This window comes from Lactuca sativa, chromosome 1 (assembly GCF_002870075.4).
Source record: "Lactuca sativa cultivar Salinas chromosome 1, Lsat_Salinas_v11, whole genome shotgun sequence".
Taxonomy (NCBI): Eukaryota; Viridiplantae; Streptophyta; class Magnoliopsida; order Asterales; family Asteraceae; genus Lactuca; species Lactuca sativa.
The window spans coordinates 7,873,010-7,945,098 of NC_056623.2; the positions used below are offsets into that span (position 1 = coordinate 7,873,010).

Sequence of the window (72,089 nt, forward strand, 5' to 3'; positions counted from 1 at the left end):
GAATAAGGTGCTATTCCATGAAATTACACTTTACACTTTGATTAAGTCGTTGGTGGAGCGTGTGTGGTTAACCGGCACACTAACTTGGACTTAACAAGGTAGGTAAAGGGTGACTTAGGGTTTATTATAGTATCGATGGAGTGTGTGTGGTTAACCGGCACATCGATTGAGTGATAAACTTTAAGGGTACCAAGTGATTTGCATGGTTACTTCACACCTCGTTTTGTGATCCTCGGTATCCCAGTCACAAAACTTGGAGGGCACACTCGAGATTGAAACATGCCTTTGAAAAGTTCATTGAATCTCAAAGAATCTAGGAATTTCTAAGAACCATTCAAAAAACCTAATACTAAAATATTGCGGTTTTCGTGGTGGAAATTGGTGAATCGTCATTCACCTACCTTTCAAATATGATATAGCTTAGATTACGGCATACCTCTTCTAAGTTATATTATATTGTGATTGGATCCTAGCCTTAATATTACATTTGGGTGTTTTATTAAGGACTCTCTTATATCTAAACTAATCTTGTCCTCTTTCCTTCAGATGTCTTTCAACAATGCTTCTGGCTCTAATCCTAATGGCTCCTTTACCCTTATGAACTTGTGTGGGAAAGTCACCTTTGATGGATCCAACTTCAATGAGTGGATCAGAAACATCAGGATGATTACCCGCTACGAGGACAAAGAATATGTCCTTGACAAGGAGCTTAAGGAAATTGATGAGTCCACTGCAACTCCTCAGGAGATCACTGAATTTCGGGCACATGAAAGGGATGCTACGAAAGTGGCTTGCATCATGACGGCCACGATGACAGCGGAACTCCAAAAGTCTTATGAGGATTTCTACCCTTATGACATGCACCAAGATTTGATGGAAAGATACCATCAAAATGCAAGACAAGAGAGGTATGAAATCATCTGCTCCATGATAACAACCATGATGAAGGACGGGGAATCCGTCACGAGCCACATGCAGAAAATGCAAAGGTATGTGGATCGTTTGCTGAAGCTTAATGTGAACTTCCCGGAGGATCTTGCAATAGATATTATTTTGCATTCCTTACCATCGTGCTATGATCAATTCCGCATGACATATCACATGAACAAGGAAGAAGTCACCCTCAGCAAACTTCAGGGACTTCTCAAGATCGAAGAATCAGGTCTTAAGGGGAAGTCGGTTGCTATCACTCCTACTCAAAACTCTACTCCGGTTTTGGCAATCGGGAAGAATCGATGGAGGAAGAGAAAGAGATCTTCGAAGGGTACCAAGGCTCGGACCCTTGATGGCTCTTCTTCAAGTGGAACCAAGAAAGGTTTCATTACTCCTTCTTCTGACCCAAAAGAGGCTGAATGCTTCTATTGCCATGAAAAAGCTCATTGGAAGCGGAACTGCCCAAAATACCAGCAAGATGTGAAGGATGGGAAAGTTAAACCCAACCATGCAGGTATTTACACTATCATTTCTAATAACTCACCCCATTCTAATTCTTGGGTCCTTGATACCGGGTGTGGTATTCACATTTGTTGTGACTTGCAGGGACTAAGAAGAAGTGAGGATGTGGAGCAAGGAAGGATAAACTTGATCATGGGGAATAGGAAAGCTATACCTGTTACCAAGATTGGAGTTTATACTTTATCGCTAAGTAGTGGGTTTAGTTTAGATCTGAATAAGTGTTGTTATTCGCCAGGAATGGCAAGAAATATTATTTCCTTCCATGCTTTGTACAAACAAGGGTTTACCTTTTCATTTAATAATGAAGTTGGTTCTATTGATGCTTTCTTTAATAATATTCTTTATTTTAAAGCATTACCTTGTGATGGTGTGTATGAAGCTGTATCTGTTGTTGATAACTTAGGAAATAATGTTTTGTGTATTGATTCTACTAATAATAACTTGGATAAAGCATCATTATGGCATTGTCGTCTTGGACATATAAGCAAGAAGCGCATAGGCCAACTCCAAAAGGATAGAGTCTTGGAGTCGTTTGACCTAAAGTCAGATGATAGTTGCGAATCATGCTTACTTGGAAAAATGACAAAGTCACCCTTCACAGGTTCGTGTGAGAGGGGTGAAGGTTTGTTGGACCTTATACACACGGATGTGTGTGGACCATTCAAACCTGCCACAAGGGATGCTAATCGTTATTATTTGACTTTTACTGATGATTATAGTAGATATGGATATGTCTACTTGATCAAGCATAAGTCAGAGACTTTCGAGAGGTTTAAGGAATTTAAACAGGAAGTCGAGAATCAATTGGGCAGGAACATTAAGATGCTTCGATCCGATCGAGGAGGTGAGTATCTTAGTTCAGAGTTCCTCGACTATCTTAGGGAATGTGGGATTGTCTCACAATTGACACCTCCCAGGACACCACAATTGAATGGTGTGGCTGAGAGGCGTAATCGAACCTTGTTGGATATGGTTCGTTCCATGATGAGTCGAGCTACGCTACCAATCTCATTCTGGGGGTATGCCTTAGAGACTGCCGCCCATATTCTTAATCTTGTCCCTACAAAGAAAGTTGCCAAAACTCCTCACGAGATGTGGACTGGTAAAGTACCTAAACTAGACCACATCAAGATTTGGGGTTGCGAGGCTTTCGTGAGACGCGAGACTCATGATAAGCTCGAACCTCGAAGCGAGAGGTGTATTTTCATCGGTTACCCACAGCGATCCTTTGGTTACCTCTTCTACAGACCTAGTGACAATGCGGTCTTTGTAGCAAGAAGAGGTGTCTTTCGAGAAAGAGAGTTTATAAGCCAAGGAGACAGTGGGAGGCAAATTGATCTTGAAGAAATTCAAGAATCAAGCGGTGAAGGAACTTCAAACTCTAGCCCTCAACTTGAGGAGGAAACTCTTGTTGAGCCAATTGACAAATCTGTACCTCTGAGACGTTCCACGAGAGTTAGGACTGCACCTGAGCATTACTATGGATTCCATATTACTGCAGAAGGTGAGAAACTTATTAGTGATGAAACACTAGTAAGTCAAGATGACCCTAACAGCTACGAGGAAGCCATGGCAGGCCCCGAGTCTGCTAAATGGAAGGAGGCTATGGATAGCGAGATACAATCCATGTATGACAATCAAGTTTGAAACTTGGTTGAAAATGTACCAGGTCGTAAGACAGTAGGGTGCAAATGGGTCTTCAAGAAGAAGACCGACATGGATGGTAAAGTACACACTTATAAGGCTAGACTGGTTGCAAAGGGCTTCTCTCAAATTCCTGGAGTGGATTATGATGAGACCTTTTCTCCGGTAGCCAAGATTAAGTCTATTCGGGTTCTGTTAGCCATAGCTGCATTTCATGACTATGAAATATGGCAAATGGATGTCAAAACCGCTTTCCTTAATGGAAAGTTGGCTGAAGATGTTTACATGAGTCAGCCAGAGGGTTTTGTCAGCAACGAGTACCCTAATAGAGTGTGTAAGCTTGAGAAATCCATTTATGGATTGAAGCAAGCACCTCGCAGATGGAATCTTTGCTTTGATGAAAAGGTCAAGGAATTTGGCTTTTCTAGGAGTGAAGATGAATCTTGTGTGTATGTCAAGGCTAGTGGGAGTATAGTTAGCTTTTTGGTATTGTATGAGGATGACATACTACTCATAGGAAACGACATTCCAACCCTGCAGGAAGTAAAGTCCTGGCTTGGGAAGTGTTTCGCTATGAAGGACCTTGGTGAAGCTGCCTATATTCTAGGGATAAGAATCTTGAGAGATCGGAGTAAAAGACTAATTGGACTTAGTCAGAGTACCTACTTGGATAAGGTGCTGAAGAGATTCAGCATGCAGGATTCCAAGAAAGGAGAGTTACCCATCCAGAGTAACACCAGATTGAGTAAGACACAAAGCCCTAGCACTGAGGCTGAGATAGCAGAAATGAGTCGAACACCTTACGCTTCGGCTGTAGGACCGATCATGTATGCTATGACGTGTACTCGACCCTATGTAGCTTTTGCCTTGAGCATGGTTAGCAGGTATCAGGCGAACCCTGGCAAGGCACACTGGACTGCGGTAAAGAATATCCTCAAGTACCTACGAAGGACTAAGGACTGGGTCCTTACCCTCGGTGGAAGTGATGACTTGAGAGTTGTTGGGTATAGTGATGCTAGCTTCCAGACTGATAGGGATAATTTCCGCTCTCAGTCGGGCTGGGTCTTTACCCTAAACGGAGAAGCAATTTCTTGGAAGAGTTCCAAGCAAGAGACAGTGGCAGATTCTACTTGTGAATCAGAGTATATTGCAGCTAGTGAAGCAGCAAAGGAGGCGATATGGCTGAAGAACTTCATTGGAGACCTTGGAGTTGTACCAGCTATTAAAGAGCCAATGGAAATTTTCTGTGATAGTGAAAGTGCTGTTACCTTAGCCAAGGAACCAAGGGATCACGGGAGATCCAGACACATCGACAGAAAATACCATTTCATCAGACATCGGATCGAAGAAGGACTCCTCGTGGCAAAGAGGGTATCATCGGATGAGAACCCAGCAGATCCCCTCACGAAGGGACTGAGTAGGGTTAAGCATCTTCAGCATGCTCGGAGCATAGGGCTGAAGGATGATATAAGTTTTAGTAGTTAGATAACCCGGAAATTTGTAAAGTGTAATTGACATTTGATGATGAATAAAAGGTGTTTTATTTATGAGTAAAGTGTTGCTATCTCTTGTCAATCGTTTACTATATTTCTTTTGCATGTTTTGACTTCCAGAATAATTTTGTTTGGTATAACATATTATTCAAACCTCCACAGTCGGTCATATGTTGGAAGTAGATATGAATCAAGACTGTCATGTTTGGTTGTAGAGGTCTTGGACAAGGCTACAACAATCATGAGTGCTCATAAGTTCTGAGCATTGGACACAACCCACGCTCACTGGAATCACTTCATGGAATTTTATCTCGAGTGATCGTGAGACGGTAATATCATATAAGTCTTCAAACCTAGAGATATGATTTGTTACTTACAAGTTGGTTATGCATTGACTGTACGAAACCGCATTGGTAACTCGATGTTATAAAACGTACTTTTGTGTGTAATTCAATGAGTGGTAGAACAAACATATGAGTCGTAGTTTATCTGTTCCTTCTTGGATTAGAAGCTGGTATCTGGGCCCCTCGATGATTTTGTTTTGACCCATGTACCGGGCCCGGTCAGAACTAAGTTGATGTGTTCAATTAAGTTCTATGTCAAACAAATCGGAAATCGGGAAACAAATGCTGGACAATAAGCAAGACATGTTCCATGTATTTGTCCGGCTGATATCTAGAACAAAGGATTATATGATCACTTATCTTAAATGGCGTATCATCATCTTCTCAGTTCCAAGAGACCTTGAAAGAGCTACGATTGCCAGTCGGTTCCTGAAGTACTAGAGATATAGTTATTAGACTTATCCAAGTGGGAGACTGTTGGATAAGGTGTCTAAGTCCATAACTATTTCGGGCTTGTACTTGACCCGACCCGGCATGGTCCATTTGGGTTGCATGGCACCATGCAATTGGATAGACTAAATGAGAGAAATAACACTTGGAGATTATTAATATATTATAAGTTCTAATATATTAATAATATTATTTGATTAGTTTGATCAAGAATTAATTTGGAATTAATTAAGTGATCAAAGGATAACTAATTAAATATATGGGTTGGTTATGTAAATCATCCATATCTTGTATAGTGGGCTAAGAGGCTCCATGGATTATCAAGTTGGGTTCTACCCATAGGATGCTCCATGGATGCTCCATGGGAGTTACAAACCCATGGGTCATGGAAATGAAGAGTCATGACACATTAGGGTTTACATGGTGTAACCCTAGATGTGCCAACACTATATAAGAGTCCCATTCTCCACAAAATTGGCACCATCACAAAGTTCATAGCATATAGCTCATAACACAAGTTCATCAAGTAATGTTCATAGAAATTGTAGCATGCTTTCCAGCCCAAAACATTTAAAAATAGAAAATAAGGGGAGGCATGAATACTTACAATGGAAAGTTTGTGGCTCAGGATTCGCGGGTTGATGTTGACGAGTGTGATTCCTAATAGCGTCCCACTGAACAAATAGTTTCTAGTGAGATGTAATTCACTAAACTATTTTCTAGGAACTACCTATCCAACTAGTGGTGTCGTAAAAGTTTCCAAAGTGTGTACGATTCATTATCGGTAACATTAATTCATATTACATTTTGTTCAAAATTTCACAAACGCATGAAAATAAATTCCAAAAATTAGTTTTCTGGTTCTAACAAAGGGCATTGGTGTCCAAAAATTTTGTAGACATCTTTGAAGGTCATTTGATATTTTTTGTAAATTAAAGCCCAAATAATAAAGAAACTTCAAAATAAATGGCAAAATTTTTCTAAAATTCTCAATTTAATTTTTACAGGTTCTCATAATGTTCCCAAAGTTGAGAAAAATATTGATTAGGGTCTTTGAGTTCAATAACCCGAATTGTAAATTCATGCTCCAATTTAATGAAAAATATGGATAAAATACCAAATAGTTTCCAAATCATCTGAACATTTACATGTGTTTCTTATTCTGTGAATATATTAATACTACAATATTTTAGATTTTTATCTCTTCTGAAAATGATTATTTTGAATTTATAGCCATTAAATCATTACTTTATAGAAAACTAAGAAATTGGTTCTAGCCCTTGGGGTTTTACAGGTCATCACTTGTATATATGAACTTTCATAAAACAATTTGTTCAAAATATATTTAGAAGCAAAATAGGGTATTTAACCCCAACAAGTTAAGCAATGTTGCACAATATAGTGCATGAGTTTTAGATGTAGCTGAAAGTTCACGAATTTGTGTAGAAAATTTTGTGGGGGTTTTAATCCACGAAATTTTAGGCATTATTTTTTGGATATGTTAAGTTTCTAAACTAATTTTCCCCAGACTTAAGTTTGGGTTTAAGACCCTTGATCATGTAAAGCAAAACTAATGATCACAGAAAAAGTTCTGTTTGCGCAACTGTTTTGTAAAAATTGCCAAAAATGAGATTTTAAATGTTTTACAGTAAGGCCAATTGGTTTCGAATGTTAACTCAAGGAACTAGCCTTCAGAAGAAGAATAATATGATTTGGTTTAGTAATGACTGAGTTGTGGCCGTTCAAAGTTGAACAGAATATTCTGACAAAATGCATGTCATCCTTGGTTGCTTTGAGTGCCCCCCTTAGGGTCACTTTCACAAAGACAACATGCATATTTCTTTTATGGTTGAAGATGTTGGTGATTTTATATCACTAATTTTATTTAAGTGTAATGGGGTTAATTTTATGATCAATGTCACTTTGAAAATTATTGAACAAATCGGTATTGTGCGGAGTGCACATTTGTTTAATTTTGTCTTTGTTGAAAGTATACTACTAATTAGGGACGAAGCCCCTGAACCGACGGGGGTCCGGGGACAGCGCCCCTGGGGAGTGGTGTTCAAGGGGCAAAAGCCCTGGTGGGGTCTAAGGGTTAAAAGGTATGTTACCTTTTAACCCTACATACCTTTTAACCCTTGGAATGAGATTTATTTTGCAAAGGGGTCCATCCGTACGATGGGCATACATATGTGTATGCTTAGCGTACTAGGGTGGTTTGGACGCACTCATGCACCACGTACATTGGGGCGTACTAAAGCGTACGTGGGGCGTACGTGGCATGTTTATTTTAGTAAACCTATTATATACTATCCTCGCTTGGCATTGTTGCTAACGAGCGTGGGGCGTACCATAGTTGCTAACGAGCTCGTTTCTCATCATGAAACAGAATCACGCCTTCACAAGGAAGTAACCAGCTAACTAGCAAAACACCAATTCTGCAGATAGACTCCGCTACTTTTCAAGTTGCGGTCACGGCCGCCGTGACAACCGTTATGGCACAACTCAACGCTAATAACACAAGCGGCCACGTACACCGACAATGCTAATCGCAATAGTAACCAAGGTCACCGACTAGTGTCTGCTGACAAGGACACCTCTGACCACAAACCTAAGAACAAGAAACGAAAATTCTGGAACACGAAAGGGAGCAGTTCGACTCAAGGTCCTCCCAAGAGACCACAACTTGTGGCAGTCCCTACAACCACAACATCTGCCACTCCAACACCCCCCCCCCCCCCCAATCGATATGTTGGAAACCTTCCAAAGTGTACCAAGTCCAGCTTACATCATACAGGAGTTTTCCGAGTAATGCACTGTATAAACTGCAACAAAAAGGGAATACTGCCCATTTCTGTGGGTCACCGGCACAACCAATCTTTCAAGTCCCCAGCATTGGAGTAAGTCAGGCCTGTTACGGGTGTGACGAAACTGGACACTTCAAGAGGGACCGTCCAATAACATGGAACTTTGGCAAAGATGGAAGAGTGCTGATGATCACCGCATGGGAAACTCTTCCGGAACCACCTGTGGACAGTGGTACGTTTCCCAAATGAAAATATGTTAAAACTAAAAATTTTTACGAAACTATTACCAACTAAATCTTAATCATAAATACTTCCTCGTCCATACAAAGCACCACATTCATATAAAACTAAAGGTCCTTACATCTATGCTATGATGGCTTAGTGTAAACATTAAGGTCATATGTAATTAATATTCTAAAGACTTAGAGTGCGTGATTCCGCCTTAACTCCTGTTCCTTGTCTGGTTGTGGAGTTAGGGCAGAGCACTCAGTTGACTATCTCATTAGCCTTAATTATATATGACTTGTAGACACCAAGCGATTATGGAAGGACCTAGTAAGGATCATAATATGAAACACAATTACCAGTTATTGGGACCCACGTATTACTAGTACTCGTTTAATGCGATACAAAATGTCCGCAATAGTAATTACAAGGATAAACTGAATGTACTAAAAACGTACTCGTAGAATGCACTATCGCTATAACAAATCACTTCTTCTTAATCGACTTAACACCCGTTACTATAAGAAGTTTCAACACCGTCATTCGACATGGATTGGCTTGGTCCTCACCATACCAATTATATGTGCTACGAAATGACCCTTCGCCTTAACCGACTGACTAACGAGACCTTCATCACTCATAACGATAAACCTGACATAGACCTCAAAATCGTCTCACTTCAAACCTCTGAAGTACTCATGCGAGGAGTACCACATCTACCGTAGCCTTCCCGAAGTATTATCAACAGAACTTTTGGGGATACCACTCATATACCAAGTCAGGTTCAAGAATAGAGACTAAGGACAAATACGGTTAACCTATCACTACTAGGGACATACGTGAGGGTAGTATATAATTAAGATTCTACGGATTTAGGATGTGTGATTCTGCCTTACCTCCTGTTCCTTGTTTGGTTGTGGACTTGAGGCAGAGTCACCCAACCGACGTTCTTGTCAATCTTAATCATATATGACTTGTATATACAAGGTGATGATAGAGGAACTAGGTATGAATCCTACCATTCAGACGAACGTAGACAAGTAAAACCCGAACCCACACACTATTTACCGATCAAAACAGTAGACGCAATAGTGAAGATCCGTTGGAATGCCAAGCGAGGATCAGAATTCACTTGAGATCAACAAGGTCAGATGAAACAAAAATACCCACATCTTTTCCCCAACCCTTGAAGTCCCATTCGAAATGCTAATTTCAGGACGAAATTTCCTTTTAACAGGGGGATGATGTGACAACCGTCAATTTCTGGTCAAGTCAAAGTCAAACTAAGTCAACGAGTCAAACCGGTCAACTCAACTAGTACTTGTATGACATGACTTACTCTATGTTTACTAGTGTAGAACTCTCTATCTTAATACAATGAATCACTCAGATGTTTCATATGTTTAGAAATTCTAAACCCTAAGCAGGGTGAGTGATGTAATGACTCTATAAAGCACTATTACGTACCCTTTGGAGGCGTATAACACTCATAACTAGTCATAGTGGGGTCTACAAACCTTGCACTATGGGGCCAAACACTAATAAAGGCCACCAGAAAAGTCTCTCTCAATCTTTCTCGCTCTATCTCTCTCCCTCCTAAATCTCTCCCAAATCTCTCTCAAAATCTCTTTCAACTTTTTATAAACAACCGGACCATCCTGACTCTTCAATTAGTTGAAAACCACTCGAAACCGGAAGAAAATATGAAAAACAACACAATGGATGCAAACCTCTTGGATGCGAACCTTCTCGGATGTGAACCTTCTCGGATGCGAACATCTTGGATGCGAACATTTTGGATGCGAACCTCCTGATGCAAACCTTCTCGGATGCGAACCTCCTGATGCGAACCTTCTCAGATGTGAACCTCCTGATGCGAAACCTCTCGAATGCGAACCCTCTCAGTTGCGAACCTTCTCAGCAACGAACCTTCTCACTTCCCAAGTCCGGTTTTTGACCAGTTTCGCATTTTGAGTCCGTTTTTGATGATTTTGACGTGGGATTTTCACCCAATTCATATTTTTGAAATATTAGACCCTATAAACTCATATATTAGCCACATCTTGAAGATTTATTAAATATAAATCTTATTTTTGTTTAGGATAATATCAAGAGGACATAAAGGTACTCTTTGACTTTTCCCATAAAGTTATGACATAAGTCACCTCCATATTTACTTTGTGTCACTATTCACACTCTACCTAGTCAAATCATTATCCTTTTAATATCTCCCAACACTCTATCAGATTATTTTGAACAAATCCAACCAATAAATCTTCATTCTTCTTATCCAAGATTTCACTTTCTCTCACTAAAAGCAAACTTCTCTTTCTCTCTCTTTCTTTCTTTCTCTCTCTCTCTCTCTCAGTCACGAGTTTTGCAAGGGATTTTCTTGATTTTTCCCCCATTTTGGTAAGTATCTCATCATACTTCTACACAATCTTCACATCTTCATACAAACCGTAAATCATTTACACAAATATCTACATATTTGTTTTTAGGATCTTCAAATCTTCAAACATCTTTCAAGTGTTCTTGACTTGAAACTCCTCATCTCTAACCTTCATCCACAAGAAATCACAAAAGGTGACTTCATAACCCTATGTTTTCTTCAAGTTTTAGGGGCGGGGGGGATACAAGTTACAACACCGAAATAATATTCTAAACTTAATCAACAGGTTTCAACATAAAAGTTTTGGTCTATTCACGAACTGTTTTGACCATCTTAAACTTAATATTTTTCAAAACTGTTCAATATGCATTTACTTCAGGTTTATACCTTTCTAATGTCTAGTTGAACACGTTCATATAATTTTTATACAATTTATGGCGATTTTTACAAAATTGCCTATCATTTTAGAAATGATTTCGGACTAGTCTGTGAAGATGGACATTTTCACACTGGTTAGAGACAACTAAAAATTATAATAAAAATTATGAACAAACTAGACACATTTTCTGAACTCCCAGAGTTTACGGATTCCATTTTCGACTTACAGTGATTTTTCTATTATTTTTCTAAAAACAGTGACAGAAAAGTTAAAACTAGTAAAATAATTTATAAGTTCATTAACACTTTGTAATGTGTTGAGAAAAGTGTATAACAATAAATAGCTACAATGTTGATTGTATTTCATGTTAGTTTACTTCCTTGAAATAGAAATAGACCTTCACATTAGGGTCTTTCATCATTACAAACACATATGATAAACTATAATATGTATAGTTTATGGTACATTAATACTTCGAACATACTAAGGAAGGTACACATATGATAAACTATAATAGGTATAGTTTATGGTACATTAACATTACAAACATACTAAGGAAGGTTTCATTCACACTACACGTAAACTCGTTGAATCAAATTTGTGAGATACTACTTTATTGTACTCCTTAGAGTACTGGTTAAAGTGCTGTATTATAACCATAATGTATTGAAGGGAGAGCGTGATACTTGAGTATAGATCTATATTGGGACTGACAATCCTGCACCCTAAGTTGCATGCAACAGCTAGACCTGCAGGTCTGGGGTGACAAATTTCAAAACATTCTGATGCCCGAAGTACGTCGTAACAGGCTTACTATGTCAATTGCACGGTTATAATAACTCACATAAGGAAACAACGACACATATAGTTTACAAGAATTCTTACATTCAAATGGGTTTTATTTATTTAAACCTGCACTTACTATCATAAGTATGGAAGATACTTGTACATTTCGGTCTTTGAGCTTTAAGACTACAAATCATTCTATAAGGAAAATATTGGATTTTTCTTGAACATACATTACATTTACAAAGAAAGAAGTTCTAATTATGTACTACTGCAATATACTATTTCCAAGAACAAACATTTACTCTTGTCGGTCTTAGGGTAGTTAAGACTACATTTCGTCTAGAATGGTTAGATTCCATCCATAATTGCTACATGTATATATATAAAATTTAGACACGATCGACTTGGAAATAGCTGGGTCCGCCTTAGATCCTGTTCTTTGTTTGGTTGTGGGCTTAGGGTAGACCCATTATATTCGACGGTTTATTCGATCTTGATTTTTTTATAACTTTTATACACTTGGGGATTTTAGAAGGAAGCTATAGGTTTTTCTAGGAGTACACTATTTTATGACACAAAAACTTACATATCTAGAGTAACTTTTACCCGGGAGCTTGCATACATAAGGGTTGTATCATCATAAAACTACATTGCACTGTTTCAAGTACATAACAACTTTCAATTTGGAAATCATTCATCCAAATGGTTTTTATATAGATTAAAAATCTACGTAATATTACCACTTAAGAATACGATAATATTTATACATTTTGGTCCGAAGGATTAAGACTACATTCCATTTTACTAAGAAAATATAGGATTTTCTGGAGGAGCATACGAACATTTTCAAGGAACAAAGAACTTATTTTCTAAAACAAAATGCTTATGAGCTCACCAACTTAAATGTTGATACACTTTCAAAATTACTTGTATTCTTAGGAAACCAGTAGGCAGGTACACACATAGGTTTTCAAAAAGATGGAGCATAATAGCTTGTAGTCTTAGTTTTTACTATATACATTTGGAGTCATTCAAGCTATGTTTCGAATACAATGTAAACACTATATTATCAATACAATGGTTGTTGTTACTTTAATTACTATTATTCAACTGTGATGATATTGTACATGGCACGCTCATGCACTACGTTGCTGGGCGTACTAAGTCGTACGTGGGGCGTGAAAAAACCCTAATCTTAGGGCATGTACCCTATTTAAGCTCTTTTTTAGCTTTCAGACCTCACTCTTATCAGCCCCCACTACCTCCAAACGTCCCTAAAAACCCTAAGTTGCCATTAGAAGTTATCCTTGAGCTTGAGGTGTCAAAAGTAACCCTTTTTGGTGTGTTTTCAAGGAAAAGAAGGTGGTGAACAAGTCTTGGTCGTGGTTGAGCTTCTAGATCCTACATCTACATCACCTTGAGAAGCTTTTGGAGTGTGAGATTTACGAATCGGTAGCCAAGTAGTATTATTTACTTGCAGCATGAGGTGAGTCTTTTTCACTATATCAATGGGTCGAAGGCACCAATGCCGACCCATTACTTGTCATGTGAATTGATAGTTGATTATGTATTAATTGTTTGAAGACCCCAAGGGTAGCCTGTGACACTCATATGAAGACCATGGGGGTAGCCCATGACACTTAGATATCAGACCATGGGGGTAGCCCATGGCATTCCAGGTAAAGACCATGGGGGTAACCCATAGCATTCGAGGTAAAGACCATGGGGGTAGCCCATGACAATATGTATGTAACATGGTATTCCATGGTTGTATGTTATTTGATACTTTGGGAACTCACTAAGCTTTTGCTTACAGTTTATTTGGGTGTTTTCAGGTACTTCTGGTACTAAAGGGAAGATCCCGGCTTAATGACGCAACATTCGTTCTCGAACAATGCATTTATTGATATCGATACTCTAATATTTTTACATGATATGATGAAATGAATTTTTGGGAACAAATTATGATTGTAATATCCTATTTTAAAAATGAAAAATTTTATCTGATTTTCGGGCTGTTACATCTCTCACGTTTCTATCTCTTCTGCCATATATGTGACTGATTCCTCTGTTGCCTCCCGTCTTCTAGGGTTAGAATCAGTCCATCTCTCGTACTCCACATACAAATGCATCGACCATAGTCTAGGATTTGAATCAGTTTAAGGTTCACCGTCGATTTTCTTTTTTCTCACCCGCTCTCCAGAACCACTACCATGACACACACTCCTTTGTGCGTTCTCAGTTGTGAAATAGAAAATGAGGGATGAAAGATTAATGATAGTATGAAAATCGTGAGAAAGTGAAGGAATGTTGCCGATAGATAGAGCGATCCGAATAAAAGAAGAATGAAAGGTATTGGTGGTGACATCAGGTTGCTTCACAGGCCGACCAACGTCGGCTAGTCGGCAATGACGACGACGACCTGAGGTGGTGGTGGTTGAAGTGTTCCTCCATACTCATTAAAGTGAATGGTGGTGATAGCAGGTTACGATAATTTTTTTACCCCAAAATCATAAATTTTGCTTTATATCTGCAAACTATCAAGTCTTGGGAATTAGATACCTTATAGCCTTTCTCCAAATGTACAAAAATTGTATGCTTTTTTTGTTAATCTTTTACTCATCCATTTTCATACTATGTTTTTCATCTCCTTTGTTGTATGACATTTTTTATAATTTAGAAACCTTGTTGGATGTAGATATATTGTCACCCTTCCATGGTCCCTATCGCAAATGGTTGGCACCCTTCCATGGTCCATATCACAAATAGATTCTCTAGAATACTTGTGAGTAACTTTTTATATTTTAAAACATGAATTTTACTTTGGTTTTGTCGGTTATGTTTTCTTTTTTATTGTTGAACATCAATGTTGCCCACAAACTAATTAGTGGCCATTGCCTCACATGTTCTGGCAACTTTCATCTCTTCCGTTTATTTGCTTTTGATGTTTTACCCTAATTTTGAAAACATGCCCCCAAGGAGAATGAAGAAATAACTTATTTAGACAAAAAAGATAAAGAAGAATTCAAATGTGTACTAATCATTTTGTGTTCATACTCTTATTCTCTATTTGTTCTCAACGGGTATATGATGGTAGTTATCGACAACTAGTGGTGGGTGGTATGTTTTTCACTTTTACAATTAATTGTAAAAGACTCAATTTCATTAGGGATCAGACATAATCACTAAGCATATCTTATTAGCTTTATCTATATTTGCTTATAAACTATCATGCTTATATAAGGATGCCAACATCCATGCAATGTAATCGATAATTCTTTAAGGCATGTTACAGGATCCAGAAAATCAACTTTATCATAAATCATTTGAAGTGGCTGCAAAGGTATATATTCAATTATGTTTCACTTATTTTTTTAGTTAATTTATAAAATAATGTTTCATATTTTCACCAATTTATGCAACTAACATTATTAATAAAACAATGATTCACCTTTTTACCATATATATGGATGGGTTATTCTTGCTATGTTGATTGTGGTGTATACGCACTCAATTTGATTTGCAATTACAATAAAGACAAGCTGAAATGGATGTGTAATTAGTTGATTGCAAATAAGATAACATGAAATGAATATGCGAAAAACACAACTAGAAGAAAAAAATGGTGTTTATTTTGAGACATTTGAACAACCCACTTGGTAATTCGCCTAATAGTTCTTAGCTTTATGATTTTGTTAGACATTAATTTATTTGACTATTTTAATGTATTTGACAAATTTTCTTATAATGAATATTATTTTTTGTGGTTGAATATGAATATAATGTTAGGTCTAATGTATTGGGTTTTTTCTAGCATTTTGGGTAGAAAAAATCTGAATTTTGTTACAACTATTTAATTTTTTTAAAAATAAAATTCTTTTAGTGACGGATTTTCGACAGATAAATCTGTCACAACAAATTGGAAAAGTCGTAGGCAATTTGTAGTAAAATATTTTGTAGTCAATCCATATGAAATGATTATGTATTGAATTGATAGGTAATAATTCTGTAGAAAATCCGTAGATGATAATTTCGTAGGTGATCTGTAGTAAAAAAAGGTTACGTAGGTAGCCCATAGGTAAATGTAGCTGTAGGCAATCCGTAGGTAAATTACCATCGAAAATTTCCATAGGCAGTTTGTAGGAAACTTCGTAGGTAATCCATCACAACCAATTACCCACAAGCTATATTCCTAAGGAGCTGTTTCCATAGGCAATCTGTATGTAACCTGTTTTACCTACAGATTACCTCTGGAATCTTTTGTAGGTAATGTGCATTTTTCTAGTAGTGATATTGTTGTTAAGAAAAGACTAAACTGCAAATTTGGTCCCTGTGGTTAGCAAAAAAGTGTGGATAAGGTCCAAAATCTTTTCGACTTGCATGGATGGTCTAAAATCGAAGACATTTTGTGGTTTTGGTCCCTAATAAAGTTAAAATGACTACTTTACCCTTTTCATTTTTAATGTTTTTTTTTACATTTTTAATGTTTTTTTACTATTAGTCCTTTCAAATTTTTCAGGGACCAAAACCAAAAAAAGTTTTTGATTTTGGACCAATGGTGCAAGTCTAAAAGATTTTAGACTCTATCTACATTTTTTTGCTAACCACAAGGACCAAATTTGTAGTTTTGTCTTAAGAAAAAATCTTACTATAAAGGGTTGATAAAAGTCGTCACCATTGATAAGCAGGTTGTCTCCCCAATGGCGACATTGTCATGGGTTTCATCGCCATAGGTTTATGCATGTTGTTTAATGTCAAGATTTCGTTGCTACAGATGAGCCTCTCCCGTAATAAAACCTGTATAACAAAATTCCATCTCTATAATCATTTAAACTGATAAACATGAATTAAGCATCCACCTTGATGAGAAGTCATCAGAACATGCCTTTTTAATTTTTTTATTTAAATATATGGTAAAAAAACAATCATCAGTATATGTATTTATTACACACAAGCCTTCAGCCTAGCAGTAGGTATGACTCCCCCGCTTTTTCTTGAGTTGGGTTTGATACTGATTTGGTTTGGTTTGGTTTTTAATTTCATAATGCTTTTGGTTTTGAATTGTTTGGTTTTGACTTTGATTCTATATCATGTGATTGTTTTTTTGTTTCTGGTTTCATTTGATTTGGTGACAAAGATGACAAGTGGGGTTTGCCAAAGGTGAATGTGTCATTGGATCTAATCTATATCTATCTATCTATCTATATCTATATCTAACTATATCTATATCTATATCAATATATATTATAAAGCTAGCATTTTTCCTTGAACCTCATGTATTTTAAACTACCATGCATTTTTTTTTCTTTCACCACATTCATTTGAAACTCCCATGACTTTTTAATTTCTTTATAATAATAATTATAAGTTGGTTAATAAGGTTAAATAAATATCAAACCTAAAATATAATCATATATAAACTAGATTTCAATATTAAAATAATATCATTACTTCTACTTATAAAGTTATGTTTTTAACGATTAACATATTATACTTTATTTATTAGTTTTAATATATTGTTGGATGTAAATCATTATCATTTTAAAGATACAATTTTGGAACAATTTGTATAAAATACATAAATTATTAATTTAAATATAACATTGCAGGGTCAACTTAAATATAAATTTTAGTTTACCTTAAACAACCCAAAAAATATTTTGTAAATAGTTAAAATTGATAAATTGTAGTGTCTTTCTAATAATGATTATAATTTGGTTAATAAGATTTAATAAATATCAAACCTAAAGTGTAATTATAAATAAACTAAATTTTAATTTTAAAATAATATCTTTTCTTCTACTTATAAAGTTATATCTTTAACTTCTAACATATTATACTTAACTTATTATATTTAAAATGTTGTTGTATGTAAACAATTATCAGTTTAAAGCTACAATTTTTTAACAGTTTAGACAAAATACTTAAATTGTTAATTTAAATATAATATTATAGTGTCAACTTAAATATAAATTTTAGTTCCACTTAAAAAAACAAAAGAATATCAATTTAACTAAAATTGAAATTTGTAATATCAATTTAACTAAAATTGAAATTTGTAATATCAATTTAACTAAATTGTAATATCAATTTAACTAAAATATTTTCTAAAGATATTTTTATAATTGTTTAAAGTTTTCAAATAAGTAGCTTAAAATAACTTACAATAACAATAGTTAAAAATAACTCTATATAAATAATTATATTGTTACATTTAAAATCAAAAACCAATGTTTCATGTTTTAAATAATTATAATGGTAAAATCTAAAACGTTAAGCAAATAAATTTTAAAAAATTAATTAACAATAACAACAACTATAAACAACATTAAACCATATATTATATTAAATTTTATTCGTGATACTACTAGAAAAACAACGTTTTACAATGCGCAATGTGTGTCGTAAAACGCTCAGACGATGCGCAAATGCGTGTCAAGGAAGACTCTGTCATAACGAGAGACGACACATTTTTGCGTGTCGTCTATTTACGACGCAAAATTACGACACACATTTACGACGCGCGTTTATGACACACATTGCGTGTCAAGGAAGGCCATGTCATAAAGAAAGATGGCACACATTTCCGTGTCGTAACCTTACGATGCGCGTTTAGGACATGCATTACGTATCATTAAAGCCCCTGTCATAAAAGAAGATGACACACATTTGCATGTCATAAAATTCAACAACCATTTACGATATACATTTACGACACATCTTTACGATATTCATTTACGCATAATACAAAAATATGGAAACAAAATATATACCAAAACAATTAGGGATGGCAAAAAAACCCGAACCCGACGGGGAAACCCGAAACCCGATCATTTCGGGTCGGGTAACGGGTCGTTATCGGGTTTTTTATCGGGTTTGGGGCAGGGAGTGGGTTATCCTCTCCCCGACCCGCCCCGCCCCGATTATATATATATATATATATATATATATATATATATATATATATATAATATGTTCAAAAAATTTTGCTGTTAATTGTACGTGTTAAAATATAAAATACTTATCGTGGACAAATTTTTTAGTTATTAACAATCTGGTGTCAATGATCATTTTTATGTGTTTTGACGTATTAAAAAAAACTTAAATCAAATAATTTTTAATATAACGTCCAATTTATTTTATTAAAGTGATGCATCATGTTTTTAATTTAAAAGAGTTGCTAGAACATATATATTTTATAAGACATTGGGGTACCCTAAAAGAGAATAAAGATTTCGTTATCAATTGTTTTAAACCCGATAAGATACCCGAAACCCGACGGGGAAACTCGAAACCCAATGGGGCGCCCCGATAAGAAACCCGAAAGTTATCGGGGTGGGTTTGGGAATCCATGCCCCACCCCGAACCCGCCCCGTTGCCGTTCCTAAAAACAATCAATTTCATCAAATAGCATCATGTCAAAAAATTGTAATACGTTGTTATTAAGGGGATCTGATTGTATATTGCTATTAAGAGGTTTTCCCTAACTATATAACCTAATACTACATTGCTATTAAGGAACACCTTCTTGTAACATGTATAGATGAGAGGGGGTAGAGTTAAGGATATGGTAACACAATAAAAGAAATAAAAAACAAAATAGCTCTAAACATACAAAATAATATTTAGTAAAGGTAAAATAGTTATTTATATCTTTACGGGTGTGAAATTCATTACATATGGTCTGAATAAAAATAAAGATAGTTAAGAAACGTACAATTACTCCAATCAATAGAGATTATTTATGTAATTCACTCTTAATTTTGATATGTTGATTGATAAGCTATTATCATTTTAATGCTACAACTTTTAAAATATCAATTTATTATACTTAATTACTTAAGTTAGATAATCTAAATTAAAAGTTGTTATATATAAATGACAAATTGAAAAAACGGTCCCTGTAGTTGGTAAAATTTATTTATTTTTGGTCTGAAACAAAATATTGGTGCACCATTGGTCCAATTTTAAATACCTTGTGCAATTTTGGTCCCTATGATTGATATTTTTGTGTGGTTTTGGTTCACACCCAACTTAAAAAGACGGATACGCCCTTATATTTCTTTTATTAATTTCCTTGTTAATTTCTTATTATTAAAAGAAAAAGAAATAACACCTACCCCACCCCTCGTACCCACCTTTACCCCCACTCACTTATATTCTCTCTCTCTCTCTCTCTCTCTCTCTCTCACACACACACACACACATAAAAACACCATCACCGGTCACCCTACCACCTACCGAACCGACCTCCACCTGCCGGACAACCATCTTTTCATTTCCAGATCTGCAAAACGAGACCGGTGTCATCATAACACCTCTCTTCCACTACCAACGTTCATCGTTGTCACCACCCTTCACCTCCACCGAGTCCGATACTGTCACCCCTTACCATCCATACCCGCACCGGCGACCATTATACCACCAGAACCAACCGAAAACCATAGCCTCGTCGGTAGAAGACCACTAACACCACCTGTGGGATCTGCCATGGAAAGCCCTAAAAATCCCACCTTCTTTCTCTCTCTGCTCTATCTTTGATTACCATCTATGAGACTGGAGGAGGTGGTGGCCTAACAATTGAGATTTGAGAATCGATAAATCCAACCCACCTTTCCATTTAAAACGAACCTTTCGATCAAGACCAAGTTCATCTCATTTATCTGAATCTAATCGTCAACGAAACCATTTTGATCACCAAATTGATGCAGTGAAATTCTTACCACTGAGATCGATAACAAATTGAAATCCATTAATCAAGATCTAAATGATTTAAACAAACATACATATCACAGATTCTAGAAAATGAAGAACACGATGGGAGGAAAAACAAAAATCTTAAAACTAGTATCCAATGTGTTTAATGCTCAAATAATAACCATCTCCAACCACCATCATATATCTTCTCTATTTTTTAGTAACCATCTATGTAAGAACAACAATGGTGAAGGAGAGGTTTTTCAAATTTGAGTTTTTCAGATATGAGGAGAGGTCTCATCGAGTTAAGGCCAATGAGATATGGAGGTAAGGGTAGGGAGATGAAGGTGGTTAGTAGCGGATGGTTGTAGCGAACGGTGATGGCTGGAAAATGGTGATGCCTGTGTCGACTTCTCCGTCATCACCGTTGTCCCTTTCTTCTACCGGCTCTATGGTGCAGAACGAAGTCATCACTGCTCCTTCCCCGATGTATGAACATATCCGTGGCGTCTGGTGGTGCTGGAGGATGGTGGTGGCAGTGGAGGTGTTCTTGAATGTGTTTTCTTGAAAGAGAGATGAAAGGTGAAGAAGATGAAATCTACCAAGAGAGAGAGAGAGAGAGAGAGAGAGAGAGAGAGAGAGAGAGAGAGAGAGAGAGAGAGAGAGAGAGAGCCATTCTCTAATTTTTAATTACTTAATATCATTAACATTTATATAAAAATAAGAAAAACAAATATAAAGGGTATAATTGTCTTTTTAAGTGGATAGGGACCAAAATCACTAAAAAGATCCAATTCTAGACCAATGGTGTACCGACATTTCGTTTTAAACAAAAAACATAAAATTTTGACAACCACACAGACTATTTTTGCAAATTTGTCTATATAAATTTTCAAGTGCAACCTATGATTACAAACTATTAAGATGATTATTTTCTAATAAATATCTTGTTTATCACACTAGTCACAATAATTATAATGCTTAATATCAAATTAGTTGAGAATTATTTTTATAGTCGATGACGATGGCATAGTTATTTGTAACAACTATTCAAGAAAACGCCTTAAAAAGGACAGACCATAAAAATTTTAGGGTTGGCGCAAAGCAAATTTCAAATCATCTATATTTCAACTATAGGGTGGGGGCAAAACAGATTTTGAACGTTCTATATTTCAATGGTCTTTTTCAGAGTGGGTTTAGACAATTATATTTGGGTTAATACCTTAAAAACCATTATTTATACATCCTCGTTTCGATTTAACCCCAAATTTATTTTTTGTTCTTCATTTGCCATTATATTTTAGAAAACGTTTCATTTTCGGACCCTTGACCGGTCATCAACAGGTAACGATGACGTGTCAGTTTTTGCATTTTTTTGTTTGCATTTGGCCCCAACATTTCCGTATAAGTTTGCATTTAACCCCAATATTTTTTGTTCCCCATTTGCCATTATTTTTTAGACAAAATTTCGTTTTAGCCATTGGTCAGTCACGAATAGATATTTTAAAACGTAAGAGTTGAAACTACGACTTCTCATTGAGGGTGAGGCGTGTTACCTAGTAAGCCAATAACTTTTTTTTTTTTTTTGTATTATCAGTGTTTGTTGTATTTAATCTACACATGTATTTTAAAATGAAGGAAAAATATTTAGTGTAAGTCTTGAGTCTGTAACATCTAATAAACAATATGACATGCTAATCTTTAAGCTAATCAAAATTGTTAATTCATTCGTAATTCATCTAAAAACAGTTGGTTATGTTTACCAACATATTTGTTAAGAAACCATATATTTCTAAAGAGTAAAAAATGTGCCTTCTCTTTAAGGGACGAGACGTGTTACATGTTTACATTAAATTCAATACAACAAACATTGATAATACAAAAAAAGAACCATTAACTTACCATCTAACACGTCTCGTCCCTTAAAGAGAAGACACATTTTTTACTCTTTAGAAATATATGGTTTCTTAACAAATATGTCGGTAAACATAACCAATTATTTTTAGATGAATTACGAATGAATTAACAATTTTGATTAGCTTAAAGATTAGCATGTCATATTGTTTATTAGATGTTACAGACTCAAGACTTACACTAGATATTTTTCCATCATTTTAAAATACATGTGTAGATTAAATACAACAAACACTGATAATATAAAAAAAAAGTTATTGGCTTACTAGGTAACACGCCTCACCCTCAATGAGAAGTCGTAGTTTCAACTCTTACGTTTTAAAATATCTATTCGTGACTGACCAATGGCTAAAACGAAATTTTGTCTAAAAAATAATGGCAAATGGGGAACAAAAAATATTGGGGTTAAACGCAAACTTATACGGAAATGTTGGGGTCAAATGCAAACAAAAAAAATGCAAAAACTGACACGTCATCATTACCTGTTGATGACCGGTCAAGGGTCTGAAAATGAAACGTTTTCTAAAATATAATGGCAAATGAAGAACAAAAAATAAATTTGGGGTTAAATCGAAACGAGGATGTATAAATAATGGTTTTTAAGGTATTAACCCATTATATTTCGATTGAATTTGTAACAAATTTATACTTGTTTTGATACTTGAAATTTATACTTATATATGCATGAAAGAAAAAAAAACAAACAAACAATAACAAAGAGAATTGTGTAGATAGGATGTAAGAATGTAAACAATGGAAGAATTTTTAGGAATATATTTCCCACATCGATGGTTACGAAGATATACCAAGAAGAGTTAGTGGGTTTTACAAAATAGAGGGAATAGTTGCTCTAAACACGGAGGCCTTTTTACATCTTAATAAATATTAAGCATTTTGTGATTTGTGATATTTGAAGGGTGCAAACTGACAACTTAATTTTTCAAATCAGAAAATATCAAACATATTTGGAACCTAGTGGAGGCATGTGCCCCCACCCCACGGTACGTGGAGCCCGCCTGACAAAATCCATTAAAATTGCAATGAAAAGTACCACCAAGTGGAGTAATCATGTTTGACGATACGATATGATGTCGATTTTTTTTTTAATAATATAAAAACGAATAAACGAGAAAAAGATCAACACAACACAATAATATAAAAATGGGATAATGACTTGAAAGGGTAACAAATTTTTGATTTTTTTCACATTTAGTCACTAAACTTTTTTTCGTTATCTATTTGTCATTGAACTATTGAAACTGTTCACATTTTACCCTTATGACTGGCTGTTATCGGTCATAAGGGTAAAATGTGAACAGTTTCAATAGTTTAATGACAAATAGATAACGAAAAAAAGTTTAGTGACTAAATATGAACAAAATCGAAAGTTCGTTTCCCTCTAAAAAGTTCAATGACTAAATGTGAACAAACTTCCTCTTTATTATGTTTTAGCAAATTATTTATTTTTGTTAAATTGTATCAACATTTGTTGATGAAGAAATCTATGAAATAAAAAAACCCTGAAAATATATTTTAAAAAAAAACAAAAAACCGAAACCGAAATAAAAAACCAATGGTTTGACATTTTCCAAAATAAAAAATCAAAATTTCCAATATGGTTTTGGTTTTACAAAAAAATTGAACCATTCTCATTGATGTGAATTATGACCATTGGTTTGACATGCGGAATTTGTGACATCCCATGAATACGTAGTTACAACATCGTTTGAACTCGTAATTCATAGTAAGGGGTTAGTATCATCGCATGAATACGTAGTTACAACATCGCCTGAACTCGTAATTCATCACCTACAGGTTATGGGTCTATTGGTGTTTCCACTGGGTTGTCTAGAATAGTCCGTGGTCACCATCTATACTCTGGTAGATGACTACATCACCACATTTCCGATTAAGGTTATGGTATCTCCTTTCATCCTATATCACCTATTCATCATCATCTATTTACCTAATTATCATCACATATCTCTCATCATTTTATTTCATTACACACCACCTATTTCATCTACCCATGTTTCATCCGCAACATATTTGTAGATATAAAATAAATATACCGTTTAAATCTTTTAAAACATGTATAAAATCGTTCATCCAACATAGACATCAAGTATTCAAATAATATGCACACATAACACGTAATTTATATAAAATACTTCATATCTATGTGTAAGATGAAAGTAACTATATACACCATAAAAATTCCATAAATGCTTCCTAACTTCAAACCTCAAGGTTTACTCTACTAAAGCTTCATATTCTCGGCTCTCTGGACCTAGAAGGGTCCAGATTCTTAACTTCAAACCCCAAGGTTTACTCTACTAAAGCTTCATATTCTCGGCTCTCTGGAACTAGAAGGGTCCATATCTATAACACAAACTTGCAAGAGGGGTTTGAGGCATTCAAAACCCCAAAGATGAAGTGATTCAAGCCCTAACCCCAAAATGGAATCTACACGATAGGGAAGGAAAGGGGTTCATTTTTGTACCTCATAATGAAGCTCCTTGCTTGAATAACTCTGAACAATAACCTTCCTTGGTCCCTCTTGCTGGAACTCTTCTCCTTTCTTGCAAAATCACACCAAAAAGCTCAAGATAGCTCTTCCTCTCACTATACATACTCAAGCTCGCTAGGGTTCTCACTTATGGGAAAGGTAGTCGCAGTTGAAGGCCATAAGTGCCTTTAAATATGGCTCGGGCCTAAAGATTTAGGGTTTCTACCAACAGCGCGGACTCGTCGAGTCGCCTCACCGACTCGTCGAGTCCATTCATTAATCCGAGTCATCAGTTGCGACCTTACTCGACGAGTTGAGGCGTCAACTTGTCGAGTCTCTCTTCTTAACTCAAGAGAAAAATACTTAAATTATGATACCTGGAAATCCGGATGCTACATTTTGTTTTTTTATTTCATAGATTTCTTTATCAACAAATGTTGCTACAATTTTTTTTAAATTTATATATATATATATATATATATATATATATATATATATATATATATATATTTCAAAGTTCAATACATATCGATTGAAGGCAAACGGGCAACAAGCTGCGCCGTCAGCCCTTTCTGGATGACAAAACCAATTCTTTTGAAAACAACATTTATGGATCTAGGAGATATGACATTAGAATGCATGACCGGTTGGACTCTATTAAGGAGCTCCACTGCCTATGGTGCGAGAAAACCAAATGTATCGAATGCAAAATGAACAAACACATGTTGATTTTCTCTACATGCATTCTTGTGCTTTACCACTTTGCACGCAGCGGCTTTCAAAGCGGCATGCCCAGCTGCGAAACCTCCGCTCCCCAAACCAACGAGAGGAGAGACCCTAGTAAGATCCACGCACGCATGTTTCCCTCCTATCCATCCAAAGACCAAAATGTCAGCCGGTCTAAGTGTGGACCTGCCATCCTGCTACAATTAAACAAAAATAAATAATTTGCTAAAACATAATACAATAGGAAGTTTGTTCACATTTAGCCATTGAACTTTTTAGAGGGAAATGAACTTTTGATTTTGTTCACATTTAGTCACTAAACTTTTTTTCGTTATCTATTTGCCACTAAACTATTGAAACTGTTCACATTTTACCCTTATGACCGGTAACAGCCGGTCATAAGGGTAAAATGTGAACAGTTTCAATAGTTCAATGGCAAATAGATAACGAAAAAAAGTTTAGTGACTAAATGTGAACAAAGTCGAAAGTTCATTACCCTTTCAAGTCATTATCCCTATAAAAATAACAAAGAATAACAATTATTTAATTTATTAATATTTAATTATACATAAACACCAAAAACACTCCAAATTATAAATGTTAAATCGTGTTAATTTCATTTAAGATTTCAAACCCGAACACAAACTTCTATTTCAGTTTCATCCAAATATCTTTTCATGTTGTATATTTTTATTGTATCGTATAATCCGTTGTCACCTCTAAATTTATCTACCCGTCGTAGTCGTAGAGAGATGCTTTAAGTTCATCCAAATGAAAGTGTTATATCCAAGAAAAAATTGTTCTAGTTTCTTATATATTTCATTTAAATTACGTACATATATCGCATTTATTAATGTATAATATATAAATAGGAAAACAAAGAATATATAAGTATAACTTAATATTTTGAGATAAATGAAAGAGATAGATAAAACGTGTAAAATGCTCGAAAATTTAAAAGTAAATATTATTGGCAACAGCGACAGCGACAGCCATTTCCAATTTGATTTGCACCAACTAGCTAGGTGGCTATATATACCTACGCATTTTTTAAAGAGTATAAACAGCAGCTTCTGTTGGCTTATGATTATGAAGCTCCATAAATAAAATACCCTCCCTCTCATCGGCAGCAGTCTTCATATCTATATTTCCTGCAGCCTAAAGAGTCAAATATATAGGTAATATATACTTCTTTGTGGTTTGCGTTGGATTTTGTTGTTGCTTTGTATCTTGCAACTAAGTGCCGTAATACTGCTAGCCAAGTAGTTTTCACTTTCTTTCTAGTTATATTATATATTAACTCTGTGTTGATGAAACATCTAAAAGTTATAACAACACAACTCATGCTGAATGATGACTTAGAAATGTAGAGAGTTGTTTCTATAAAGATAACAAAATAAGAAACTGAAACACTTGCTAAACAATGCATATGTATTATGTAATCATCTTGCTAATCGAAAAATCGGAAAAATCGAACCGTAGAACCGAAAAACCGTACTATTTTAGGTTAATTGAATAGCTTTTTTTTTCCTAGTTTGGTTAAGTAACAATTCATGTTCTTTGTCACGGATGTTTACAAACAACCAATTTTTTTATGCAGGATGTTTATGTTTAAACTTTAGTATTTATATTTGATTAATCTAATTAAAAATTAAAGTGCCTATTCTATTTTCGAGTATCTTTTCCAAATCCATAATTATCATTTTTAATTGTAATATTATTGGACTAGTTGTTTTGTGAGACCCATATAATACATAGATTAATTTAAAAAAAATTAAATATAAATGTCAAAATATTTGAAACTTTGAATTTACAAAAAAAAAAAAAAATAATGAATTATTATAGTTGAAATGTTTTTTATTTTTTAATTTTAAACAAATAATTTAAATAAATAAACATAAGAAACTAATGAGTTTTAATTTGAGAATTTTGAAATTAAAAAGTAAGTTTATTAATAGAATTGATATCCATTTATTATTATATTTATTGCAATTATTACATTAAATATTATGTTCAATTTAATAAAATAGAAAAACTCATAAAATAATATATGAAAAAAAATAATTTAAAACAACTACAAAATAATATTTGACAAATTAAATAAAAATATGACATGTGACAAAAAAAACCTTTATTTGTTAGAGCAAATTAAAATATGATTGTAATATTATTGTTGTTATTAATATTTTTTCAAAAAAAAGAAAAGAACCAAATTAACTTTAATAATATCATCTACCAAATTTCAATAATGTACATTAGAGTAACAATTACTTTTTGTTTCTTGCCCATTTCTCAACAATCACATCATTCATCACACTTTTCATCTTTAGGATCATATAAATTTATATCATCTTTAATAAATAAATAATCTTTTGTCACATGTCACACTCTCATTGATTTGGTCACATATCATTTTGTGGTTATTTTCAATTAATTTTTTTCCATATGACATTTTGTGTTTTTTTTTTTCATTTTATTAATGTCAACATAATATTCAAATGTAATAATTACAATAAATGTAATAATAAATACATATAATTTCATTAATTGACTTCTTTCTAATTTCAAATTTTCTAAATTAAAGTTCCATTGTTTCCTTTGTTTATTTATCTAAATTACTTGTTTAATTTAAAAGAAAAACAAACAATTTAATTTTAATAACTCAATATTTTTGTATTTTTTTTTTCTTATGAATTCAAACTTTTCAGATGTTTAGAATTTCATATATATATATATATTTTTTTTTAAAATGAACCCAAGTAATACATGGGTCTTACACCTAGTAAATTTATAAAATGACGACATAAATACATGATATACTTCACTCGTTTTAGTTAATAACTATGTGAATCTGTGAATTTACGCGCAGTATGTGATAACGTGAAAATATAATTAAACAAATAAAATGGTAACTTTTAATAAATTGTGATTTGATATTTACAAATAAAGAAACAAAGTTAATTATTAGCAAATCAAATGTATAATTAAGTTATTAATTTTATTTAGTATTATAATTTTAAATTATTACTTATGTCTACTATTAATCGATGATTTTATATATTATTTTAAGTTGTGTAAATTGTATATCAAAAATATGTAGATAGATATTTTTAACAAATTATGATTTAATATTTATTTATAAAAAAACAAATAGTATGAAAAATACTACTACTTTTAATGTTTTTATAGACTAATTTAATTTGTGTAATTATATATAAAAAAATACGTTGTTTTATGTATAACGCATAACAAATCATATAAAAAGTATTACAACTTTTAATAACATAAAAACATTATAACATATACTATACATTTGTATCAATTTGTTTATTAGATGCCTATAAATCATGCAAAAAAAATATTGAAATCAACGTACATTTTATATATAGAAACACTATTATCCTAAGAAAAATTTATATTGTAATAATCTCTGATGCCATAAAACTTATTTTTCAACTCGTTATATTTAAATCAAAAATCTCTTTAAACACATGAAATTTTTTTATGAGCAAAACATAGTCATATACTATAGCTACAATGTGAATAAGTGAGGAAAATAAAAAGTCATTATCAGTTAATAACAATAAGTTAAAAAAAACTCTTGAGTTGTAGTAATTAACTAGTAAAAACCCCATACTACGTTGCAGGTTTGAAATAGTTTATTGTGACATGAAACTGTAACATGCAAGTTTTATGATCAATGATTTGTTTTTTTGCTAATGATTGGTTGTTTTGCAAAATCTTGGGGCAAAAATCCAAAAAAGAAAATTTTATTATTTTAGGGACTAAAATTGTCAAAATAGAAAAAGAAATGTGAGCAAAAATTAAGGTAAAAAACGGAAAAGGCAGATGAGTCAGCAACATGGTCGAAAGTTGAGAAATATTGGGGTAAAAAGGCAAAAAAGAAAATTTTATTATTTTAGAGACTGAAGTTGTCAAAATAGGAAAATAAATGTGGCAACCATACAGATAACAACATTGATATATGAGCCTTCAGCCTGGACCGCCTTGTTTGGCCTATAATTTTAAATTATTACTTATGTCTACTATTAATCGATGATTTTATATATTATTTTAAGTTGTGTAAATTGTATATCAAAAATATGTAGATAGATATTTTTAACAAATTATGATTTAATATTTATTTATAAAAAAACAAATAGTATGAAAAATACTACTACTTTTAATGTTTTTATAGACTAATTTAATTTGTGTAATTATATATAAAAAAATACGTTGTTTTATGTATAACGCATAACAAATCATATAAAAAGTATTACAACTTTTAATAACATAAAAACATTATAACATATACTATACATTTGTATCAATTTGTTTATTAGATGCCTATAAATCATGCAAAAAAAATATTGAAATCAACGTACATTTTATATATAGAAACACTATTATCCTAAGAAAAATTTATATTGTAATAATCTCTGATGCCATAAAACTTATTTTTCAACTCGTTATATTTAAATCAAAAATCTCTTTAAACACATGAAATTTTTTTATGAGCAAAACATAGTCATATACTATAGCTACAATGTGAATAAGTGAGGAAAATAAAAAGTCATTATCAGTTAATAACAATAAGTTAAAAAAAACTCTTGAGTTGTAGTAATTAACTAGTAAAAACCCCATACTACGTTGCAGGTTTGAAATAGTTTATTGTGACATGAAACTGTAACATGCAAGTTTTATGATCAATGATTTGTTTTTTTGCTAATGATTGGTTGTTTTGCAAAATCTTGGGGCAAAAATCCAAAAAAGAAAATTTTATTATTTTAGGGACTAAAATTTTCAAAATAGAAAAAGAAATGTGAGCAAAAATTAAGGTAAAAAACGGAAAAGGCAGATGAGTCAGCAACATAGTCGAAAGTTGAGAAATATTGGGGCAAAAAGGCAAAAAAGAAAATTTTATTATTTTAGAGACTGAAGTTGTCAAAATAGGAAAATAAATGTGGCAACCATACAGATAACAACATTGATATATGAGCCTTCAGCCTGGACCGCCTTGTTTGGCCTACATCCTATCTGGACTGCTCTTCGAGCCTTCGGTCTGACTGGACCACCTTGCAGGGCCTATAGCCTACCCAGACCGCTATTTGGGCCTGCGGCCTAACTGGACCACCTTGTCGGGCCTACAACCTATCTGGACCGCCTTATGTATCTTGGCCTCAACCCAACAAACCATAACATGTTGACATATACCATAACAAATAATAACCAATAAGTACATGTAATCATACCGATATACCAATCTAACACATAACCAGGGAATACAGGTAATTATATGGATCTAACAGTCTGTCATATACCAGCATAGCATCATCCAATATACTAGGATACATAATCCATTAGGGCGATATTGGTGCCTTCGACCCACAAGTATAGTGAGGAAAACTCACCTAATAGTCTAAAATGTAGCTAAACAGATCACAACTCCAACGGTTGACTCTAAAGATCACATATACAACAAATAGTAACCTAATCTCAATCTACTGCTCAAAATACCCAAAATACCCATAGGTCAAACTTTGTTAAAATAGTGATCAAAGTAAGGGTCAAAAAGTCAAAAGTCCCACCTAGGCTGACTATGTCTTGCATACTCCTCTCTACGCCCAACGTCGAGGGTGCCTCTCAAATTATGGGAGCTAAACCTAGTATGCACAACGTATCTCCTGGTACCCCCCAACATACAAGCACTAAATCCCTATTTCATCATTAAGTCCTTATTTTATTAAGCCAAAGCAATAAACTTCCTATCCAGGTTAAAAAGGATGTCTTAATGGATAAAGTCTCCGAATTTATCCATTTGCATGCATACAAGATGATATAAACTCAAAACCTTGGTCCAAAAGTCATCCAAAGCTCAAAATCACTTGCATGGCTTAATAAGAGTGTCCAAGCTCTCATTTTTATGAATCTACGAGCTCAAAACTATAGAAAACTACAATTCAAGGACCTGGAGTAGCTCATACTCCACAAGAACAAAACTATGAGACCAAAAATGTACACAAACACTAGACTAGAAAGATCTAAGCAAACAACTCATCAAGTTCCAAGCTTTATACCTTCAAATGATGCTTGAGGTGAGATACTTCTGGATCTAGGTTGCCTTGAGCTTCCAAGATGATTTCACTATCTTCTCCTTCCTTTAAGAACACAAAAATACACACTCTCAAGCTAAAAAATGCTCATACAATGGATTAGGGTTTATAAGGGTTGATTTGGGAGATGTAGGCTAGTAAGGGAAAAGGTCTTAAGGATATAATGATGTTTAAATATGATTCAAACCCTAAAAATTAAAGTTTGGACCCCAGCCACGTATGTCCGATATACGCTTGATTACGCTCAATGTCTTAACACAACACGTGTTTTTCACTAAGTGAGCTATAGGACCAATTTTGCAACAAATTTAATACTAGGGGGTGAAAATGGAAAATACCTGGCATTTGGGTGTTACATTATAGTGGAAACAGTATTGTAAAAATTGGTCTAGGCGACCGTGTAGGCTTTAGGCAACATCTTATTGCCTATGATTAATTCTAGTATGTCAAACTAGTCAGAATCGGTCCTTAGTGGTCTAACACGATCAAAAAGTCAAACAATCAAAATTTTCAAAAAAGTCCCCGATTAGTCAAATTTATGAAAATCGGTGAAATAATTATAATGAATGATGACTAAAATTGTGAAAAAGATCATACATTAGTCTAAAATGTATGATATATAACGATTTAAATAGTCAGACTAATGAATATATCAAAACTTTATGGTTATTTACTTATTTTGTTAGGATACGGGTAATATTTATTTATTTTTAAATAAATTCTATTATAATTAAGGGTCTCCGACTAGGCGCCGTTTAATCCTCGCATAGACCGATTAGTCCCTTAACCCCATACGACCATCCGACCACCACTTAACGAATTTTACAACCTTAAGTGGAAGTTTAAAATGTATATTGTGCAAGGAAATTAGCCTCTATTATTCTCTCTCTCTCTCTCTCTCTCTCTATGTGCATGTGTGTGTGTGTGTATATATATATATATATATATATATATATATATATATATAGGTTCAGGTTCATTTGAAACCATTCTAATTTTGTGAGACCGTGAGACCAAATCTAAAAATAATTTTAAAATGCAAAATAAATGGAAAAATCCAAAAATTCTTTTTTTAAATGTTATTTTCGGAACTTGAATTAACTAAAAAAAATAAAAAAAATCCCGTTTTTTTGAAAAATACGTGAAATATTCTAATAGAATATTACACTGTACATATTCTAAAAAATAATTTTTTATTGCAAAATAAATGGAAAAATCTAAAAATTCTTTTTTTAAATATTATTTTCGGAACTTTAATTAACTAAAAATAAAAATAAAAAAAAATCCTGTTTTTTTTTTGAAAATACGTGAAATATTTTAATACAATATTACACTGTACATATTCTAAAAAATAATTTTAAAATGCAAAATAAATGGAAAAAATCCAAAAATTCTTTTTTTAAATATTATTTTCGGAACTTGAATTAACCAAAAAAAATAAAAAATAAAAAAATGCGTCTCACGGTCTCACAAAATATAGGTGGTCTCAAATGAATCTAACCTCTCTCTCTCTCTCTCTCTATATATATATATATATATATATATATATATATATATATATATATATATATATATATATATATATATATATATATATATATATATATATATATATATATATATATGTTGGAAAAGCTTAAACCTAACTTTTTCACTTTAGTCTCTTATAAAGATTTCTCAAATACTTATATTGAATTTTTTTTTCCGAAGAGTTCAATTTCTATAATGAATCTAGAGGGGAGAATGAATTACAATAGAAGAAAAATAGAAATATAGCTGGATTTTGAATCTAAAAGACCTAATTAATGATATTTTTATATTTCTATTTTTTTTTATTTTTTTAGAAACAACAATATATATATAAAAAAAACCCAATGCTTAACAAGTGACTAGGCAAAGACAAAGAAGAACAAAATAGTTTTTAGTTTATTACATGGGGGAAAGGGGGGAGGAATTCCAATCTATCCAATTACCGACTCGACCATTGCGCCTGCATTTGAGCCACAAATATGCCAATGCTTTGATGTTTTGAATGCCTCTACAAATTCTAGTAGATGCACCTCGAAACAATCTGTCATTCCTGATCCTCCAAAGATTCCAAAACAGACTATAGCAAATACAAAGCAGTTTAATGCGTTTTTTAGGGCAACGACCCCATGAGGCTGCAAAATGAAGTAGTTCACCAACATTATTGAATTATTCTTTGTTTAATTCACACCATTTGAAAATCTTGTTCATTATAAGTTTTGCGTATGAGCATCTCATCAAAATATGATCAGCACACTCAACTTCACCAATACAAGTTCCACATAGTGTCGAGTCGATATCCATGCCACGAGATTGTAATGCTATAGCAGATGGAATGTGTCCTTGTGCAGCCCTCCAGACAAAGCAGAGCACCTTTATTGGGATAACCTTGCACCAACTGATCAATGGAAGACTGGAAGAGTGCAGTGCAACTTTGTCTAGTCTCCTTTTGATTGCTTCCACTGTGAAACTTCCTTCTGGCGGTAACAAGCATGTCCATTTATCATGACCAGGTTGTAGTTGACACGAAGCAATCTCCTGTTTTAACCTTTCTAATTCTGCGGATAATCCTCCTAATAATGGACAAGATTTCCATTCCCAAAAGTTACCGGTATTTACAATACGAGAGGAAACAGAGCATAATTTATGTAATTCTAAATCATAATGTGAAGGATATTTCGTTTTTAGTTTCTCATTATTCATCTAAGTGTCCTGCCAGAACATGGTATTTTCGCCTGATTTGATCTCCTGTCTAAAAATGTCGTTGAGATTAAGTCCAACTCTCTGAATATTTTTCATGGTCCCTGTAATATTTTTCCACACCCCAGTAATAGTTTTCTTTGAGAGATAATCATAGGGTTTATTAGAAAGACAGTGAATACCTGTTATAACCTGACTCCAAAGTGATGTTGGTTCATTTTTCAAACGCCACCACCATTTGACAATGAGTCTAACGTTAAGTGCATGTATTGATCCTACACCTAATCCACCATATTCCTTTGGTGTCGTTACTTTTTCCCATGATACCCAGTGAATCTTGTTTTTCCTTTCTGTGCCCCCCCCCCCCCCCCCCCCAAAAAAAGGAATTTCCTACGAATTTTTTCAAGTGCATCAATCACTGTCATTGGGGCTTTGAATATCGAAAGGTAGTATGTTGGAAGATTGCGTAGAACTGATTTGATTAGTGTTAATTTGCCCCCAAATGACAAAGTTTTTGATTTCCATGACGAGAGCTTAGAATGAAACTTATCGATAATTGGTTTCCAATTTTTTACCAAGTTCATATTTTCCCCAACCGGAACTCCGAGGTAAGTGAATGGTAGGGAGCCGGCTTTGCATCCAAGGATGTTGGCCCAATTTGAGGTTTCAACATTTGAAGCCCCAATACCAAAGACTTTGAATTTGAAGAAATTGACTTTGGGCCTTGAAGATGCATGAAAACATCGCAGGATACGAGCCAGGTTTTTAAGATTGGATCGGGACCACTCTCCGATGAACAACGCATCATCGGCATAGAATAAATGAGAGATCAATGGTCCATTTTCAGGGATTTTAATTCCTTTGAAAATTCCTTTTTCAATCGCCGCTTTGAGAGCTACGTTCAGACCTTCCATTGCGATGATAAAGAGGAATGGAGAAAGAGGGTCGCCCTGTCGTACCCCCTTGCTTATGTCAAATTCTTTGGTGTGTGAACCATTGACAATCACAGAAGCTCGAGATGATGATAAGAACCCACAAATCCATGATCTCCATTTATTCCCAAATCCCATTTAAATAAGCACTGAATCTAGAAATCCCCAGTTTAATGAGTCAAATGCTTTATCGAAGTCAACTTTGAAAAATAATATTTTTTTCGTACGATTTGCCCAAGATCAGATCTCGTTGACAATTAATGGTCCATCAAGAATGCTTCGTCCTTCCACATAAGCTGATTGAACCTCTCCGATGACCCCACCAATAATGCTCTTTAATCTCCTGGATAAGATCTTGGTGTTGATTTTGTATAAACACCCAATAAGACTAATTGGACGATAGTCAGAAAGGGTAAGTGGATCCTTAATTTTTGATGCTAACGTGATGAATGAGGAGTTACTGCCTAGAGATAAGATGCCGTGATCCTCAAAATGTCGAACAAATCTTATTATATCTTTAGAGATTGTATCCCAATATTTCTTTATGAACTTGAATGTGAATCCATCTGGTCCTGGAGCCTTGTCATTGCCACTTGCCCAAACTGCATTTTTAACTTCTTCTCACGAGATTGGTGATTCAAGTCTGATGGCATCCATCATGGAAATCGATTTGAAGTGAGGACTGATTAGTTTTGGACGTGTCGGCCATTCTTCTTTGAACTTGCCTTGGAAGAATTTATATGCTTCATTTTTTATTTCATTGACGTCTGACGTCCACCTTCCGTTGATTGAAAGACCTGTTATTCTATTCCTCCTATTTCTGCTACTGATATACCCATGAAAAAACTTAGCGTTTTCATCTCCGTCTGTAGTCCATTTGATTCTGGCTTTTTGTTTCAAATCTAATGTCTTCATTTTTTTCAAGTTCCAGAAGCCTCTAAATCCCATGACTTCTATTCATTAGTTAGTTGTCAGTTAGTGTACGATGTTCTGCAACTTTCTCTAATGCGGCAACATTGTTCTTTAAGTTGAGTAACTCATCCGTCTCTTTTTGATGGTTCAATCTCCTCCATTTCTTTATTGCTTCCTTCACGTGTCGTAGTTTAGCTGCAAGGTATTTATCTGATGTGCCGTATCCTATGAAGTTTCCCCAAGCTTCGATAACCGTTTGGTCAATCCCTTCAATTAGTAACCAAGAGTTGAAGAATTTGAATGGAGTTGGTCCAAAATCTGACGACAATTGTTTTAGCGTGATAGGACTATGGTCAGAGAGTTCACGAGGATGAGCCATCATAGTTATATCAGGGAATGCAGACACAAAATTAGAGCAAACTAGAAATCTATCTAATTTACTTAATTTAGCATCTACACGTGACATATACGTGTATTTTTCCCCACCCATATTAAAACTCTTGTAGGCCAGCCTCGTGAATGAAACGGTTAAAAGCGGATGCACTAGAAGGGAAGAAATGTGAATTGAATCTTTCTTCCTTTCTTCTTACAACGTTAAAATCGCCAAATATTATCCAATTGCCAGGTTTGGATAATTTGATTCTAGTTAATTCTCTCCAAACAATTTTTTTCTCCGTTGGTGATTGTGGAGCATAAACGTTAGCGAAGATTGTGTTTCCTGTGACACCAACCCAATCACCAATGACAATTAGAAAGAACCGAGTTTTAATGACCTCCGCCTTTTGAAAGCAGTGTGTGTCCCAGATTGATATCAGTCCTCCCGATCTACCATTTGAGTCAACTCCTTCTGAGTCGTGATCAGTTGAATCCCAACATCCATCAATGTTAATGCTAGAGTGGTTCATCATTTGTGTTTCCTGTAGTCCCATGAAGTTTATTTTGTGAGTAACTTTCAATCTACGCACCCATTGAGTTTTGACATCCACCCCCAGGCCTCTTGTATTTAAGGATAAGCAATTCATTGATCACAAGTTTGTCCACCCGACTCACCAACAATTTGTGCCATGATTCCATTATCATCGTCAAAATGGAAACCTAACTCTGTTCCAATTGCCACAGTTTGTTGAAATTCGCACGAGTTAGATGGTAAACTACTTTCTAACTCCCATTGGGTAGTTAAATTAACTGTTGGATTTGCATTAAGATCAATTTGACGGTTTGGTTGTGTATTAGGAAAGGGAATGGGTAAATTAGGTAATAGAATAAGTTGAGTAAGATGCGGTGATGAACGAGTATTAGTTTTAATTCTCTTGCGTTTCCTGGGTTTTGATCCACTAGTGTTTGATTCACTACCAGATACCGAGTCACCAATATGGGCTGCTGGGGATGAAAATTGAATTGGTATTGTATTAGGGAAAGGCCCGAAACAGCCACTAGACATAAGGTCTTGGATGGGCTCAAATATATTAGTGCCAGGCGATGTAGATCCCCCAATTGGCTCTCCAAATGTTGAATAATTAGGTTCAGCCGCAAGGGTGTTCCCATTGTTAGTTACGGTATTAACTTTGACCGCCTCTTCCGTCGATTTACCGTTTGCATTCTTCAAATTCATTGCATCGGGAAGGGAATCGCTCCCATTAATTGCACAGTCACGATTTTCTTTCGTGAACGGCAACGCTTCAGTTTCCTGGTCGGCGCCTACTCCGTCAGTTGCCAGAGAAGAAGACTCGGCACCATCGTTGCCTTGGTGTTTCGTGGTGGTTTCCGCTATAATTTCACCTTCCTCTGGTTCGTTTGCGTCATCTTGCATGTATGTGTCGGAGATCCCGTCCTCGTCGTCTTCATTTTCTGTCTCCTCTTCATCTTCCGATTCCTCCACCACTTTGTCGAATGGGACCGGATGGAAAGGAGACCAGTCATCGGTGTATTCTACAACACCCACCGTAAAGGATATGCCGTCTGCCATGATGTTAACCGTCTCATTTATCCATCTCTTTTCGGTCGTTAATACACCCACTTTTGCCATTGAGAAGTCGCGTCTGGTGATGATATGACTGAATGGATTGATCACTCTACCAAATCGTTGAGCAATCAGATTGAAATTTTCTTCTTCCCACAATTGAATAGGTAGTCCTAGTATTTTTAACCAAGCAGTTCTTTCGTAGGGAAGTTCATACTGATCCGCTCTTGATAATTTTTTGAACCAATCTTTCCATCTAGTATTATCCTCCAGAAATTGAGTTGCATCAATTGAGTGGTTGAACTTTAGGGTAATCCTAAGACCACCAAGGTACTTTGTATTTTCGTTCATAAGTAGAGAAGCCGGGAGGTTAGCAATATGGTCAAGGCTGAAGGCTTCACCAATTAGGACTGTTTCCATGCAAAACAGTCTTTCTTATCTAACTTTAAACAATACACATCCAATGCAATATTGACTCCAAAACCTTGCATTTTTACTATCTCCTACCTATTTTTAATGGTTAAAAAAGAATAATGCAATTATCATTTAACTTTCGGCTATAAGCTAATATACGCACCCATACTCCACCACCAAACCCTAATATAGGATGACTCAAATGAAAATGAATAAAAAAAGGTTAAGAATGCAAGAATCACTAATACGTGACATTTTATTTTATGGAAAAAAAATCCGATTACATGAAAATCAATGTTTTTTTTATTCTATATAAAAAATTGTCATATCGATACAAATTTTTTATAGAAAAATTGACTTTTTTATTTTTTACTTTTTTAATTTTAGCTCTCATATATGTTTTATTCATATATTAGTAAAACGTGTATCAAAATATTATGAAAAACTCATTATTTATTCACATGTGAATAAACTATAAATATACATGGTTTATTTATATATGAATAAAGAAGATTTTAACATAAATGCAAACGAAATCCTGACTTTTTGTAACTTTTCCAAAAAGGATTTTTGGGGTTTGAAAAGCTAAGTCAAACACCCATTTAATTATCTTTTTTACTTTATAATATATAAAGATAAAAAACTACTTGTCAAATGATATTTGGAGGATTTTGGTGGACGTGACCCACCTGATGCATGAATGTAGAAATATATATTTAATTGTACCGGTTTATATGATTGCATCCATTTGAGATATAAGGGCATCTTCAACTTACCCCCAAACTTTATTTATTTTTTCATTTTTTTCTTCATTCTTCTCCAACCCTACCCCATTTTCACCTCCATTTTTGGAGATATGAATAGTATTCCCCCATATATGGGGGCATACTATTCATCTCTCCAAAAATGAAGGTGAAGTTTGGTTGTCAATTTTAGTCCCTTTTTTTTTTTTTTTTATACATTTCTAGTTTATTTTATCTACTAATTATAATTTAAATGCAATATTTAATATTTATAATATCATGTTATATACTAATTTATATTAATTAATCATAAATATAGAGTTTAATTAGTAGAGGGATGTATTTGATAATATATATATAAATTATACAAATGGAATATTCTAGTAATATACTTTTTTGGGGTAAAAAATGGGGTAGAAAATGGAATAAGGTTGGAGATGGAACACTATTTACTCCATTTTTTATTCCATTTTTGGGGGAAAAAATGAAGATGGATTGGAGATGGTCTAAGACCCGGTGGGTGCGGTAAGACCGCATTTTTGCCACGATGTTAAGGAGGAGCACCGTCCTCATATCACGGTTTCCAATGTAGTTTAAAGGCATAGGGTAGAATTTGGCTGCACCTTTCTCGTACTTTTTTTTTTCCAAAGCATTGAACGGCTAACTTTTTATTAAATTCATTAGGTGTGAGACATGTGTACTACACGAGTTTATTTAAAAAAAGTTATATATGAAAATATAAATATTAAGTAATTTTTTAAAGAAAATATTAAATATCAAGATGTAAACATTAAGTATTTTTAAAGTAAAATTTTAAAATAAATGCAAACAAAATGATGATTAAATAAATAATTCAATTTATACTAATAAAACAAACTACGGAGAAATAATTATATTTTGGCCATATTTGTTGTTTAACCACATTTATTTAGTTTTATCAATGAAATACAACAAAGTTTGATTATTTTTCCTATATAAACTATTTTGGTCTAAAATGAAAATAAACTTTGAAAGAAAATGCCAACTATGAATTATGTACATTGAAGGAAACATATTAAAATTTGATAATATAAGGAAACAAGTTAATGACACATTAATTACTTTTTATAACCTAAAAATTAAAATAGTTAATTAAGAAAATTGAAAATTATCACAAAACGACAAGTGGAAATGAATTTATAAGAATTAACCACAAAATTACATGTGACAAAATGCATGAGAATGTGACAAGTGACAAAAATTGGTTTTATTTATTATAGTAGATTTATTTTACCTATAAATAAATCCTTACAACTCTTAATTCACCACAATTTCATCCAACTGTTCTATCTTTCAAATTCTCTTTTTGTCAAAGCTTTCTACATATCTTCTTCCAACAACCCAAACAATCAAAAAACACCCAATATAAAACCACAATCCTAAGACTTTTGTATGATCAACTGATTTATCCGCCCGCAGTTTATTACTATGGTGGTCTGCTACCGTATTATTTGCATCAATTCCTACAACAATACTCACAACCACAATCGCAAACACAAACACAACCTCAAAATGAACCCAAGTTTAATCCGTTTGACTTTTTGTCTCAACCTAAATCAAGAGACTCAAGCACCCACTTCTGATTCCGAACTTGAAATCATTCGAGAAATGCAACTCGCTAAAGTACCAACTAAAAGAACAAAGAAGGCGGCAACCAAAAAATGGGAACCCGATTACTCGAAGAAGTTATGGCATTGGCACAAGCATGAATCGATATTTCTGAAGACGTAAAAACATGAAAAGACAAAAACATGACCATTTTTGGAGGCGAGTTACGAAAAGGTTCCACAAAAGATTGAACCTTCTAGAGTATCATTTAAAAGACCAAGTGTATTCAAAATAGGGGAATACAAACAAGGAAATCATGTTGTTTAATGATTTGTATAGCAACGTCCAACGTCAATGGAAAAGTGGAGAAAATGATGAATTAATTTTGAAGAAAGCTCTAAACATGTATCAAAAAGAAAACAAGAAGGCTTTCAAGTCTATTGACTTTTGGAATCTTTGGAAAGATAATCAAAAATGGGAAAAGGGCAAAACATCCGAAAAACATATCGATAGTGGTTCAAAACGCTTAAGAACATTTGAATCTGACTACACTATATTTGATGTTCGTGTTGGTATCGACTTCAACGATGATGAACCCGTTCAAGTTACACCACCTTCTCGACCAATGGAATGGATAAAGCGAAATGCAAAGACATATGCATAATGGTAAATTCAAATGATTTGAAAGAAATGATGGACAATGAAGGGTATAAAAGAAAAATGAACAAGATTCTGCAAATTGCCTACAAAAGAGAGCGTATGAAACAAAAAGACAGTGACATGAAAATACTAACGTTAGACACAACGAACATGAGCCGGGAGGAGCTTGAAATTGCTTTCGCAATGAAAGTTGTCGTCAAAAAACGTTATGCTAAATAAGCTTGAAAATTTCTAGTTACTTTTAATCGTTTGATTTTTTTTTGAGTTTATAGGTTTAAGATTTCAATTTTTTTATTTTCAAAGTGTTTAGGATTTTTTTATTGTCATGTTATGTTTTTTTTTTAATTTTTTTTTTTTTTTTAAATTTTGAAGTAATGAAATGTCATGTTTTGTTTTAATTAAAATTGAGGTTTTTATTTAAATTAAATGGGTAAAAAAAAATATAGCACCAAGAAAACACATTTTTCTGGTAAAAATAACATGATAATGACATGGAGTAACAAAAAATATGGTTTTTTATGGTTGAACTCTTCACAACTTATTAAAGCCGATCGGTGTGGGCAACGCATACACCGGCGTTTTTAGATAAAAACAAAGAAATGACGTTAAACGAAGGTGGTTACGGCAACGGGAAGCAACGGCAGGCGTATAACGCCCAAAAATGGTGAAATGGGGCGGTGTTTGTGCGATGCCCAAAAAAGCCCACACCCTAATAGATATAATCCTTTTGGTATAAATAGTTATGTGATGTTTTTATTTGGACATCTATGGCACCACTCTCCCTGCTTAATTAATAGTTCCCAAACCGATGAATTATGATGGTAGGCACGTTCACAAAGAGTAATTTTTCTTAAAATTGAAAGTAACGATATCTATGTTTTACTTAGCAGGCAATGACTGATGATCGCAGGAATTGAAATATTGTCCCACTCGACACACATGACTTCGTTATTTCATACATACCCCTATTTCCATTCTCCCACCAAAATCGCAAAATCTCGACCAGCTTTCAAGGCATCAGTTCTTGGAAACAATGAAGAGGTGCATGTAATAAGAATAACCCCAAAAACACATAACCAACAAGAAATTTCTCCCATCGTGGAATCCAAAAGATCTTTGCAGGTTATTTGGGCTCGAGTTGATTCAAGAAAACCATCATCAGAGCTATCGTTACTCGAAAAGATATTTAAAAAAATTAATAGCTACATCATCAAATTCCTCGATAGTCCTCTTCATCTATCAGTCGACCCGAGTTACACACTATCAGACAATTTTGCACCGGTTGATGAGCTGAGCCCCACCAAATGTGAGGTCATACATGGCTTCATTCCTCCTTGCCTCGATGGTGCCTACATTCGTAACGGACCTAACCCACAGTTCATCTCCGGTGGTCCACATCACTACCTTGACGGGGATGGGATGATGCACTGCATTAGGATCTCCGATGGTCAACCCACTTTCTGCAGCCGATACGTGAAGACCAACAAGTATATCTTTGAGCACCAAGCTAGATCCAACCTCGTCCCAAATGTTATTGGAGGCATGGAAAGTCTCGCCCCCTTTGTTGCTCGTGTTGCATTGTTTCTTGCACGAGTTGTTTCCGGAGATTATGATATTAGCAAAGGCTTTGGTGTAGCGAATACCAGTTTAGCCTTTTTTGGGGGTAACTTGTATGCGTTATGTGAGTCCGATCTACCCTATGCAATCAAAGTTGAAGAAGATGGCGATATAACAACCTTAGGTCGCCATGATTTTCATGGTAAGCTTTCCATGAACATGACGGCTCACCCAAAGACTGATCCAGAGACTAAAGAGACTTTCGCATTTCGTTATTGGGCAACACGTCCATATCTGACTTACTTTCGCATTGATGCATACGGAAATAAGCAACCTGAAGTCCCCATATTTTCCATGAAACACCCATCTTTAACTCATGACTTGGCTATCACCCAAAAGTATGCAGTCATCTTTGATATTCAACTTGGAGCAGATCCTATGAACTTGGTACGTGGACGTCGGCTACTAAGTGTAGACCCAAAAAAGGTTTCGAGAATCGGTATTCTTCAGCGATATGCAAAGGATGAATCCGACATGATGTGGTTTGAGGTGCCAGGATTGAATATATTTCATGTAGTAAATGCATGGGATGAGAGGGATAAAGATGGCCAAGATGTGGTGGTGTTGGTGGCACCAAATATGTTGTCGGTGGAACATTTCTTTGATCGAATGGATCTGATGCGAACATCCATGGAGAAAGTAACGATTAACTTGGGTACAGGGGTTGTTTCAAGGCACACTATGGCGACTGATTATAACTTGGAGTGTCCTGTAATCAATCCAGCCTATATTGCAAAAAGAAACAAGTAAGCAAAAAGCTTCAATTTGTGTTGATAATGAAATGTATTTTGTTCTAATCATCAGGCATTAAGAGAAATATTTCCATTATGCAGGTATGTCTATGCAGCAATTTTCGAGAAAACACCAATAAGTTCGAGGATGATTAGGACAATAGGGGTGGCAAAGCTTGACATTTTCGCATCAGAAGACAACACTGATCAACATAATAAGCACACTGTGGCAAGTCGGATATATGGAAATGACTGCTTCGGAGGTGAACCATTTTTCATTGCAAGAGACTCGGAGAATCCCAACTCAGAAGAGGATGATGGGTATGTGGTGTCTTATGTGCATGATGAAAACTCGGGTGAGTCAAGGTTCTTGGTAATGGATGCCCGGTCACCCACTCTAGAGGTTGTAGCGGCAGTGAAACTACCTCGACAAGTGCCGTACGGCTTACATGGGATATTCATTAAAGAAAACGATCTCATCAATGAAACATGACAACTTGACTTTATATGTTATGGTATGTGTACATGGTTGGATCAATAGTTTTCATATAGATCTTAGGAGAAGTCCTAACATATATTGTAGGGGAAAATTAATTATATTCAAGAAGAAAATGTTATTGAACTCCCTCTGGAATATGAAATATAATTATGCAGTCACTAACTATTCAAGATCTGTTTATTATATAATTCACCATTCCCATTTATATGTGAGTAACCGTAATTAACTATTATAACCACTTATTTCATTAGCTAATCTCTTCGACAGCCAAGGCAGCTCTGAAACTATTTTAGGTCCGACACCAAAAAAAACCCGTTAGATTATGGGTTACACATAGCTTACATGACTTTCATATATTTAAGAAAAATGTAAGATATAAGCAATGTATTACACATATCTTAATGATAAAAAAAATTAAAGAAACGCAAAATATAGTTTTTGGAGTAAAGCAAAGACCAATCCACCAATTGCGGTACAGTAGAGTTGTAATTCGCTAATTATTCCAGATGCTCGCCAAATCTGAAAAAAACTAGAGGTTATTTGTATTCCTCGGATGCCCCCGCCCACATCACCATTCAATATTTCTTGGCCCACTATCGGCCAAACCACTTGGGCTCTAGGCCTAATCTGAGTCGGATCGTTTAGCCATGCTTTATAATTGGAAAAACGAGCACCATGAAAATACATGCCACTCAGCCAAAGAAAGATGATAGAGAGTTGACCGAAATGCACACTAAATACTTTTCGATATAGTTAAAAAAAGAAAAACTGAAAGAGGCATAATTAAAAAAATGAAACTGAAAAAAGTATAAAAACGTGCAAAAACTTTATACGATAAAATAAAAATAACAAAAGAAGTGAATAATCATTATTTTCACACTCAACCATTTGTAAAAATCACAATATGTTTTTTCTTAGGTTTTTATAAGTCACCCTTATGATTTGGAGAACCCAAATGTATGATGATTGTTATAAAGCTCGTATACAAAAGCTAAAATATTATTTTTTTTATTTTTTATTTTATTTTTTTAGATTGTGATTGAGAGAACATAAATGGTATAATGATTTTTTTCTGACCTCCAAATTTTAAGTGTAATATGTTCATGGAAAACCCTTGTCACAAGCAAAAAAAAACATAATTCAAACGGTGTTCATATGAAAAAGTACTTATGAAGGTTTCAAGTTTGCAAAATGATCAAAAATATCGCAGGTAGGGATGACCATACGACCCGTGGGACCGGACCGGACCGGAAAAAAACCGGGACCGGATCCGGACCGAACTGGATTATCATATTAATGGGCCGATTTTCGGGTTTGGTTTTTTATCAATAATTGGGTTTCGGGTTTGGACTGTACCGTACCCGAATTAAAGGATTTAACCCGGACCAGACCGGAAAACCAAATTTTTTTTTTTGATCGACAAACAGTAAGCGAGAATTACCAAAATAAAAAAAATGTTGTCCGATTGAATTGATTCGGCCTCTCCTGTGGATCACTTTATAGTGTCAATTTTTTTTTGTTTCGGCCTCTTCTCTTGATCGTATTATGGTGTCGATTTTTTTTCTCGAAAAAACAAAAGTTATTTCCTACTACATTTTTTTAATAAAAATAGTGCAGTTTTTTTTAAATAATGTTGTTAAGTGTAATTTTTTTTATAAAAATAGTGCAGTTTTTTTATATAATAATAGTGATGTTAAGTGCAATTTTTTTATATATAAATAGTGTAGGGTTTTTTTTAATAAAATAGTGTGACTTTTTACTAACGTTTTTATTTGTTTGCATACATCTCATTTGCACGTATTCTAATTAGAGTTTCGCAGGATTGGACCGAAACCATAAACAACACTACTAAAGTCTAATTCGATCCAAAACCCGAAACCCGGTTTAGTACCCGGAACCGGACCGGACCGAACCCGGACCCGCTATACCCAAAAACGGTCCGGTTTTTGGGTAAGGTAATTCACGGTTTTCGGTCTTCGGGTTTTCGGTCTTCGGGTTGGTCTGATCCGAATTCGGCCCGTTTCTCATCCCTACAGGTAACTATGAAAAATCTATATTTCGTATTTTTGCAGTTGGACCACCTGCAAAAATTATGGGTATTTTGGTTATTTTTCATTTTTTTAGCTATTTTATCGTAAAAAGTAAAAATAGAAATGGTTATTAAGGTCATTTCTCTAGACAAAATGATATAGGCATGTTGGACCTAATTTGCATTTAGTCCATAATTTCTTTTATTGACATCTTTTCATTTCTGACTTCTAGTTTTGTATGGCCTTCTCTTTACAAGACTTTGTATGGCCTTCTCTTCACAAGACTTTGACAACTCCTTGACCGCCAATGCGTATTGATACTCAAAAGGCACTATAAGGAAAAAAGGCCATTACCGGCGACAAAAAGTTGCCGGTAAAAGTCCCAAAAGTCACCGGTAATTCTAATAGCGACGACGCGTCGCCGGTACTGAGTCGCCGCTACTGCTTCGTCGCTATTGATCATATCGCCGCTAATGATAAATGCCGCCGCTATTAACTCTTTCACCGCTAATGAGTATTGTCGCCGCTAATAAGCTAGTCGCCGGTAATTTGTTTTTCAATTTTTAATTTTTTTTTTAATTAATGATTTTGGTTGCCGGTGATAATGTCGCCGGTAATAACAATATTCGATTAAATATCAAAACCAATAGTGTCGACGCTAATTACAAAACAAACATCCTATTAAATATCAAACATAATAGTGTCAATGCAAATTAGAAGCAAACATCCAAATACAATTAAATATCAAAAGTCATAATATCCGAGTAGAAAAACAACAAAATTTTTACAATCTACCAAGTAGCAAAACGTGACAATATATGCAAATAAAATCCATCCTTACATACCATCATCGTCGTTCCCATCGTTTCCTTGATTATTTTCGAATTGAAAAAACGAATAAAGCTCATCCCTACATGCCGGGTCGGCGAGCATTGCACGAAGATTTTCCAACTACATAGTTAATAACTATATATATATATATATATATATATATATATATATATATATATATATATATATATATATATATATATATATATATATATATATATATAAACTTATAAGTTAGATCGTCAAACATAAACAAAAACTATCAAAATACATTGCTATTTTTAAACTAAGATAGAAAACCAAAGTACATTGTTATTTCTTGCACTTGGGACAAAAACCAAATTACCAAACTTTTTAGCAAATAATCACCACAAAACCAAAACTACCAAATCAACATGCATTTTACGATGCTAAAGTAGATTGCTATTTTTAAACAAAGATAGAAAACCAAAGTACAATGCTATTTCTTGCACTTGGGACAAAAACTCAATTACCAAACTTTTTAGCAAATAATCACCACAAAACCAAAACTACCAATTCAACATGCATCTTACGATGCTAAAGTAGATTGCTATTTTTAAACTAAGATAGAAAACCAAAGTACATTGCTATTTCTTGCACTTGGGACAAAAACCAAATTACCAAACTTTTTAGCAAATAATCACCACAAAACCAAAACTACCAAATCAACATGCATTTTACGATGCTAAAGTAGATTGCTATTTTACCTGTGATGGTTGTGATGGTGGTTGTGATGGTTGCGAAGGCTGTGGAATCGTCGGGAGACCAGAAGGTTTGTGGCCAATGCCTCTAATGTGGCCACGTCGCTCTCCTAATACTTTCTCGAACGTAGCTCTTTCTTGAGCGGGTGTTAACTCACTTTCACCTTGAGTTTGTTCTAATAGCTCTTCAACTAAGCGATTCTATAACTCCTAAAAGTGAGTAACAATTAAGTATAAATAAACATTTAAATATATGATAAAATTATAATTAAATACTTACATATTGTTGTTCCGATTCAACAGTAACAAATACACCATTCTTATCGGTATGAGCTTTGCGAAATGTTTCCACTCTCTTAAGGTTCTGTTTAACTTTAAAAATTATATTATATTTTAAATAAATAATTACATGTATCGTACGATACCTTCTTATAACAAGTACTGCTATACGAGCTCGAACCCCCACGATTCACATTTGTTTGCTTTTCACGGATTTTTTTTTGTTCCTTTCTAAAGCAATTATGTGTTCCTCAGTTTGAAAATACTCAACTACCTTCACCCAGTTATCAACAAGCATACCATCCGGAGGATTGGCCAATGCTCTCGGGATATCTTCATACCCTCCGACCATATTGAAATATTCTTTTGCGTCGGCTTTACGATCTCGATAACCTTTTAACAAGGCTGCTTGAAAACTCTCTGTTAATAGATTAGCTTGTGCATCCTGGTACATTTGATTGAGATCAAACTTTGTCTACAAAAAAAAATAACCAAGTAAAAAACAATTATAGTTAACCCTTAAATAAATAATTACCGCTAAATGTTGTAATGCAGTGTCCTTTATATCAGGGGAAACTCTTTTCCAACTCCATTTGTCAAAAGGGACCATCTGCCACATTGTTTTTCCAACTTCTCGGGAAAACATGTCTCCCGCCTCTCATACGGGATTAAATGTGATATCCCTATCATATTGCATGCCAATTGGTTTCCCCTGGTTCTGTAAGATTGTTTTTTCAAGCTTTATATTTTTAGCTTTTCCTCGAACTTTCCTTCGGGCACGTTCCTCAACTACAAATGTAATTAAAAATTATTAGAAACGATATTTAATTTATGATAATTGAACAAAAATAGTAAATAAAAATTCATGATAAGACTTACCGTCCTGCTCGTGTTGGCCAGGACCTCTACCACCTGGGAAAGGTGGGTCCTCAGCTCTGTCTCCCCCATGTCCACGACCCATGACAGCAGTCATGGTAAACATAAACAAAAGCCACACTCTCATCATTTCCTGAAAAATTATAAGATATACAAAAATTAAATAATACAAAAACTAAATAATAAAAAATAAAATAAATAAATTAAAAATTTTTTTTATGCATTTTTTTTAATTAATTTTAATTAAAATTACTTGTAAGTTTTTAAACAATTTTATAATAGACATTATGTTGTTGTGTTGCTCTTTTTTATCGTCGAGATTAAAATATATATAAGTTTTTAAACAATTTTATAATTTTTTTTTGTGTTTTTTTTTTCAATTATAGCATCCTTTAACCTATTTTTATGGTAACCGATTATTATTGGTTATAGAAATATAATCTTATGAATTAATTTGAAGATTATAAGTTAACTATATAACTTATTGGTTAATTAATTTGGAGTTAGCTTGGATAAAAACTAGAAACTTTCTAGTTTTTGTATATAAGTTTTTAAACAATTTTATAATTTTATTTTTTTGTTTTTTTTTTCAAATTATAACAATATATTTTTTTTCAATTATAGCATCCTACTTATACCAAAACCACATACTTTTACATAATACACAAGAGGATGAAATTCACATACTTTTACATACATATACCACATATACACCAAATACAAATACATACACATACACACAAAATAACATCCTACTTAAACCAAATACACATAATTTCACATATAGATAATAACATCCTATTTATACCAAATACAAAAGTTTCACAATCATATACCACATTTACAACAAACATACATACATTCATATACAACACAATAACATCCTACTTATAACAAATACATATCATTTTTACCAAATACTCATATACCACATATACATCAAATACACATACATTGACATATATACAACAAATTCACACATATTTAAATTAAAAGTGAAATTAGCAAATGAACTTACCTTTCTTCAAAAAAAATGGAGTTAGAAATAGGTCCCAAAAGCTTTAACCACACCTAATCCAAAACAACACCACCAAAAACAAATATATGAACAATTTATTACCATTCAATCACTAGATGAAGCTAAAAATCGAAATTAACATACAAATTGAAAAGGAAATTACAAAATCAACTTACCTTTGTTGAAGAAATGAAGTTAGAAATTGGTCCCAAAAGCTTTAACCACACCTAGATTCTTAATAGGACACAATGTGGGAAGAAATTTGCTTGGAACAAGCAAATAGAAGTGAAAAATCGGAAGAAGCTGGAAATGGCGAAGGAAAGAAGCGCAACAAACAGAAAGCAAATGGAGAAATGAGGGTTCCTCGTGTGTGTTTTTTTTTATCTGCGAGAGGCAATAGCGGCGACACCTTTAGTGGCGACAAGTAGAGCTTTACCGGCGACTTTTAGCAATAGCGGCGACAAACTGGAGGGAAGGGTACCGCGTGTTTTTTCGTTGACTATTAGCGGCGACTTTTTTAACTCTTTAGCGGCGACAAATATGTCGCCGGTATTAGGTTAGATGAGATAAGACACCCCACCCGATGGATTAGATATCTCATCGAACGGTCCAGATGTAACAGAGGGGGAAAGTGCGGATCCGGGTGCCAACCCTTTACCGGCGACACTATTACCGACGACAAAGGGCTTTAGCGGCGACAATATCTAGAGTCGCCGGTAATAGTGTCGCCGGTAAATGGTATATCACTTGTAGTGTGTGATTGAGAGAACATAAATGGTATAATAATTTTTTTTTCTGACCTCCAAATTTTAAGTGTAATATGTCCATGGAAAACCTTGTCACAAGCAAAATGAAAAAAAAAAAAAAACATAATTCAAACGGTGTTCGTATGAAAAGGTACTTATGAAGGTTTGAAGTTTGCAAAATGATCAAAAATATCGCAGGTAACTATGGATGAGCATACGACCCGTGGGACCGGACCGGACCGGAAAAAAACCGGGACCGGATCCAGACCGAACTGGATTATCATATTAATGGGCCGGTTTTCGGGTTTGGTTTTTATCAATAATCAGGTTTCGGGTTTGGACTGGACCGTACCCCAATTAAAGGATTTAACCAAGACCAGACCGGAAAACCAAAAAATATTTTCTTTTTTTTTATCGACAAACAGTAAGCGATGATTACCAAAATAAAAAAAATGTTGTCCGATTGAATTGATTCGGCCTCTCCTGTGGATCACTTTATAGTGTCATTTTTTTTTTCGGCCTCTTCTCTTGATCGTATTATGGTGTCGATTTTTTTTCTCGAAAAACCAAAAGTTATTTCCTACTACATTTTTTTAATAAAAATAGTGCAGTTTTTTTTAAATAATGCAGTATTTTTTTAATAAAAATAATGTTGTTAAGTGTAATTTTTTTTTTATAAAAATAGTGCAGTTTTTTTATATAATAATAGTGATGTTAAGTGCAAATTTTTTTATATATAAATAGTGTAGGTTTTTTTTAATAAAATAGTGTGACTTTTTACTAACGTTTTTATTTGTTTGCATACATCTCATTTGCACGTATTCTAATTAGAGTCTCGCATCGTACCATTGTATTCATCATCTTTTATGTATTTTTTTTAGTTCAATTGTGCAAACAACAAAGATACGAATGATGGATGTTACGTAATAAGATTATAATTTGAAATACTATGCTAGAGAGTGACATGACAAACAAAACCTGAAACCGTAAACAACAAACATACGAAACCGAGTTTGGTTCAGGATTGTACCGAAACCATAAACAACACTACTAAAGTCTAATTCGGTCCACCCGAAACCCGATTTAGTACCCGGAACCGGACCGGACCGAACCCGAACCCGCTACACCCAAAAACGGTCCGGTTTTTGGGTAAGGTAATTCATGATTTTCGGTCTTCGGGTTTTCGGTCTTCGGGTCGGTCTGGTCCGGGTTCGGCCCGTTGCTCATCCCTACAGGTAACTATGAAAAATCTATATTTCGTATTTTCGCAGTTGGACCACCTGCAAAAATTATGGGTATTTTGGTTATTTTTCATTTTTCTAGCTATTTTATCGTAAAAAATTAAAACAGAAATGGTTATTAAGGTCATTTCTCTAGATAAAATGATATAGGCATGTTGGACTTAATTTGTATTTAGTCCATAATTTCTTTTATTGACATCTTTTCATTTCTGACTTCTGAGTTTTGTATGACCTTCTCTTCACAAGACTTTGACAACTCCTTGATCTCCAATGCGTATTGATACTCAAAAGGCACATATATACATGCTCTTCAAGCTCTTCTACTTGTTTCCTAAACTAAACATGACTCTTCTCAACCTCCCTAAAAATCTGCAAACAAATCTTATCTTCCCCACGACCCCTTTCCAAACATAACTCTATCATCTTTAGATTTCGATTAATTTCATCATTAAGACCATTCATAAGCCGGATTATTGTATCAAAGCCCTTATTCAAAATATATGTACCCTTCATTGGAACATCAAGCTGATCTGTAGCTCTCCTCAAAACTCTGCTTTGGAGAAACTATAAACTTCCAAGTTTCTTCTTTAATGACTTCAAGGGTAGGCTAAAGATCATTGGTCCCATGACAAGTGCACTTAGGGTGTGGGCTGCTAAAGCCATGGCAGTGACCGCAAGAAAACCACAAACTGTAGTCAAGCATATTCCTGAAGCTTTGTTGAAGTAACTTATGAGCTTTATCTTCCTATCTACCTTTCTCCTCCTTATTTTCATCTTATGTAAAGCTGATGAATATTTTTCGCTTATCACCTCAAAATCTTTATTGCTAATGTTAAAGAATGGATTGTTGTGGGTAATGAGATTAGATAGCTTCGAATCATTGGCAACATTAGATTGATGGGGACAATCTTGAAGGACAATGTTGAGAATTTGTTGAATTGGTGCATAGTTGGATCGAACTTGTATGATAGATTTCAGGATCTCAATGCATATTTTTGATCCTTCAGAACTAACAGCAAAGTAGTCGCGTATGAGGACTTTCATATTATCATTTTTTGAAATGGTTCTAGATTCAAGAATCGTAGCTATGGTTTCTTGATTAGGTTAGAGGAGAAATCTATGATGAAGATAGGATTGTGCCATAAATGATGACCGATCTTCTACAAGTAAGTGGGATTTTGAGAAAAAATGTATAAAAGATTTGCTTCTTAATATTTTTACTTATTTTTCATCACATCAGAAGATATAGGATTTTTTGAAGGAACATGCGAAGTTTTCTAAAAGAACTCACAACATACTTTACATCAATAAAATACTTATGAACTCACCAGCTTAAACACTGATCTACTCTTTCAAAATAACTTGTATTCTCAGGGAACTAGTAGACAGGTACGCGCGTTGGGTTTCAGAAGATGAAGTATAGTATCTTCACGTCTTGTTTTGTTATTTACTTTTGGATTCAATCTTTTGTGAATCACTACTTTGAAAACACTTTAATATTAATACAATGGTTGTTTGTTACTATGATTGATATGATACATGTGTTGTGATACTAAACATGACGTCCTCCGCCCCTGAACGTTTCCGCCGTTCCAGTTTGGGAGTGTGACAAACATCATGGTTAGAACACGTACTGGATTAGGAAACGTCAACGGTGACCAACAGCCTGAGCCACGAGTGATTGAGTGAGCACTAAAAGTTACGGTTGCACCCAAGCCAATCATGATGGCCGAAGTTTAGGCGATGATGCAGATGATGTTAGACCGTTAGATGGAGGAGACAAGGCGTCTACTGTGGGAGAATGGGAGAGAACCTACTGCACCCATTGTGCAAAGAGGGTTGGAAGAGGAACAATCAGAAGAAGGGAACTACAGTAGGACTATTAGTCGTGTGGAACTTTGTGTGGTTAGAAGGAACCAACCAAATTAAGGAGATTATGGACGTGGTTGCAAGAACAAGGATTTCATGGCATCCAAGCCACCAAGTCTTTCTGGAAGCCCAACACCAGTGGAAGTCATGGATTGGATCTCCGAGATGGAGATGATGTTTGAAAGTTGTGACTGCAGCAACAAGCAGAAGACCGTTCTCGCGGTTACACAGTTGAAGACTGGGCTATGAAGCCGGTGGAAGCTACTAGCCGCTACCATTCCCAAAGGAAAAAATAGTAATAACGAGTTCCAGAATCTGAAGAATGGAAGGATGAGCGTCAGCGAGTATACTGCAAGTTTTATGAAGAAAATGAAGCTTGTTACTTATTTAGTTCCAACTAAACTTTCCAAGGTCAACAAGTTTTCTAATGGATTGCCAGCAGAATTTTGTCCAATGGTTAAAAAAGAAACAACCTTGAAAGTTGCCATCTGGGTAGCTAAGAATGTTGAGAACCAGTTAAAGGAGAAGGGTATGGAGAGAGATGAGGTAGGAGAGAAGACTAAGTTTGATGGATCTTTAAGGTCCAACAATAAAATCAGTTTCTCGATGTTTGGTTCCAAGAAGTTTGGAGGATGAGGAGGTGAAGCAAAATAGTGTGAGAGGTGCAAGAAGAAGCACTCTAGGAAGTGTGGTGAAGAGTTGACCAGTTTCAAGTGTGATATCCCCATTTTCACGGTCAGAAAAGACCGATTTTGTTTATGCTTTATAAAAGTCAGAGTACTTCTTTTCATAAAATTGTTGCGGAATTTGTTCCCAGAAAAACACGATAAATACGTTATTAAAACATTTTCGAAGAAACGTATTTTATTCATTTTAAAACATTTGGGATGTCATTGTCAATACAGAAACATAAGCATAAACAGAACTTACATTTATTTACACTAGTGATCTACATCTCTTTAATCTCTCGGTGTAATGTGACTTCATATCAACACATGTGATATAAATAAACTGAGTGGGTCAGGTTGGGAAACTTGGTGAGTACATAGGGTTTTCAACCCACAATAATATAATTATTATGTTTAAACAATCAAGAAATTAAACCCAATTACCCATCCCCATTATCTTCTTTACTCTTAAGGATCTACCCTAAGAATCAACTATTTCTCGTTCATTCATTCCTAAGGATTATCCTAAGGAATCAGCACGAAGTCCATCGTTACCAAAGCTTATAGATTACAACTGGTGAACACGTAGTCCAAAACATCTGGTAAACACTTAGTTCAAAAGTAACTAGTGAACACACTTAGTTCAAAATACCGAGTGAACGCACTCAGTTCAAAGATACGTAGTGAACACACTCAGTTCAAAATACCTAATGAGCACCTAGTTCAAAAACACCTACAAGTTACGAGCTTACTAGCGTTCCACCGGACCGTCTAGTATCACCCATGGTCATCATCTATACTCCACTAGATGACTGGATCACTGACAACATTGATGTCTCCCATCGTGTTATCACAAAACAACTATTTCATCTACCCATGTTTTACCCAACACATTTTGTAGATATGAAATACATATACAGTTTAAATCATTTAAAACATGTATAAAAATCTTTCACCCATCATAGACAGCAAGTATTCTGTGACATCCCCAAAATCTCGGCCAGAAAAGACCGATTTTCATTTATTCTTTTAAAATATTTTCAGAGTAAATCCTTTTGATTTGAAAGAGTTGCGGAATTTGTTCCCAAAAACAAAACATGATAAAACAATGTTTACCGAAGCATTTCATAAAAGAAATGTAATTTCATTAATATCAAAACTCGGGGTGTCATGTTCCGATACAGACCAATAAGCATAAACGAATACATTACAAGTCATTCAACAATATAAACATATGCAGACTTGTAAACAAAACAACTGATGGTTCATCCATCTCATGCCCTTGCACCACTTCCTGTAATACAAATAAAACTGAGTGGGCCAGGCTTGGGAGCCTAGTGAGCATATAGAGTTTTCAACCCACAATAAATAATCATATTTAATTTTCACCAACCAACAATAACCCAATTACCCATTCCCGTTATTCTCACTTTATGTCCCTAAAACAACTGACACAAGGGACCTAGTCTAAGAATATTTCATCGGGGCGACAACACATGCTTCGGGGGTACCTCAGCAATATAAGTCAAATAAGGCAACCATGAGGGGGATGGAGTACAGCAAATGAACACCCGAGTTCATTAACACCTACAGGTGGCGAACCTGCTAATGTTTCCACAAGACTGTCTAGAATAGCCAGTGGTCGTCATCTAAACTCCGCTAGATGACTAAATCAAACAACAACGAGGCCTCTCATCTGTTTATTACACACCAACTATCTACCATGTTCTACCCAACATATTAGTAGATAAAATATACATTTTTATACATAGTTTGAAAACCTGTATAGCATGCTTTAATCAACACATAATCCACATAACAGATGAGGCACACACACACATAACACATATCTCATAGAGAATAAATCATATCTATGAGATAGAAGAGATTGAATACACATTCACACATATAAACAACAATATACTATACACATAGCACGTATTTTATAGAAAATACTTAATATTTATGTGTTAGAAGAAGGTAACTACACACTCACACTTGTAAACAACAATATACTTAATACACTCGAACCAAACTTGTATTATTATCGTGTTTATGAAAGGTAGTATACACTCACTTGATCAGAAGATGATCGGACAGCACTACGACTTGCAGAAGTAGCAATCCTCAGCAGATCTGAAAGATCTTCACAAAAATCGAACTTGTCGCGGGCAGAGCTTCGGCTCGGGAACCGCACTTCTCGGGATCTTCGGGATCTCGGGGCTCGAGAATAATACCGGGGCTTCGGGGTATTTCTGGCACACAAAACGATGCAAAACAGGAGAGAGAAGAGAAGAAATTGGCAAAAGACTCGGCTGCCTTCGGTTCCTATTTATAGGAGGCTGGAGCCTCGGAGTATGCGAGGCGTACTGCAGTACGCAGCGCGCACTGCTTCCGAAATCGTCACTGCATGCGTCATCCGAAATGTCGACACTCTTCGGAGTACGCGGGGCGTACGTCGGATCGGACCGGTGACTCGTCTTCGGATAATGCCGGATTAAAAGATTAATTTTAATTACAAAATATTTAATAAACTTCGGAAATTCATAACTTTCGCATACGAACTCCGTTTTCGACGTTCTTTATATCCACGCGAAGGTGAGACCATGCTCTACAACTTTCGTTTAGACTCCGTTGGCTAATTTTGACTTTATTTTTATTATTTATTTTTAATAGGCCGCGACAGAAAAACTTCGTTATAAATTCATAACTTCTTCGTTTGACGTCCGTTCTCGCCTAACTTTTTATCGCTTTGATACCAACAATGAGATCTTCGATTCTCATTTAGATTGCTTCGGCTAAAAACCCCTCGATCTCAAATCGAGTAAAACAGGTTGCTCACCGCTAAGCCGAAACTTCGATAAATCATAACTTCCTCATACGAAGTCAGATTTGGGCGTTCTATATATATATATTCGGAAACCTCGTTTCAACTACTACAACATTATTCAAAGATATTAAGTTTATTTTACACTTAAATTTTGACGCTTATTTTTATTCTTAATTAATCAAACCACATAATTAAGCAATTAAGCACAAAACACACAATACTTAAATAATACAATCTTATTATTTCAAAACGGGTACAAAGGTTAACCTAGACTATTACATTGCTAAAAGTGACAAGCCCGGAAACACAGGCGTTACATATTCAGACAATATGCACACACAGCACGTAATTTATATTTAAATACTTCATATCTATGTGTAAGATGAAAGAGACTATGCACTCACCTGAGAAGGTGGTGACTCGGTACTCGGACAACGCTTCGTTTACTTTAAAATAATTTCCTTCGACGAAACTTACAAGGGGATTTTAGCTAGGAGTCGGGCTCTGCAGGGGCAGAACTTCGTCGCTGAATCTTTCTAAGAAAGATTTGTGCAGCGCTTCAGCGCTCACCTTACTATACTAAAAACTACAGAAAGAGAAGTCGAATCACGAGGGACCGAAATGCTCGGGGGATAAGGAGAGAAAGACTCTTGAATCAAGAGAATGGTGCAAGAAATATGAGAGCCCAAGCCTCTTATTTATAGTAATTGAATTTACAAAAACTACCCTCCATAATTACTTAATGACCTTATAGTTATATAAACAACTAAACACCCCTTTATAATACTATTTTAAATAGATTTAACAATATTTGCACTAAACTAATGTCGAAAGAACTCAACATTAGTCTTATAATGACCGCATCGTCGATACCTTTCTCATGATATATACATATGTATATATATGTGTACGTATATATGATTTATACTTTATTTTAATACGTAAATATGCTCTTATAATTTGTAAATCATTCATATGAACTCCGTTTTTGACGTTATTTATATCCACGCGTAGGTGGAGACGTACCCTACAACTTTCGTTTAGACTCCGTCGGCTAATTTTGACTTTATTTTTAAAGTTATATTTTTAACAGGCCGGGACAGGATTGGTCCGTTAAAATCTCATAACTTCTTTTTCCGATGTCCATTTTCGTCTGTATTTTTATCGTTATGCTACTAATAACGAGATCTTCGATTCTCGTTTAGGTTGTGTCGGCTAAAAACCGCTTGATCTAATACTCGAACTTCGGGCTGTACACCGCTAAGCCGAAACTTCGAAAAATCATAACTTCCTCATAAGAAGTCAGATTTGGGCGTTCTTTTTATGGACGCTCTCAGGTTAACATATTATATGACTATCATTTAGATTAATAAGGCTAAAAGAAGCTCTATCATAAATTCACTATTTACGTCTTCGTGGTGCCGTGCCGGTTCCGTTGCTAAACTTCGACGGGTCATAACTTCTTCTTTATAACTCGGATTTCGGCGCTCTTTATATGTACGGAACCCTTGAGACATATTCTACAACTTGGTTAAGATTAATTATTCTAAATAATCTTTTGTCGAAAAGTCGTTTTCGACCCCTTTTATCTCTAAATTGACTAGCCCGGATCTACGGGCGTTACAATTATCTCCCCCTTAGGATGATTACGTCCCAGAATCATCAACGAAACAGGACTCACATGATGACTCCATACGATATCTCTTCATCCTAAGTAATAACCGTAACTTTGATGTTTCTTCAAATGAGTATCTAACTCTAAGACTTCTTGACTGCAGGCGGTGCCCGATCTTGGACCCGCTCTCTATCTCATGTTAGACTTCCAAATCATTATCTTCATGGTGCGATCTCGATCTTTATTAGAGACTCCTTCTTTAACAAACTTGAGATAAGTTTCTTCCTTCGATTATCATAATAGACTGATGGTCATGTTCTAATGACCTCTCATCGTATGATGCATCGCTTGGACTCATGTCTTTTAGAGTCAAATTCCAGGACAGACTATACCTTCCTTCATGTTCTAACCACATTTTAAAAGGTAGCATTTCTAGCTACAAGCAATCGTCGTGATACCTCTACCGATCACTTCGATTATCTTTTACTTCAATCCTATGGCTTAAGTCAGATGTTACATCGAACTTGGTTCTCTGAACCACGTAACATACTCATTGTAGTCGGACTCAATTTGATATGACCACTATGGTTGGAATAACAAAAATCTTCTTAGTCATTACTGAAACGATGGTAACGACATGCTTGAATAAAACGGAATCAATTATTGGCTTCTTGGTAACCTTGTGACTTTCCATGATCTAAGCATGAGTCCTGTGCTTCCGTCGGTATATGCATCTACTACCTTTCACACATACTCGTACTCATCCCATGTAGTGTCTCGCAGTCCCCAAGTCATTATCACATAAACAATTTTAACACATACAAATGTGTCCAAACAATCATATAATTTTCCCTAGACTCTACTAGGACTTCTTCCATGCGTATCTTCAATCATCAATTCTGCTTCAACTCGGTTGGTGATGGAAATTCCAGATGATAGGAAAACTTTAGGAATTACACCAATTGTTCTATCATCCCGCCAATCAAATGTGTACATTCAGGTGTACCGTACTTCTCTATATGTACTGCTATTTTATTAGATGTATTATAAAGGAAAGATACCTCTCTTATGATATCTTCTGATAGGTATCATTTAGTATTGTAAGCCATCTCAATTCCTCTATTTTCCCAGTCTATCATGGTTCACATCACTTCCTGAACTTCTGCTATCGTGATAGGTTCGGGTTCAGGCGTAACGACCGATGTATGACCCATCACATTCTTAGGCTCAGGTTGTCATCTTCCTCTTGTTTTGTACACCCATGTAGACGTTCGGTGTACCGAGATGAGAATTTAAGATAGGAAAGATCTTATTTACGATAGACGTATAAATCTCCTTATAACTCTGAAACGTTACATGCTAGTTCTAATATCGTAATCATACGCTTTGAATCCTGAACACATAAGGTTTCCAGATCCGGTCGTGTAACGGCTCAAATTCTCAAATAAATTTTTTGTTGTTAAAAAAAAATAAAACATCATTATTCGACAAAAGGGTTTATTCCAAGTTTATTTCAAAATAAAAATAATAAATCTCCAGGATCTCCAACAGTGGCAGTGTGTACGTGTCACGCCGGCGCCTTCCCACGGTCATCACCAGAACCTGAAAAACGTAAACACAACTAGTAAGCATAAATGCTTAGTGAGTTCCCCAGTATACGACTTACCCACATACGCCTTCCGGCCCGGACCTTTCGGTCCACAAATATTGCCTTCCGGCCCGGACCTATCGGTCCACATAACATTGCCTTCCGGCCCGGATCTTTCGATCCACGTAACATTGCCTTCCGGCCCGGATCTTTCGATCCACAAGATAACTGCCTTCCGGCCCATACACATGTATAACACATAAGTCTCGCTTTCCGGCCCGTATAATCATACAACACATATAAGCACACATCGCATATAAAGCATCTATCTCTCTAGACATAGCATGAATATAACACACGCGACCTTCCGGTCTAACAGTCAAACCCTTCCGGGTGAAGTATAGTGAGAAGACTCACCTCGTAGTACGCAGGCTATAACCTCCTCGAGCTACTCGCACCCAATCCGCTAGTCCGCAGGTTCCCTATAATACCACAGCCTTAGTTAATGATCTTATCAAACAAGACAACTGACCCCTCTAAGATATTTGCAGGTCAACGGTCAATTTTGACCGGACTCGTCGAGTGCAAAGGGTAACTCGACGAGTATAGACATCCTGACACCACTCGCCGAGTCTGAAGAACGACTCGACGAGTTCCAGTAGATCTTCAAGCTACTCGCCGAGTCGGAAGAACAACTCGACGAGTCCTAGTGAACCTTCAAGCTACTCGCCGAGTCTGAAGAACAACTCGGCGAGTTCTAGTGAATCTTCAAGCTACTCGCCGAGTCTGATCATTGGACTCGGCGAGTCCCTGCCATGCAGTCAACCCGCTGCCTCCTGTATTTCGCATGATTTCGAAGTATATAGATATAGGGCTTCCTGGACTTTCACATATACTATTTCAGGGGTTTTTTAAACACTTATAACAACAATATAATCTAACTAACCCTTAATTGGGTTTCCTAAACCCTAAACTCGCATACAACGTAAAGGTTACAGATTTCGATCCGAAAATTACCTGGAAACGTGTTTCCTGTGTCTCCAAACCTCCAATACTCAATTCCTTTGATCACCACCTTGCTCCTCCTTGTCTAACAATCTCTTCAAGCCTTCTCAAGTCCTCTCTCTTGCTTCAGATGCTCACACACTCCCAGGGGATCTTCAATCGGCCAAAAGACACGACATGACGGCCATAATATCATTATATACGGTTCAGAATCGAAACGGCTAGGGTTCAGCTGAACAGCGTCGACTCGCCGAGTCCCTTATTGGACTCGTCGAGTCCAGTCGCGCGTCTGCGACCAAGACCATGGCCCTACTCGGCGAGTCGTGCACCAACTCGCCGAGTCCCCTCCTAAATGTGCCCCAAAAATAATTTAAAGAAATACCTGAAATTCCGGGCTGTTACAACTCTCCCCCACTAGAACTAGACTTCGCCCTCGAAGTCTCTCATTCTGCGAATAACTCGGATGTTGCTCCCGCATTTCTCTTTCCGGCTCCCAAGTCATCTCCGATCCCTTCCGATGTTGCCACTGAACTAACACCAGAGGTATTTCCTTGTTCCGAAGAACCTTGATCTTCCGATCTCTGATAGCTACTGGTCTCTCGGCGTAATTCAGACTCGCATCTACCTGGATATCTTCTAACGGAACCACTGCTGCCTCATCGGCTATACACTTCCTCAGCTGCGATACGTGGAAGGTATTGTGAATCTGATTCAGCTCCGCTGGCAACTCCAACCGATAAGCTACCCGACCTACCCTTGCAATTACCCGAAATGGACCTATGAACCGGGGCCCCAATTTGCCCCTCTTCCTGAACCGAATCACCCCTTTCCAAGGAGAAACCTTTAGGAGAACGAAGTCGCCGACCTGGAATTCGAGCTCGGACCGGCGTCTGTCCGCATAACTCTTCTGTCGGCTCTGGGCGGTCAATAACTTCTGCCTCACCCGTTGGATCTGTTCAGTCGTTTGAAGTACGATCTCTGTACTGCCCATCACTCTCTGTCCCACTTCTCCCCAGCAAATGGGAGTCCGACACCTCCTTCCATAAAACAACTCAAAAGGTGGCATACCAATGCTCGAATGATGGCTGTTGTTGTAGGAAAACTCAGCCAGCGGTAGATGCGCATCCCAGCTACCCCCGAAGTCTAATACACACGCTCTAAGCATATCTTCCAATGTCTGGATCGTCCGCTCGCTTTGACCGTCGGTCTGGGGATGGTATGCGGTACTAAAATGCAGTTTAGTACCCAACTCCTCATGGAATTTCTTCCAGAACCTGGAAGTGAAACGTACATCGCGGTCCGAAACAATCGAGGTCGGCACTCCATGCCGAGATACTATCTCTCTCACGTACAACTCCGCCAACTTCTCTGCTGATGAACTTTCACTAATGGCAAGGAAATGTGCACTCTTTGTTAGTCTATCCACAATCACCCAAATCGCATCGACTCCCCTGGCAGTTTTCGGCAATTTGGTGATGAAATCCATCGTGATCTGATCTCACTTCCACTCAGGGATCTCCAAGGGTTGCAACTTACCGTGCGGTCTCTGGTGCTCGGCCTTAACTTTACGGCAGGTCAAACACCTCTCCACGAACCACGCAACGTCTCTCTTCATGCAAGGCCACCAGTACTCCTTTTTCAAATCCAGATACATTTTCGTAGCACCGGGATGGATCGAGAATTTCGATCTATGTGCCTCCTCCATCAAAATGACACGCGTACCGCCCACGAATGGCACCCAGATCCGACCCTGAAATGTCAGAAGTCCTCGCCCATCCGTAACGAACTCTGAAATTAACCCGACGACCCGCTCCTGTTTCTGCATCCCAGACTTCACAACCTCGGCCTGTGCCCCACGAATAGTATCTAATACCGGAGTCACCACCGTCAATCTCAAACATACGTCCCGCAACGGAGTACCCTCCGCCCTACGACTCAATGCATCGGCTACCACATTAGCCTTGCCTGGGTGGTATAGGATCTCACAGTCATAATCCTTAACCACGTCTAACCATCTCCTCTGGCGCATGTTTAGGTTGGGTTGATCCATCAAATACTTCAAACTCTTATGGTCCGTGTATATGGTGCAACGAACCCCGTACAGGTAGTGACGCCAAATCTTGAGGGCGAACACTACTGCCCCCAACTCTAAGTCATGCGTGGGATATCTCGCTTCGTGAGGCTTCAGCTGCCTCGATGCATAGGCTATCACATGGCCCCTCTGCATCAACACTGCACCCAGTCCTGAAATCGATGCGTCGCAATATACGACGAAATCCTCCATCCCTTCAGGAAGGGCTAATACTGGTGCTTCGCACAGTCTCTGACGAAGTGTCTCAAAGGAAGTCTGCTGCTCGGGTCCCCATGAGAATGTAACACCCTTCCGGGTCAATTTGGTAAGTGGCACTGCGATCTTGGAGAAGTCCCTAATGAACCTTCGATAGTACCCTGCCAACCCAAGGAAACTCCTGATCTCCGAAGGTGACTTTGGTGCCTCCCATCTCATCACCGCCTCCACCTTGGCCGGATCGACCAATATCCCTGCCTGATTTACAACGTGTCCCAGAAATTGAACCTCCCGTAACCAGAAGTCACATTTGGAGAATTTTGCATATAGCTTCTCCGACCTCAGTACCTCAAGGACCTCCCTCAAATGTCCCTCATGCTGCTCCCTAGACCGCGAATACACCAGAATGTCGTCGATGAATACAATCACAGACCGATCCAACATCGGCCTGCCCTGTTCATGAGATCCATGAACACTGCTGGGGCATTGGTGAGCCCAAAAGGCATCACCACGAACTCGTAATGCCCATACCGCGTCCTAAAGGCTGTCTTCTGGACGTCCTCATCCCGCACCCTTACCTGATGGTACCCTGATCTCAAATCAATCTTGGAAAACCAAGATGCCCCTTGCAACTGATCGAATAGATCATCGATTCTTGGTAACGGATAGCGGTTCTTAACTGTCACCTTGTTCAGTTCCCGGTAATCGATACACATCCGGTGTGAACCATCCTTCTTCTTGACGAACAAAATCGGTGCTCCCCACGGCGAGCTACTCGGCCGAATAAATCCCTTCCCCAACAACTCTTGAAGTTGCGAGGACAATTCTTGCATCTCTGGAGGTGCAAGACGATAAGGCACCTTCGCAATAGGCGCCGCCCCTGGAACTAGGTCGATACCAAACTCCACTTGCCTCGCAGGAGGTATTCCCGGCAAATCCTCGGGGAAAACATCTGGAAACTCGCGCACCACTGGAACCTCCTGCAATGTCTTCAGTCTCCCGGAACTCTCCCGCGTATCCATCACATACGCCACGAAACCGTTACATCCCCGCTGTAGGCATTGCCTCGCCTTGGCAGCCGAACAAAAAGCTGATCTCGAACGGGTACCCTCGCCGTACACCGTAAGAACTCCCCCACTAGGGTCTCGTATAGTCACCAACTGACGCTCGCAGTCGATGACAGCGCTGAATCGGCTCAACCAGTCCATGCCTACAATGACACAGACATCACCCATCGCAATAGGAATTAGGTCAATCGGAAATGCGACCCCGAAGATCTCTAGCACACATCCCCGAAAAACCTCCGTAGCACAAATCACCCTCTCAGCCGCAATGGAAACGCTCAAAGGCCGACTTAACGGCTCACGACTAATGCCGATGTGCTGACTAAAAGCTAACGATACAAACGATCTACTCGCACCCGAATCAAATAATACTAGAGCAGGCATAGAGTTCACAAGGAAAGTACCTACACATATATTAACATAAGCATAACATTTCGACCTTTAATTAAATACATGAAAGATAACATACCTGCCACAACATCGGGCGCAGCGCGGACCTCCTCCGCAGTCAGCTGAAAGGCTCTCCCGCGAGCCCTCGGGGCCTCGACCTTCACCGGTCGGGTCTCAGTAGTCCGGGTAGTAGGTGTAGCTCCCTGACGAAGTTGCGGGCACTCGGCCTTCCGATGGCCTGTCTGGTTGCAGTGAAAACAAACCATAAACCCCTTCGGGCAATCCCTGGCAATATGTCCGTCCTTGCCACACTTGTAGCAACCACCAGCTCGACACGCCCCCTCGTGACTTTTGCCGCACTTCGCGCAAGTGCGACCCTTCGAACCTCCCATCCTCGAATCAGCGAACTTAATCCGCTTGGCTGCCGGCTGAGACTGGGCCGGCCGTCGATCCACCTGCCGAGACTCAGCTTCCTCCCTCGCTTGAGTCTCCAACTCAATCTCGCGCTTCCGGGCGTTCGCCTGAAGCTCAGTGAAAGTGCGATAGGTGGAGTTTGACACAAACTCCCGAATCTCCCTCTTCAAAACACCCAAATAGCGGCTCATCCGCGACTGCTCCGTAGATACCAGCTCGGGGCAGAACATTGCCCTCTCATGAAACTTCCGTGTGATCACTGCCACGGAATCAGTACCCTGCTTAAGGGTCAAGAACTCCTGAATCAACCGCTCCCTCTCTACCGGGGGAACGTACTCATCCCTGAACATCTCCGTAAACCTCTCCCATGTCACTGCCGTAATCTCTGCCTGAGTGAAGTTCACCGTCACGAACTTCCACCAATCCTTCGCTCCTAGACGGAGCTGGTTCAAGGCGAACCGTACCCTCAAGTGTTCCGGGCATGAGCAAGTATAGAAGCACCCCTCGATGTCGGCGATCCACCTCATGGCTGCAATCGGATCCTGCGTCCCATCAAATTCAGGGGGTTTCGTGTTGCTGAATTCCCTGAATGGTAATGAATCACCCCCTTGCGGCCTGGCAGCAGCCACCGCTGCGGTAGCGGCAGCAACTGCAGCTTCAGAAATTGCGGCGCACCGCTCCTCAAACTCCTCCATCAACGTGGTCTTAATAGACCCAAACATCTCCGGGATCTCAGCCCGGACCGCCGCAGCTACCTCTTCCTGAATAATCTGACGAATCTCCTCGTCACTCGCACCGCTCGAACTCGCCCCATTGCGTGTGACAACCATGATGTCTCTGAAATACAACATAAAATCATCAGAGACTCCACCAAGTACAATTGTACTCAATACGCGCCCTACCCAGTCTCCGATTTCCAGGGATTCTTATTTGAGTCTTCCACTGATCCGGTGCCTTCGGTAGTACGGGCCCAATACTACCGACCACACCGTATCAGTATTCGTCCCAAATCTTCCTCCCCAAATCCCGAATAACGGGTACTCTACTTCTAGTATGTACTATTTACTTGCACGCTACCAAATATCTCATATAAGCAATCTCCCTAGACTAAGGCATCACAAAACAGGCAATTCTATTCCTATCATGTATACCTAGTCTTCTAGCATGCATAACAATTCATAATTCAGTGCATAACATAACATCGTAAGGTATTCTGGGGATCTTTACCGTTCGGACGCTGGCTGCTCGTACACACTGTTCCACCCTTGTTTTTACCGCCTTGCCCTTTATAAAATGTTATGTCCTTATTATTTTTAAGAAAAAGTTTTTCCTCAAATCCCCGGTCTGAGTTCAGTTGCACCCAAAAGTACACCCGAATCCCTCAAACCAAGGCTCTGATACCAATTGTAACGGCTCAAATTCTCAAATAAATTTTTTGTTGTTAAAAAAAAATAAAACATCATTATTCGACAAAAGGGTTTATTCCAAGTTTATTTCAAAATAAAAATAATAAATCTCCAGGATCTCCAACAGTGGCAGTGTGTACGTGTCACGCCGGCGCCTTCCCACGGTCATCACCAGAACCTGAAAAACGTAAACACAACTAGTAAGCATAAATGCTTAGTGAGTTCCCCAGTATACGACTTACCCACATACGCCTTCCGGCCCGGACCTTTCGGTCCACAAATATTGCCTTCCGGCCCGGACCTATCGGTCCACATAACATTGCCTTCCGGCCCGGATCTTTCGATCCACGTAACATTGCCTTCCGGCCCAGATCTTTCGATCCACAAGATAACTGCCTTCCGGCCCATACACATGTATAACACATAAGTCTCGCCTTCCGGTCCGTATAATCATACAACACATATAAGCACACATCGCATATAAAGCATCTATCTCTCTAGACATAGCATGAATATAACACACGCGACCTTCCGGTCTAACAGTCAAACCCTTCCGGGTGAAGTATAGTGAGAAGACTCACCTCGTAGTACGCAGGCTATAACCTCCTCGAGCTACTCGCACCCAATCCGCTAGTCCGCAGGTTCCCTATAATACCACAGCCTTAGTTAATGATCTTATCAAACAAGACAACTGACCCCTCTAAGATATTTGCAGGTCAACGGTCAATTTTGACCGGACTCGTCGAGTGCAAAGGGTAACTCGACGAGTATAGACATCCTGACACCACTCGCCGAGTCTGAAGAACGACTCGACGAGTTCCAGTAGATCTTCAAGCTACTCGCCGAGTCGGAAGAACAACTCGACGAGTCCTAGTGAACCTTCAAGCTACTCGCCGAGTCTGAAGAACAACTCGGCGAGTTCTAGTGAATCTTCAAGCTACTCGCCGAGTCTGATCATTGGACTCGGCGAGTCCCTGCCATGCAGTCAACCCGCTGCCTCCTGTATTTCGCATGATTTCGAAGTATATAGATATAGGGCTTCCTGGACTTTCACATATACTATTTCAGGGGTTTTTTAAGCACTTATAACAACAATATAATCTAACTAACCCTTAATTGGGTTTCCTAAACCCTAAACTCGCATACAACGTAAAGGTTACAGATTTCGATCCGAAAATTACCTGGAAACGTGTTTCCTGTGTCTCCAAACCTCCAATACTCAATTCCTTTGATCACCACCTTGCTCCTCCTTGTCTAACAATCTCTTCAAGCCTTCTCAAGTCCTCTCTCTTGCTTCAGATGCTCACACACTCCCAGGGGATCTTCAATCGGCCAAAAGACACGACATGACGGCCATAATATCATTATATACGGTTCAGAATCGAAACGGCTAGGGTTCAGCTGAACAGCGTCGACTCGCCGAGTCCCTTATTGGACTCGTCGAGTCCAGTCGCGCGTCTGCGACCAAGACCATGGCCCTACTCGGCGAGTCGTGCACCAACTCGCCGAGTCCCCTCCTAAATGTGCCCCAAAAATAATTTAAAGAAATACCTGAAATTCCGGGCTGTTACAGGTCGGCAACAGACCATAGATCTGAACAAATAACAGCATATAAGGCATTTTTATAGCTATAACATAAATCATTTAACACATAAAACATTTTAGGCATTTTCCTAAAATAAACTAGTGCTCGTGTCTGAATTATAGAAGACACTCATCTCACAATCATCGCTTAGCATTCTAAGTTTAAGTCTAGAAATAAATCCATATTCCTAGTTCGCTTAAACTAATGCTTTGATACCAACTGTGATATCCCCATTTTCACGGTCAGAAAAGACCGATTTTGTTTATGCTTTATAAAAGTCAGAGTACTTCTTTTCATAAAATTGTTGCGGAATTTGTTCCCAGAAAAACACGATAAAAATGTTATTAAAACATTTTCGAAGAAACGTATTTTATTCATTTTAAAACATTTGGGATGTCATTGTCAATACAGAAACATAAGCATAAACAGAACTTACATTTATTTACACTAGTGATCTACATCTCTTTAATCTCTCGGTGTAATGTGACTTCATATCAACACATGTGATATAAATAAACTGAGTGGGTCAGGTTGGGAAACTTGGTGAGTACATAGGGTTTTCAACCCACAATAATATAATTATTATGTTTAAACAATCAAGAAATTAAACCCAATTACCCATCCCCATTATCTTCTTTACTCTTAAGGATCTACCCTAAGAATCAACTATTTCTCGTTCATTCATTCCTAAGGATTATCCTAAGGAATCAGCACGAAGTCCATCGTTACCAAAGCTTATAGATTACAACTGGTGAACACGTAGTCCAAAACATCTGGTAAACACTTTGTTCAAAAGTAACTAGTGAACACACTTAGTTCAAAAATACCTAGTGAACACACTCAGTTCAAAGATACTTAGTGAACACACTCAGTTCAAAATACCTAATGAGCACCTAGTTCAAAAACACCTACAGGTTACGAGCTTACTAGCGTTCCACCGGACCGTCTAGTATCACCCATGGTCATCATCTATACTCCACTAGATGACTGGATCACTGACAACATTGATGTCTCCCATCGTGTTATCACAAGACAACTATTTCATCTACCCATGTTTTACCCAACACATTTTGTAGATATGAAATACATATACAGTTTAAATCATTTAAAACATGTATAAAAATCTTTCACCCATCATAGACAGCAAGTATTCAGACAATATACACACACAGCACGTAATTTATATTTAAATACTTCATATCTATGTGTAAGATGAAAGAGACTATGCACTCACCTGAGAAGGTGGTGACTCGGTACTCGGACAACGCTTCGTTTACTTTAAAATAATTTCCTTCGACGAAACTTACAAGGGGATTTTAGCTAGGAGTCGGGCTCTGCAGGGGCAGAACTTCGTCGCTGAATCTTTCTAAGAAAGATTTGTGCAGCGCTTCAGCGCTCACCTTACTATACTAAAAACTACAGAAAGAGAAGTCGAATCACGAGGGACCGAAATGCTCGGGGGACAAGGAGAGAAAGACTCTTGAATCAAGAGAATGGTGCAAGAAATATGAGAGCCCAAGCCTCTTATTTATAGTAATTGAATTTACAAAAACTACCCTCCATAATTACTTAATGACCTTATAGTTATATAAACAACTAAACACCCCTTTATAATACTATTTTAAATAGATTTAACAATATTTGCACTAAACTAATGTCGAAAGAACTCAACATTAGTCTTATAATGACCGCATCGTCGATACCTTTCTCATGATATATACATATGTATATATATATATATATATATATATATATGTGTGTGTGTGTGTGTGTGTGTACGTATATATGATTCATACTTTATTTTAATACGTAAATATGCTATTATAATTTGTAACTCGTTCATACGAACTCCATTTTTGACGTTATTTATATCCACGCGTAGGTGGAGATGTACTCTACAACTTTCGTTTAGACTCCGTCGGCTAATTTTGACTTTATTTTTAAAGTTATATTTTTAACAGGCCGGGACAGGATTGGTCCGTTAAAATCTCATAACTTCTTTATCCGATGTCCATTTTCGTCTGTATTTTTATCGTTACGCTACTAATAACGAGATCTTCGATTCTCGTTTAGGTTGTGTCGGCTAAAAACCGCTTGGTCTAATACTCGAACTTCGGGCTGTACACCGCTAAGCCGAAACTTCGAAAAATCATAACTTCCTCATAAGAAGTCAGATTTGGGCGTTTTTTTTATGAACGCTCTCAGGTTAACATATTATATGACTATCATTTAGATTACTAAGGCTAAAAGAAGATCTATCATAAATTCACTATTTACGTCTTCGTGGTGCCGTGCTGTCACACCCCAAAACCACGAACGGCGGAAACGTTCCGGGGCGGAGGACGTCATGTACAGTATCACAAACAATGAATAATAGTAAACAAGCAACAACATCATCCATTGCATAAATAAAATAATTTCATACATGTGTGTTCTTGTCAAAGTTATAGACACCAAAATATACATATCAAAATAATAAGATGAGTCTTGAACGAATTCCATTTTCCCAAAAACCTGGCGGCTATACCTGTCTAGTAGTGACCTAAGAATACAAGTTATTTTGAAAGCGAGTATCAGCTTAATGCTGGTGAGATCATAAGTATATTAATGTCTGAGTTTGTATGAAAACGTTAGTAAGATGTTTCTGCAATATGTTTTTGTGTAATGTTTGAACTCTCCTAGAAAACCCTATGTTTTCTACTAACTGTAGCCTTCTACCAAGGCATCTAGTGTCTGTGCGAATGTCTCTTGAGAGAGTGTGTGTTTTCCCCACTTCGTACTATCTTTTACCAAAAATATAGATTCTACATTACCGTGCATCGTGTGAAAATTCACGAAGTGAATGTAAGTGGGAAAAATGAAATAGTACTATGGTGTAGTGTCGTACTACAACCGTACTAATTACC

At 36.4% G+C, this 72,089-nt stretch overlaps 3 protein-coding genes across 3 annotated transcripts; 1 reads left to right on the top strand and 2 right to left on the bottom strand.

Moving 5' to 3' along the window:
* The first annotated feature begins 26,867 nt into the window (after positions 1–26,867).
* LOC111906500 (probable carotenoid cleavage dioxygenase 4, chloroplastic) lies at positions 26,868–44,877 on the top strand. Its single transcript, XM_023902262.3, has 3 exons — positions 26,868–27,002; positions 42,763–44,235; positions 44,323–44,877. Exons 2-3 carry the CDS (start codon positions 42,773–42,775, stop codon positions 44,711–44,713), a joined length of 1,854 nt encoding a protein of 617 aa, XP_023758030.1. The 5' UTR covers positions 26,868–27,002; positions 42,763–42,772; the 3' UTR covers positions 44,714–44,877.
* On the bottom strand, positions 34,134–34,667 carry LOC111906518 (uncharacterized). The gene has a single exon (XM_023902277.1). It carries the CDS (start codon positions 34,665–34,667, stop codon positions 34,134–34,136), a length of 534 nt encoding a protein of 177 aa, XP_023758045.1.
* Positions 44,878–53,026: 8,149 nt separating the features above from the next.
* Positions 53,027–53,506, bottom strand: LOC111906519 (UPF0496 protein At3g49070-like). The gene has a single exon (XM_023902278.1). The coding sequence runs from the start codon at positions 53,504–53,506 to the stop codon at positions 53,027–53,029; it is 480 nt and encodes a 159-aa protein (XP_023758046.1).
* Positions 53,507–72,089: the final 18,583 nt, after the last annotated feature.

What these genes read in the sequence shown, in the direction of transcription:
- LOC111906518 (XM_023902277.1), bottom strand. Translation starts at nt 34,667, where the DNA reads ATGAATAATGAGAAACTAAAAACGAAATATCCTTCACATTATGATTTA.
- LOC111906500 (XM_023902262.3), top strand. Translation starts at nt 42,773, where the DNA reads ATGATCGCAGGAATTGAAATATTGTCCCACTCGACACACATGACTTCG. An exon ending in TATATTGCAAAAAGAAACAA is followed by an intron (nt 44,236 to 44,322) that starts GTAAGCAAAAAG and finishes TCCATTATGCAG; the next exon opens with GTATGTCTATGCAGCAATTT.
- LOC111906519 (XM_023902278.1), bottom strand. Translation starts at nt 53,506, where the DNA reads ATGAAAGTCCTCATACGCGACTACTTTGCTGTTAGTTCTGAAGGATCA.